Source organism: Amaranthus tricolor, chromosome 17 (genome assembly GCF_026212465.1).
Source record: "Amaranthus tricolor cultivar Red isolate AtriRed21 chromosome 17, ASM2621246v1, whole genome shotgun sequence".
Lineage (NCBI taxonomy): Eukaryota > Viridiplantae > Streptophyta > Magnoliopsida > Caryophyllales > Amaranthaceae > Amaranthus > Amaranthus tricolor.
The window spans coordinates 16,528,040-16,600,128 of NC_080063.1; the positions used below are offsets into that span (position 1 = coordinate 16,528,040).

At 30.9% G+C, this 72,089-nt stretch overlaps 6 protein-coding genes, 1 long non-coding RNA gene and 1 pseudogene across 9 annotated transcripts; 3 read left to right on the forward strand and 5 right to left on the reverse strand.

The window, feature by feature from the left end:
• Nucleotides 1–8,226: 8,226 nt before the first annotated feature.
• On the reverse strand, nt 8,227–8,634 carry LOC130803804 (uncharacterized). Its single transcript, XM_057668006.1, has one exon. The coding sequence runs from the start codon at nt 8,632–8,634 to the stop codon at nt 8,227–8,229; it is 408 nt and encodes a 135-aa protein (XP_057523989.1).
• A 20-nt stretch (nt 8,635–8,654) lies between these two features.
• LOC130803805 (uncharacterized) lies at nt 8,655–9,897 on the reverse strand. The gene is made up of 4 exons (XM_057668008.1): nt 9,472–9,897; nt 9,361–9,420; nt 8,942–9,293; nt 8,655–8,845 (listed from the first exon to the last, which is right to left on the reverse strand). The coding sequence occupies exons 1-4, from the start codon at nt 9,895–9,897 to the stop codon at nt 8,655–8,657; spliced, it is 1,029 nt and encodes a 342-aa protein (XP_057523991.1).
• Nucleotides 9,898–14,232: 4,335 nt separating this feature from the next.
• LOC130804103 (potassium transporter 2-like) lies at nt 14,233–21,772 on the forward strand. 2 transcript variants are annotated; one of them, XM_057668430.1, is made up of 10 exons: nt 14,233–14,440; nt 14,547–14,741; nt 14,830–15,064; nt 15,180–15,425; nt 16,192–16,245; nt 17,763–18,023; nt 18,427–18,479; nt 18,611–18,728; nt 19,665–19,919; nt 20,451–21,772. In XM_057668430.1, the coding sequence occupies exons 2-10, from the start codon at nt 14,688–14,690 to the stop codon at nt 21,545–21,547; spliced, it is 2,373 nt and encodes a 790-aa protein (XP_057524413.1). In that variant the 5' UTR covers nt 14,233–14,440; nt 14,547–14,687; the 3' UTR covers nt 21,548–21,772. The 2 variants fall into 2 exon arrangements, with proteins under 2 accessions (XP_057524413.1, XP_057524415.1); XM_057668432.1 differs by having other exon boundaries at nt 14,260–14,440; nt 14,552–14,741.
• Nucleotides 21,773–22,379: 607 nt separating this feature from the next.
• Nucleotides 22,380–24,442, forward strand: LOC130804104 (uncharacterized). The gene is made up of 3 exons (XM_057668433.1): nt 22,380–22,940; nt 23,489–23,552; nt 23,966–24,442. The coding sequence occupies exons 1-3, from the start codon at nt 22,659–22,661 to the stop codon at nt 24,133–24,135; spliced, it is 516 nt and encodes a 171-aa protein (XP_057524416.1). The 5' UTR covers nt 22,380–22,658; the 3' UTR covers nt 24,136–24,442.
• A 226-nt stretch (nt 24,443–24,668) lies between these two features.
• Nucleotides 24,669–26,815, reverse strand: LOC130803806 (cytochrome P450 81F1-like; annotated as a pseudogene).
• An 11,389-nt stretch (nt 26,816–38,204) lies between these two features.
• LOC130803807 (adenine/guanine permease AZG1-like) lies at nt 38,205–43,790 on the reverse strand. Its single transcript, XM_057668009.1, has 3 exons — nt 43,741–43,790; nt 42,946–43,024; nt 38,205–40,335 (listed from the first exon to the last, which is right to left on the reverse strand). The coding sequence occupies exons 1-3, from the start codon at nt 43,788–43,790 to the stop codon at nt 38,503–38,505; spliced, it is 1,962 nt and encodes a 653-aa protein (XP_057523992.1). The 3' UTR covers nt 38,205–38,502.
• Nucleotides 43,791–59,787: 15,997 nt separating this feature from the next.
• LOC130804404 (uncharacterized) lies at nt 59,788–62,678 on the reverse strand. 2 transcript variants are annotated; one of them, XR_009040009.1, is made up of 4 exons: nt 62,110–62,672; nt 61,862–61,986; nt 61,228–61,376; nt 59,788–60,292 (listed from the first exon to the last, which is right to left on the reverse strand). It is a non-coding gene; the product is annotated as an uncharacterized LOC130804404 (long non-coding RNA). The 2 variants fall into 2 exon arrangements; XR_009040008.1 differs by lacking the exon at nt 61,228–61,376 and having other exon boundaries at nt 62,110–62,678.
• Nucleotides 62,679–64,167: 1,489 nt separating this feature from the next.
• LOC130804090 (LOB domain-containing protein 15) lies at nt 64,168–67,233 on the forward strand. The gene is made up of 3 exons (XM_057668418.1): nt 64,168–64,350; nt 64,937–65,201; nt 66,486–67,233. Exons 1-3 carry the CDS (start codon nt 64,337–64,339, stop codon nt 66,984–66,986), a joined length of 780 nt encoding a protein of 259 aa, XP_057524401.1. The 5' UTR covers nt 64,168–64,336; the 3' UTR covers nt 66,987–67,233.
• The last annotated feature ends 4,856 nt before the right edge of the window (nt 67,234–72,089 follow it).

The window sequence follows — 72,089 nt, forward strand, 5'->3', positions numbered from 1 at the left end:
AAAATTCATAAATAAATATTATGATAAAACTTAAAAAATTAAATTTATATAAATTAATAAATATCCCCATTACTTTCATAATTTCGAACATTGAACATCAATTTAACATACTATTTTATTTTTCATGACCCGGGTCATAGCCATGTCAGTCTTGATCTAAATACGCCCTTTAAAGGAAAAGTGTGGTTTAATAAAGTAAAAAAAATAAAAATATAGATTAGTGAAATGGAGAGTAAAGATTGATACATAATAAAATTTGTGCAACTAAAATCTATATTTATATCTGAACTCGCCGCTGATTATTATTAATATAGTAACTTATTCTTGTATTCTTATGTAAACCATTTGTATTGAATAAAGTAATACATTTATCTTATTGAAAATACATAAATAAATTAATGTACGATACATTACTATTTAACTAGTATATACTTGAGTAACTAGACTTGTAGAAATGTCGTATCTTATTAGCTTTTCCATTGGGCTAAACGGTTGAGAAGAGTTAAATCAAGATCGAGGGCCCATGTACAAAGTCCAAAAAGCTACCAATATTTGGGCTGCATCCGTTTTAGTCAGAGCAAATCTGGGAAATCGTCTCAAGAATAATGAGTATTTAAATATTTAAATTGGATATTTTAAATAATATAATTAAACTGTTTAGTAAAATTCAGAATTTACACCGTTTTAAATAAAAATTCGGGTTTACTCGCTAGCCAGTAACCAGTGGCCGATGCTCAAACCTAAGATCAGTGATTGGAATATAATGTACGTGCTAATCATCGTTTTACAAGGTAGTGAAGATATTAAGGTTTTTGGATTGCTTGGTAAAAGATTGTTGGTTGTTGACTTTTTAGCTGGTTTATTTGAAAGTTGAAAGTGTTGTTTATTTTTGTTAGTTTTTTAGCTTGCTGGATAAGTCAATGTTTAAGAATATATTTTGTAAATTTAGTATTGGTTATTAATTGTTTATTACAGGAAAAGTAACCTAACAAACCCAAAACTATTAAAAAAAGTTAACAATTTTACTTTAAAAGCTAACTTTTTAGCTGGCGACAAAATATTTATTTACATTTTAGACCAACATGTTAAAAGACAAAATTCATCAAAAAATCAGCCTAAAATTCATTTAATAAATATCCTTTGTTTTATACTAGTATAGTTTATGATGAAATAAGTTCAATTAAGTTAAGAAAACATGTAAAGCATATAATTTATTAGCAAAAAAAACTAACTCAATTAAAAGTTTAAACTGAGAATTGAAGCCTGAAATATGTTATATATTCTAACGGTTACTGTTAATATTTCTTTTGTTGGAAAAGCTTCACTTGTGAGGAAGATTTCATATCGCTAAAAGAGTAGGTTGTAAACTTATATATAATACTTGATAGGTAAATCTCCTAATACTATATGATTTTGAAAAAGAGTGTCCGAGTTTACGGATGCCCCACAAATGTGTCCATAGGAGTGAATTCATGGGGTATTTATGTGACAAATTGTCACAACCGGACGCCTTTCATCGACTCTTTTAGTAAGGACATTATTTTGATAAGTAGTCATAATCATAAACTAAAAATGAGAGTTAAAGAATTAAGATTCGTCAGTCATAGCCCATAGGAATAATTTTTTAATATTGCCCATTGGAATATGATTAAGATACGAATAAATTAATTAACAATATATAGTTTGTTTGATTAGAGACATAATAACAAAAGGAACCCCGGCCCCCTAATCACATTCTTATTCTGTTATTCTTCAAATTCTTGTAGTGTCACGCATGTTATGTTTGTGCATGAACACAAAATATTCTTCAATCACCGCTAAAGAATCCCTCTGTAAAACATTCGATAACATGCCAATTTGTCAATGATGAATAATTGTTGGATTGATCAAAGAACTACAAATGGTCCTCGCAATAGAGTGTTTGATAAAATACTTTATTTAGTATTTTTAACTTATTTGATGGTTGAATGGTCAAACCATTTAAATATAGTATTTGGTTTACTAACTTATTGAAATAAGCTAATTTAGAACATGTTGCTTCTATTTGCGTGTTCAAAATTAATTGGTCAAATCAACTACTTCAATCAACTATCAATTATTTATCGTTTGTCATATACACCTCAATAAACGTCTTGAAATCCTATATAAAACAAGATTAATCCAAGTAAAATTTCACAATGCAAATAAGACCGAAATTAGAATTTTAAATTATAGAGTTAAATAGTCGATATACTTAACTTGATTATATTGCCTAGTTGATTGATACTCAATTGCAAATAATTATATTATAAGTATAGAAATGCAAACTAAAATTCTAATGTTATCGTTTCAAAAAAAAAAAAGCTAAGTTTCAAAGTGGGAAAATTTTATAATTTTAGACAAAATGGTTATCAAACTTGAATAAACTATTAATTTTGTAGCTTATACCTTCTAAATACATCCTAAAAGCTTTGGTCAAATTTCTCTGTTCATAAAGTGAAATATTTAAAACAAAAAAAAAATTAAAAAATGGAGTGAATACTTCATATGTCTTTTTACTTGACTTTGCTCTTGTTAGTTAGTTAATAATAAAAATATGTTTGTTAAATGATTTTTAGCCAGTTTAAGTTACTTTAGTTAATTTTTTCTATTGACTTTTTTTTGTTGGACTAATTTTTATTTCTAGTAAACATAGTTAACAACTAATATCTAATTTCATCAAATATTTTCCAAAACAACTAGATTAAACGCCAACAGAAACAACAAATAATTTCTAGTTAATCAAACAAGTCAATAAAAAAGTCAACTAACACTCAACTATTTGACAAATAATCCAATTATATTTTCGTATTGAAAACCAATTTATTGCAAATATGCAAGAGCATGCATTCTAGTTTGAATGGGGATTATAACATAGAACTGGATCATTGAACAAGACATAATACTACAGGCTTAACTAAGCATACAGTCGCACACGATGAAATTAATCCTCACTCTATCTCAATAAATTTGTCTGATAGATATTTTGCGGTAAATAAAAAAATAATAAATGGATATTTTATGGAAAATGTAATATATAAAAAAATTTAAATATGTAATTAAAAAGAGAGGGTGAAATAAAACAAATTTATTAGGAAAAACTAAAAAGAAAAATAGAGTAAACACGTAGGGCTTGGGATGAAACCCATTCCTGTACTGTCTGCACTAGCCACTACGTTACTAGATTAATGCACGACTGTGCTCATTTGTCTGTACTGAGTACTGACACGGACCTCATTTATACTCCTACAACTAAGAAATTAAGGCAATCTATGCCAATTTCTTAATACATTTTTCTTTGTCGTCCGCAAATTCACGACGGGTTGGATTGAACATAGAAGTATATTATCACTACATGATCATGGCTCATGCGCTTCAACGCTTGCATGGGCACACTGCATTCATGTATTCTCATTTATCACTATCACTACCATTATAATTATCGTTACCATTTTTTTATAAAATATATATAAATATTTCATAGGATTGATTGTTGTATACGCAGTATTAATTAAAGTTAGATATTTATGTAAGGAGGGTCAAACATCTAAATATAAGGAGACACGTGATAATGAGCTAGAAATAATGTTAGGGAGATAGAATTACATAAAAGATAAGTATAGAAAAAGCATGTGAATTTTATTAGATTTTGACCTAGTTAAAAAGATATAGCTAATCGACCAAACAATTTTTAATTTGGTAAAGCACAAAAATAGCTAGCATCCCCTTTTAAATCAAATACACACATTTCTTTAATATTTATCAACGTGAGAAAAGTTGATATTAGCTTATTTATTTTTATAATCTCTCTATTTCTTTAAGTTTACCCTATATAAACAACTCAAAAATTTCTTACATATTTAAATAATATGTTGCAAATTAAAAAAAAATATAGAAAAAGGAATCACATTAAAAAACTTTCCTTAAAGAGCAATAAAAAAAAGTCAAAAAATAAAAGGGAGAAAGAAATGGAAAAAGACATGTGTAGTAGACTAGTAACACTATTGTAGTTTGTAATGGGACAGGAGAAGAGTATGGTCGTTTCTCGTTTGGCATGCATAGGAATAAAGAATTGAATGAACTTCACATGCTTTGCCCCATCTCATCACTTACCACCCTTTTTTATCATTCCTTATTCTTTAATTTGCAACCTTTATTGGTTATTCTTATTTCCTTTCAAAGCGTTATTTTAACTAGTACGAAAAATGCATGTGGTTTAATGGATAGAGCATTTGTATGTGGAGCAGAATATTTGAAATTGGACCCTTATTGAGTGCAGGTATCAATCGGGGGGTTTCTTGACTGCGCACATCTCTCTTTACTCCCTTCTTAGGGGAACGAGTATGATTTGTCCGCATCTTTCAGGAAAAAAAGAAAACCCTCCACCCGGACCTTGCCTAATACGAGATAGTAGGAGTGTCCTCTACTTTTACCTTTTGCTTTATTTTAACTAATATAACATAATTAATATTTAATATAGTCTAATTAGTCATATTGTATACCTGTTTTTTCTTGATCTTAAGTTCAAAGCCTTAATTAAACCGTTAGAGTGTTCAAAATATTAATTGAACCACTTGAACTGATAGGATTGTAATTGAATATTTGAGACTAATAAGATGTTGAATATAATAAGTTGGACAGTAATTTAATCAGGGACGTCCCAATATGGGACTATAGGGTGAATCGAACACCATGACCACAGGTGTACAATAGTTTAATTGAACCACTTCAACTTGGATTATATGTTTCACAATTTTTAATAACTTTTTTTGATAAAATAATATCCAGACTATGATTTAGGCATGATCGACTGCCCCTTAGCCTATTACATTTGTATTTGGTGGACTTATGGTAGTTTATTGTAAATTTAATTCATTATCATGAAATGACATAAAAGTAGGATGCTTGAGATTGAAGATCGTCTTACCAAACTTGTCAAATCTAGTTAAGGTAAAGGCCTACAAATCAAGCCAATATATTCAAAGAGTCTAAACTAACATGTCAGGCTAACATATTCAACTTCTATTTCTTGTTAGCTCAAGTAAATTTGTCACAAAGATTGGTTGATTACTTATTGTAAACATACAAATTAGTCATAATTTTGTAATAAATTATTTTTATTGTTTGGATGGTCATAAGTCAAGTATTACTACCAACAAGTTTGATCTCCAACACAAATTATTTCTCTGAGTATACATGACATGACAAATTTTTTTGAATTTGTTGCACAATATATAAAAAAGTTTTCATTTCTTTTCGTATAATATATATCAAATTTATAAGGAGAAAGGGGTTCCAGTGTTGTTTCTTATAATTTTTGGACCCTAGGCGAAAGCTAATCTTTCTACTACCATATGATTTTGGAAAACAATAAACCTCACCAAGTATATGTGCAAGTCAACACTCTTGACCCGTGGGTTTGTGGGCCCGAGCTCACGGGTATCCCTTGTCCACACGAGTGAACCGCGGTGAGATTATGAGACGAATTGTCATGACCTAATAGCAAAACTTTAAAAAACCCTTTTATAAGTAAAGTTTTGGTTCTTTTTTCTTCAAATATGCATAATATAATTTCTCTTTTTTTCTATCACATCAATGTCAAATAAAGATACTCATTTAAGATGGTATAATGATAAAGTACTTAAGAACAAACTAATTTTTAATAATAAGGATTAACACAATTTAAGTCCCTTCATAAGTTGGCACCTTGCACCTTAAAACTACTCGAGAAACGGCCCTGACTTTATCCTATTGAGATACCTACATTATTACATAGAAAAAACTCTTACATTTAACGTTTAAATGTTGCTTTGCCAATGGAGCCAACGGGCCGTTTGGTAGGTGGTAATAAACGGTGGTAATGGGAATGAAAAGCTATTGTAATTTTAGTTGAAAAATCTCTTTGCTATCTTAATGGCCATGCTTGTCTAACTTCAATCATCTCATTTTCTTCATAAAATTCATTCCAATGCATTATTATTGGGAGATGTGGTATTAGAAGGTAATGAAAATTTGTACACAAAAAAACTTTTTTGTGATCAAAGTTTCATTACCATGGGAATGATATCGAACTTTTGACGAAATTTTACACTATAAATCATTCTCATTACCTCCATTTAATAGCACTAACCAAACGGACCGCAAGAGTACTAAATATTTCACATCGTAGGAGTACTAGTTTTTTGTGTTTGGTTGTGTTGAAATACTCTTATGCTATGTTTGGGAATGTTGATTTCATTTGAAAGTATGGATTTGAATCAAATTTAGTGTTTGACAAATAAAAATATTTCAAATTCGGATTTGAGTCAAATGCACCAATATTTTAGAAGTGGTTAAAGATGAAGATTTGAGAATGACTTCCCAAATCTTGTTATTTTCAAATAAAGTCATTCTCAAATCCTTTATTAATGATTTCATAATTAAGATGGAAAGTAAGATGTTACATCAGGATCTCCAGCTAACTAAATTAATGGCTTTGCTTTTACCTTTTTCCTTGGAAATAATTTTCTTAAGAAAAATATATCAATCTTCGAATACTTGACTTCAAAATTTTTTTTTTAAAGAAAAAAAAAACTTTTCAAAACAACTAAAACGAAAAAAGAGCTGGTTTCGTAAAAAAAAATGTTTACTTATAATTATAAATAATAATAAATGTCATAATCTGTTCGAGAGTAGAAGATATTATATAGGACCCGAATTATTTAGTTTTATAGTCTTATTTTTTTTATTCTTCTTTGTAGATATAATTTGTCGTTTTTTTATTTTTCTTAAACTCTAATTATATTTTTTATGAGCGTAATACACCAAGTATAATAATTACGATGGTATATATTATCAATGGTTGCTACTCCCACCAATTCAATTTAGTTGTTTCAATTGATTTGTATACAAAAATTAAGAAAATGAGAGGACCGCCTAAAATAGTAGACACATGTGTAAAATTGTGTATTAATACTATTAAGAAAATAAGAGGACCACCTAAAATAGTAAGCTTATGTGCAACATTAGGTATTTTTAATATTAAAAAATAAGGAGACACACCCAAAAGTGTATGTCTTAAAATGGAAATGGGACAATAAAGATGAACTGCCCAAATAAAAAAATGGGACAACTAAAAAGAATCGGAGCGAATATTAAGTAGGATTATTTCGATCACATGCATGCATGCATGCAATCCAATTTAAAATTTTAAATGTTATGCATATGAACCTTTTGTTTATTTTATAATATAAATAATTATTTCAAAAAATTGAAAGTTAATATGACTTGCTTATAGTATTAAAATTAATTGATACAAAAACATAATATTAAATGTAATTGTTAGGTGAAGTTGGTATCCCAAATATATCTACGGACTACACTATATTTTATGGTTATTATTTTTTACAACAAAAAGAAATATGTGAATACAATGTCAAAATACTCCAAATCAATTTTTTAAATAATAAAATTGTCAATTTTTTTTCTCTCTCTGTAGCATTAATATAAACAATAAACTATGAGAAGAAATGTAATTGATAATAGCAAATTCATTTATTAAAAACATAGTTGTAAGTATATTGAAATGAAAGGAATTAGACGACCTCATAGTAATGAATAAGAAAGAAAAAAAAAGAAAAGAAAAACAAAGCATAATAATAAATAATTGGGAAATTCCACATGGTAGCATCCAGTTTTCATGAAATGCCAGTAGTAGCACTTTTTAAAGAAAATTCCACATGGTAGTATCCAGTTTATGCACAAACTAATTGCCATAGCATTTTCCGTTAAATTCTTGTTAAATTACGTTTAATTCATCATTTTGTAAGTTTTTTCCACATGGTAGCATCGAGTTTTTGTTTAAGTCAAAATGTTAACTTTAAATTCACCAATTTAATGTCTAATCACCGTTTAATTCATTAACGCCCATAAATATTGTAATAATTTTATTTTCATTCAAATTGTTGGCATTATAAAGTTTAAAAGGTAAGTAGCCAAGCGCTAATACATATTTACTTAATTAGCACTAATACATATTATCAAAGTTCAAAGTTGCAAAGTACTAGTTCAAAAGGTGTCTTCCAAGCACTAATACATATTTACTTAATTAGCACTTATACATATTTACTTAAAGCACTAGTACATATGAGTCTTCCAAGCACTAGTTCAAAAGGTGCCTTCTAAGCACTAATACATATCTAGCACTAAGACGTATTTACATAACTATATTTAGGATGCTTTTGAAGATGACGGCGTAGAAATCGTCTTTTTACCCTTTTTTTGCTTAGCCGTCAATCCACCCTTGCAAGTCTTCACATTGTGTTCAAACTCCTTGCCTCTACTACACTTCACAGTCTTAGACGTTTTCCCCTTTCGTTCTTCTTCTGCTTCCCTCTTTCTATTCTTTGCAGGTCTTCCAATTGCTCTCTTCATCATTGGTGGCTTAATTAGTGGGAACTGCATCTCTGGCCAATGCTCAGGGTCTGGAATAGATCTAATAGTGCTTGCATATGCTTGCTTGTACATTTTGCAACTGTACCAATCACTGCAAAACCTTATGGGATCTTGGCTTGAATGTAGAATGACCCTCACAGCATGCTTGCAAGGGATCCTAGTGAGTTGCAATGCGTTGAACATGCATGTTCTGTCATTTAAGTTCACAGACAAGGTGGATTACCATCTTTAATCTCATAAAATCCATCACCAGAATTGAAAGCCTTACATGTTCTTGAGTCTGAAATCAGGGACTTCACTCTCTTCACTATATTAGGACATAAATCAATGTCTATCCAGTTTTCACTCTTTTCCTTTCTTGTGGCCATCCTTACCATAGTTATCCTCCTTATACCTATCACACAAATGCGCCTTATTCAACTTCATGGATTTCAAGTTCTAAAGCAAGAAATTTATGATTTATAACAAGAAAGTTTAAAGCATAGATTACCCTCAAGTAGTGTTAAAACAGGTTTGCACCTATCAACTCCAAGAGTTGCATTGAAGCTCTCAACAAAGTTCGTTTTGTTCTCGTCACAACTAACATTATGGTCAAATGCATACTTTGTCCATCTTGATTGATCTCCAATATCTGCAAGCCACTCCCTTGCCGTACGGTTCGCGTCGTCAATGGCTTCCATATCTTTCTTGAACTTAAATAGAGAAGTGGCATTTGCAGCCCTCCAAAATAGTGCATACATCAACGGCCCCAGATATTTTTTCTTCCAGTTTGCAGATAAATGCTTGCAGCAATATCTCCTCCCAGCAGTTGGCCATAGCTCATTCAAGGCTATCTCAATTCCCTGCACAAGTAATTTATGAGCATAATTATGTATAAACAAGTGCTAAGGTTATAAATGAATAACTGACCTTCTGTCTATCAGATATGATGGTCCAATCATCACCTCTACCACTGTCTTTTAGTATGTACTTCAAGTGCCACACAAAAAATTTTCATGTTTCTTGATCTTCACCAGAAACAATAGCCCAAGCAATAGGAAATAGCTGATTATTACCATCTAGAGCAATAGCTGAAAGGAGTGTGCCTCCATATTGACCTTTGACATGTGCACCCTCAACCCCAATTAAACATCTACAACCATTGACAAATCCACTAATTTTAGCTCTAAAAGAAATGAAAATGCTAGTGAATGTCAAAGGCCTTTCAATGGAGTCTTCTGCTTCCCATGCACAAATAGCAACAGAGCGCTGATTAGTTTGCTTCACCATCTCTACATAACCAGGTAAGTAGCCATAACTCTCATCATGTCCTCCGTTAATCTCTTTCAATGTCAATGTCCTCATTTTATACAATGTGCTAGTCTTCAAACTCACCCTAAACCTAGACTGCAATAGTTCATTTAAAGTCCTCCCAGAGATGTCATTGTTTGCCCTAATGTCATCCATTAGCTTAGTAGCTGCCCATTTTATAGTGACGCTTGCAAATCCCTAAGACTCCTAACCGATTTCATGAGACTACTTTCCTCTTCAAGTGCACCAACCAAAATAAAAATCATTTCATTGTCATTGAACCTCTCAAACATGGTTATTAGGTCTTGATCACAATTTAGTTTAACATGATTCATCTTCCAAACATATGCAAATGAGGGATTTTTAGGTATAAGCTTGTTTGTTTTAATGCACTCATCTTCCCATTCCATTACCAAATCTAGCAAAGTTACTTTATCCTTATCATCTATATCCAAGTCTACTTCAACACATAACCATTTAAAACGTAAACCACATATTTAGGCATTTTGCAATTTGAAATCAACAATTCAAAAAGCCTTAGTTCATTATTGAATTCAAACCTCAAGTTCAAAAAGCCCTAACTCAGGTTCAAAAAATTCATTACATTTCAAAAAATTCAGTAACATATTGTGCTTTTTTGAATTCTAAGTACCTTCCTCAATTGATATTTGTTATGAATAAAGGAATTGCAAGCTTACAACATCAAGAACCAAAAGGCAGTGTATTCATCGCAAGCTTACAACACCAATAAGCCCTAACTGAACTCTAACTACTTACAACATCAAAAATAGCAAAATTAATGCCCTAATTACAAGCTTTTAATTCATGAATAGCTTTTAATTGTCAAAACCAGAAGAAAACGATGAAGAAGACCATGACCCCACTAATTGCAATTCAAGCACAGAAAAGGAAGAAGGAATTCAAACAATTCGAAGCACAGAAAACACAGCATCAAAAATAGCAAAATCAATGCCCTAAATTCCACATGTATTCATTTGCAACAAACACAGAAAAGGAAGAAGGAAGAAAAATACCTGTGAAATCGCAGCTGTGTTGCAGAGATGGCCGGTGAGATTGAAGAAGGAAGATGGCCTGTGAAATCAAAGAACAATGATGCCGGGTGAAATTGCAGTGAACTCGAAGGAGGAAGGAGGGATGAACTTCGAATGTGAAAGAAGGCAGTGTAATTTCAAAATTATATGGGTTTAACGGTCAAGAAACGTTTTGGTACGTTTAAGGCTACGAAAAACTTAAATGCAAGAGTTGGATGCTACCATGTAGAATTTTCTTTAAAAAGTGCTACCACTGGCATTTCATGAAAATTGAATGCTACCATGTGAAATTTTCCTAAATAATAAAATAAATCAAGCAAAAGACCAAAATAGTAGAATTAAGCAAAACTATAAAATAAGCAATATTGGGAGTAATCAATATCACATTGTCACCCTTAAAACTTAATGATTTGACAATTTTACGTTAAACGTATACAAATCTTAAAAGATTAAGACTTCAATAAATTAAAAATCTATATTATGTTAAAAAAAAAAATGGTAGATAGGTAATTAGTTGCTTGATGGTCACTATTTTACGATGATCCACCTACTCACATGTCTTGGTCTCCATATATATATTGATTCCTACAAGAATAATAGGTGGAATATTAATGTAAGAAACGCGTGGAGCATACTTTCAACTTCCAAGCATTCAACTACTTTTCACTATACTATTTTTTCACACCAAGTACATACTAACACTAACATGTGTAATATTTACTCATATTCATCATAATTATCTCATTTGATTTTTATAGGTTTATCAATGCACATATTTAATTGTAACTATCACAAATAGTGTTTTATAAAAATTATGAAATATTAATTTTAATATAATTTACATTGAAATGAATCAAACAAGATCCTATTTGACTATATTTTAACTTATAAATTAAGAATAAAATACAAATTAAAAGTGATCGATAAATAACATTAAAAAATCAAATGGAACAATAATAGTGAATAAGAAAGAGTAGTACATATAGAAAATTAAGTCTTGTTCTAATTAGACTAGAGTAATGAATAAGTATTATTTTCCTCATGTAAAGTATTGAGTTCGATTCTTATCTAGTATTTTTCTTCTCTTTGCTTTACCTAGAAATACAATTTGTATCTCTTTATATATATATATATATATATATATATATATATATATATATATATATATATATATATATATATATATATATATATATATATATATATATATTTGTGAGAGATAATCTCTTTAAAAGATCATCTTTAATTGGGTCAATTTATAAAAAATATAAAGTAAAAGGAAGTCTGAGACACGATTTCACAAAATATTTGTAACATCTAGATTGTCTCTTCTCGCATTCTATTTTTGAAATTGTCAAGGATAGTTAGGAAATTATATTCAAAAAACTTAATATAGGACTGTTGAACCGAATTTAAATAGAAGAATAAATTAAAAAGTTAGGACTTTTCCTTATTTTATCACATGCCTATATACTATATGACATGCATGTAAATTTGATAATTACCATGTTTGAATAGATTTCTGATTATTAAGTTAAATCGAGATCGTGAATGTTAACCTGCCAATTGATAGCCCCACATGATATTAATTCAAGCTTTTTTTTAAAAATGGAAAGCTTAAAATCATAGCCGTCGATTAGCAAGGGTAAAGCGGACTTTCGCTCAGAGCTCTAAATTTTGTAGGGCCCAAAATTATATATAATTTACAATTTTTGCTATGTAATATAAGTTATTCAGATTTTATATAAAATAAGAGTAGTTAAAATATCAACAAATACAAAACAAAAAGTGTATTATATAAATTATTATGCCTTAAGTGTTTAAGAGTCTTTTTTTATCTTTTATTCTGGGGCCTAAAACTGAACGATTGACCCTACTTAAAACTCGTTATTTAGACATGCACTTTGAAAAAGAAAATGCATAGTAAATAGCTAGACATATTAATTATAAATACATATATGATATAACCATAATTTAGAATGTTAAATAAAGTACCTCATATGTAACTTCTTTTTGATATAAAAATGCAACAATTGATGTACGGTTAGCCAATCAAAAATAACTTATCTAAAACGCTTCACAAAACCAATAACGATGATAGATAAGTTTTCAATGAATATTGAAAACTAGAATATATCACTAATGAGAATACAATCAAACAAGCAATAATATAAGCACTATGGTTCATACAAAATTTACAAGTTTGAGTGTTTGATTTAGCTTGAGCTAGTGTTTCTATTTTATAATTTAAACATTCAATTAAACACCCCTTAATTAATAGTTTGATTAAATAATCAGTTATAAGGTCCAATAAGAAATTGAATTCTGATACCATGTTATAGATCGGTGTTTAAAAAAGATTCGATGACCCGATAACCCAAACTTGTAACCAAACTCGATTTGAACCGACTTGAAAAGGGACTGACAATTAGGTAAAAACTTACATGAAAATGCCATTAATACATAAACCCAAAACACCTAATTTGAAATCAAACCGATGATTTGAATGATCAACTATACCCTTGTATGTCTTTTAGCTTTGCAAATATAAAATTTAACATGAAAGTGCCATCAAGTGAAGAGAAGGAAATGGATGGGGGTATTAAAAGTCCATTATTTTTGGTGGGGAAGCTCCTTTGCCTTGGTATGATAGCATATTTAGCATTACTTACCAGTTTCACAACTGTCGTTGGGTCACGTGATTGTGCTACAGACACCAAATATCTGCCGTCATTTAACATTACCTTTTCATTATTTGCCTCAACATTCAGAGTTTAAATGTTTTCAAATATAATTTTAGCATTATTGTTCTTAAAAATTCAATCAAATTGGGTGAAGCTAATAGTTTAAATGAAAGAGATTAGAAATGTTCATATTAACATTATAAAAAGATTTAAGATGGAGCAGAAAAATGCCAAAAGCATTGAGCAGTTAAACGATTTTGTTAAGTTCATAGCAAAATTAACAACTATTACTCTATTATTTCAACATATAGCTGAAATAGTTTTTTGAAAAATATTAAAAGGTAATTAAAATTTAAATCCATAAACTATCACCTTAACTAAAAGTCTGAGGTATCATATCAAAGAAACTAAATTAAAATTAGAGGTGTTCAAAACAAAACCAACAACCTAAAATATTTGATTCAAAAGTAATCTAATAATCCAAATGAACAATTCTACTTTAAACATACTCTATTTAGTGAAGTAGTATTCCATCAATTAACAAATACTCTATCTCTTCCTAAACAAATAGAATAAAAATCAAATAATTGAATAAAATTAATATATATATATATATATATATATATATATATATATATATATATATTTTATGAGAAAGTTGAAGAAATATTTGGATAAGATAAAAAATAATTTAAACATTTGATCAAGAAAAAATTTGACTGATTTTTTTTTTTTGTTTTGGTGTGGATGCACTACTATATATGCAAACTATGTAGCATACTAAATTGGACACATAAGTCATACTCCACATTCGTTATAATCTCTGTTTTGTGTATATTTTTTGAATATGATATGATATGAATATATGAATGTTATCTTGTTATCTATGATATGTTTCCCCAGAATTAATACAATCACCTTGCTCGGTTGTTTCTAAGATGACGTGCTAGTTGATGATGAAATGTGGGTTCTTTTCCCCATAAACTTTCTATCTTTTGTTCATTTTCACTACTGAAAAAGACTTTGTCTTCACATTTTTTTATGGTAGTTTTTCTTTGCTTTAATGAAGTGTAGGAATTTGGGAGATTCTATTCTCATATGGGTATTTCGTAAAATTGCTTCTCCATTTATGTTCTAGAAGCTTCCATAACACATTAAGCTTGTTTTCCACTTCCAAACTCTCTTTCTTCTTCTGGGTGTTGAAGGGTTTATGCACAAAACTATGGAAACTAACAGAAATTGCTGGGGTTCCAACAATAATAAGGTAAATTACCCATTTTTCATTTCAATTTTTGGGTTATATTTACATTTCTTTGTGTTTAATTTGATTTTATGGGTGAATTTTTCTGTAGGACAAATCTTGGAGGGCAGTTTTGTTGTTAGCATATCAAAGCCTTGGTGTAGTATATGGGGATTTAAGCATTTCCCCTTTGTATGTGTTCAAGAGTACATTTGCAGAAGACATTCATCATTCAGAAACTAATGAAGAAATGTTTGGTGTTCTTTCATTTGTTTTCTGGACTCTTACTTTACTTCCTTTGTTTAAGTATGTTTTCATTGTTCTTAGAGCAGATGACAATGGTGAAGGTAAAGATTGATTTGATTACTACCCAGAATTGCATTACTTCAATTAGATTGTTAGATCTTGTTTTTTGTTAGTAGAGATTGTAAGTTTTAGGAAATTTGTTGGTACATTTTTCAGGTGGAACTTTTGCCCTTTATTCCTTAATATGTAGGCATGCCAAAGTGAGTCTTTTGCCAAACAGGCAGGCATCTGATGAAGATGTATCTACTTATAAAATGGAGCACCCTCCTGAGACTAAAAGTGATTCTAAAGTTAAAATGGTGTTAGAAAAGCATAGATGCTTGCATACTGCATTGCTAGTACTGGTTCTTCTTGGTACTTGTATGGTTATTGGAGATGGACTTCTTACTCCTGCCATTTCAGGTATAATTTCGATCTGTAGACCGTGTTTTTAAGCTTAACAATGTTTTTGGATGCTAGAATTTGGAGAGAAATCGAGGGATGGGTTTTATGTTGTTTTGGTATGAAAATGGGAAAGTTCCTAATTAAATTTATTATTAATGGACAAAAATGGTAGGAAATTTAGTTTAATGAGCAAATTTAGTAATTCATGTCTAAGTGGTTAGCCCATGTTTCTATGTTTGTTCAAGGATTGCTTTAAAGGAAAAAAGGACTTTAGAAAGATTAGCATTTCCTTGAAGCACATTTACACTTTGTAGGGGAAGGGAAGGGGAGGGGAGGGGAGGGGAAGGGGGAGGGGAAAGGGAAGGGGAAGGGAAACAGAAAGGGAAAGGAAGGCAAGGGAATAATAGGGGAAGTCTCACTTGTTAGTATAGGAGAGAAAGGAAGGGAGAGATTTGGACTTCATCAAATCTCTCCCGTCCTAAAATATCCTTCCAGAATCTTCCCCTTCTTTTCCCTCCAATTGCTCCCATGACCCCATCCAAAGTGTTGACCATTAGGTGGTAATGAAAAATTGCGATCAAATTTTTTTTTATGATCAAACTTTCATTAACGTGGAAATACATGATACATATCATGAAAATTTACACTACAAATCATCTTATTCCCACCATTTAGTACCGATTACCAAACGGGCTGTTAAAGTTTTTATCTAAGTGTTGTATTAGCAATAATTCTTCAGTTCTGCTTTCTACCTCTGTTCATGTTGTATTCTTTTTTTATGTAGTTTTCACGGCGGTTTCTGGCCTCGAGTCCTTGATGTCTCATGAGAATCATCAATGTAAGCCTTCTACCTCTGGCTTTTCTTACTAGATATTGTTTTAAACTTGAATGTTTGAATGTTTTCTAAGCATAAGGATCCCGGTTGTTTATTGTTGATTTAGTCTGAATTGATGTTCGTAACATATCAAACACACACTTAGAAACATGTAAAGCTAGCATTTTGTGCATTTATGTAAATGTAAACCATACTAATTCCAACCTTTGTATTGAAATAGAAATATACCGTTAGAAACATGACATTTCAGAATGTAGTATATTTTGTTGTTTTTACAAATCAAAAGCCAGCATTTTTCGCTGCTCGTGAATTTTGTTTCATAGTATTGGATTTTTCTTGGCTTGGTGGCTTCTATAGGCATAAATGCAACTTGTCTCCAAACTTCTGTTTTTGTTCTCGTGTTTGATTTTTCTGAAAGCTTTTTTTAGGGTGGTCCACCTGATATAAATTTGGCTTAAACTTGATTACCAGTCTGGAATCATTTGATATTGAAAAAGACTGTTGGAGAATAATATCCACCTATTAAGCATGCTGAAAACCTGTAGTCTGGAATTTGATAGAATCAGTTTCCTCCCATTTCAAAACAGAATTTTTGTGTCATGATGGAAGATAAAGAGGTCAATAGTGAGACGAGTATAACATAATAACAAAAAAAATGTCAAAGCCTTAAACCCAATATAGAGTAAAAAGTTAGATGAGTATCGAACTTAGATGGAACTCTTTAATAATGAATTGGATAGAAATTCAGAAGTGTTTCATGTTCCCCTTATACAACATAATAACATAGGGTAGTTTTTTTTTTTTTAATCATCAACCTTAGAAAAAGATCCATATGTGAATGTAAGTAACAAAGTTTACCGTACATGTTATTCGAAAGACAAAAGTTGGGATAAAAGTGATAGTTTATGTTTTTTCTATGGATTCTTCATTTTACCTCACGTTCTTGTATCTGATCCCCAATACTCGAACGTGTAAGATAGTCCGACAATTCTATGTATGGCAAAACTCTTTTAAAAATTTCCGTGTTAGTTACTTAGCTCCATTCTCGAGTAATTGTAGCATAGGTTTACATAAAAGGACACTTATGAATAGCTCAAAAACTAGAAGACAAAGAATTTTAGATGATAGTAATATTTCAAACCAAAAAGCATATTACATGAATTTGTTACAAGGGTGAAGGAGGTGATACTTCTTGTATGTAGTTAGAATCAAATTCTTGTCACAAGGGTGAAAAGAAAACTTGTTAACGTTTTGGCTAACCTATGATTTTCAGATAAATACTACATTTTATTTATCTCGAAAGATAAATTTTTTTTGAACCAAATAATATTACACCACATTTGAAAACTCACTAACGATGACTTAATTGTATATAATGGCACTAAGTAACGAGTTTTGACTTAGTCGATGTCATAGTTTCATGGATCACATGATTATTTAAGACTATACTCGTAGCCAAAAGATTTTATAATTCCTTATAGTTGAACACATTGTAATACTATCTGCACCTTCATTTGCAGATGCTGTTATTCCAATTACATGTTTCATTTTAGTCTGCCTCTTTGCCTTGCAACACTATGGCACACATCGAGTGGGATTCGTCTTTGCACCTATAGTTTTGATCTGGTTACTATGCATCAGCGGTCTTGGGTTATACAATATTCTTCATTGGAATCCACGTGTTTATCAAGCTATTTCGCCATATTATATGTACAAGTTCCTGAAGAAAACTACAATAAGTGGATGGATGTCTTTGGGAGGTGTTCTGTTGTGCATTACAGGTGAAAATTCATTTTTGTAATGTTTGCAAATGTAGTCGCCTAGTCGGTCTTTACTATGGTGCATTTTGAAGCCATGCATTATTTGAAATTGAACTCGTTTGGTTCTCTTTTACGTCTCCAATATTTACAAATTATTAAACTTCTGATTACCTTATATTTGTAGTCACCTAGTCGGTCTTTACTATGGTGCACATCATCTTTAATTTGTCGATGTGGGAGAAATCATCCCAACAAAGTGTCAATCGGAAACAACCTATTTGTTGTCAAGGTTGTGTACGTCCCAACCCCCATACTCCATAGTTGGGAGGCTAGGAGCCATTTACTGGCATTGGGGTAATGGAATGTTGTTAGAGTTAGAATTTCCTTAATTTAACACAACAAGCTTCTAAATCTTTCTTTGCAGGTTCTGAAGCAATGTTTGCTGATTTAGGACACTTCTCTTACATGGCAATACAGGTATGTTTAACAATTTTCATGCTTGAAGAGTTCAGTTGTGTGAAATCTATGTTGCATGTTACTCTTCGTTGAATTTGATGCACCGTGCACGCAGCTACAAATATGATTTTTTGACGGTCTATTACTCGCAGATTGCTTTCACTTTTATGGTATATCCTACATTGATTATAGCTTATATGGGTCAAGCAGCCTATTTGTCCATGCATCACGAGAATGTTGATGTTATCAGTTTTTACCTCTCAGTTCCAGGTACCTTCTTTTTCATGCATTTACTTTCTTTTATCTAAGCATGTTGTTTCCACGATTCAGAATATACGTGAAGCTGTATTTGACGTGTTTGATTGCCTCTTGGTTATTATATGGGTAGGCTATACCCGACCTCCTTTTAATATCCCATCTAGACAAGAGCTAGTTAATGGGTATTGAGTAATGCATGGTGTGGTTATTTGTTTCTAACATACTCCCTAACACGGGAATTAGTACTTGGTCTCAGTCCCCATGAACGAGCATTGCAATTTACAAAAAAAACTTTACGATACTTGCCTTCTTCTATCCTATCTCCGTTCTACACTACTACATTAAGGGAGAATGAATTAGGAAATCTAACAACAATAACAAAGTGAAAGTCTTAATCCCGAAAGATTGGAATCAACTACATGAACTAATATGTCGGTTTCAATGGTCGTCCACATGGATTCTTCTACTCCATTCATTCCGATTTTATACAACCTTAGTCTGTAAGTCTAGATCCTTCATATCCTTTTCCACTCATGCCCCCATGTTATCTTTGGTCATCCTTGCTCTCTTTTTAAGTCCCTAGCGTCCAACTTTCTATCTCCTTACTGGTTTTCTATACCTCATCTTTGCACATGTTCAAACCATCTTATTGATTTCTTTCATCTTTTCCTTTAATATTTCCAACTCTTAACCTTTTTCTTATATCTTTTTTTCGAAATCTATCTCTTAAGGTATGCCCACTCATCCATCAAAGCATTTGATCTTTCTAAAAGCCCATCTTAAGATGAACACCTTAGATCTCCGAGTAAATCTCTTGGTTCTCTCTAATTTCAAACCGAGGCACTGGAAAACTAATATTCTGGAACTGCATATGCAATATCCCAAGATTTTACACAGCACAATTTCTTTTAGGAGCGAGACAATTGACATTGAAACTTACACGTGCAGAAAAAGTCAAATGGCCAGTAATTTTAGTAGCAATTCTTGCTTCAGTTGTCGGGAGCCAAGCAATTATAAGTGGAACATTCTCTATTATTAACCAAAGCCAATTACTTGGTTGTTTCCCCCGAGTCAAAGTAGTTCACACGTCAGATAAGATACATGGCCAGATATACATTCCCGAGATCAACTGGATTCTGATGATTCTCTGTATTGCTGTTACGATTGGATTCAGAGATACTAAACACCTGGGAAATGCATCAGGTAATCTTCACATTTCTTGTGTTAAATTTTTGGTATGAAATAGGAATTTTTTTCTTTTTATCTTTTCATGGACATAGGGGGTGTTCAATGGGCCAGCCTCCCATTTTGAGCCCTTATCTAGCCCGTTTTAGAAGGTTTGGCCGGGTTGAAAATGGACTGTGCCAAAAAGGGCTTAGTAAGGGTCGGAAACGGATCCTTTTAAATAGCATAATTAATAGATAATTTATTATTAAAAATGATAACGCTAATAGGAATTATTAATGTTTCTACAATTTAATTATTATAAATTAATCAATGGGGATTATAGTAATTTTAAGCAACAAAAGCGGACCGGATTGGGTCGGGCTGGTCTTTCAAAGCTCAACTCATATAAAGTTTAGAGGCCCTTATCCAATCCGACCCATATTTACTTAAACCCGGCCCGCCCCGACCCTTATCCGACCCATTGAACACCTAATTGGGAACCATATGGGTATCACCTATCAGCAATTCCTTGCTGAAAATGTTAAAAATTTCTTATCAATCTTGCAGGTTTAGCAGTGATGACAGTGATGTTGGTAACGACATGTCTCATGTCGTTAGTTATTGTTCTATGCTGGCATAAACCTCCTATTATGGCTCTATGTTTCCTTCTCTTCTTCGGTTCAATCGAAATCCTGTACTTCTCAGCATCTCTGGTGAAATTTTCAGAGGGAGCGTGGCTTCCGATCTTGCTAGCCCTCATTCTCATGACCATCATGTTTGTATGGCACTACGCCACCATCAAGAAGTACGAATATGACCTTCACAACAAAGTCTCTTTGGATTGGCTGTTAGCCTTGGGTCCAAGCCTAGGAGTATCGCGGGTCCCAGGCATTGGTATGGTCTTCACTGACCTCACATCTGGCATCCCTGCCAACTTCTCTCGGTTTGTCACCAATCTTCCTGCCTACCACAAGATATTAGTTTTCGTGTGCGTGAAGTCGGTTCCTGTTCCCTACATTCCCCCGGCTGAGAGGTACCTTATTAGCCGTGTGGGCCCCCCAGCTCACCGCTCCTATCGATGCATTATCCGGTATGGGTACCGTGATGTCCACCAAGACATAGATTCCTTTGAATCAGAGCTAGCTGCAAAGTTAGATGAATTCATCCATTTTGACTGGGCCCAAAATCATAAAGACGATCAACAATCCTTCGAAAATGCTGACGCCCAGATTGACGAACCTAGTATGTGTTGCTTAGCAATTACAGACACCATCCGATACTCTCGTGAACCCCCATACGACATCGATGAAGACCCACAACCAGCAAGTGTGTCCATCGGACTACCAACAGTTGAGAGCATGGGGGATATCATGGAAATGAAGCCCATTAAACGAGTGAGGTTCACCAATGAAGCATGGGGATGTAACGAGAAAGAAGCACAAATGCTGCGAGAATTAGACGATCTTTGGGAAGCTCGGCAAGCTGGAAGTGCATTTATAATAGGACATTCTCATGTTAGAGCTAAACAAGGATCATCTTTTCCGAAGAGAATAGCCATAAATTTTGGGTACAATTTTCTAAGAAGGAACTGTAGAGGACCCGATGTTGCACTTAGGGTACCGCCAGTGTCGCTGCTCGAGGTTGGCATGGTCTATGTCGTTTGAGACTGTGATAATGCTATGTAATTAGTTTTTCATGGTCGGTTTTGTCGATACAAAAGAAAGGAGAGGGAGGACGAAGTTTTTTTTGCAATGTTGTAAAGAACGTTAACGGACATGTCTACTTGAAAGAAATGCTTCTGTACAGTTGAATGATAATCTTCTGAGTTTTTCTTCAGTATGTAGTTTATTCTTCCTGATATTTGAGAGAACCTTTTCTTTCGTGATCAATAAGCACAGAGATGGAACTTGTAGCCAAGGCCCAAGGAGCCATGGTTTCCTTTTTTGATTGCAATTTTTTCTGTTTCAGAGCGAATGATGTAATCATCTTACTCAATGTATACCGCTCACAAGAAACTATGTTCAAAGTGTAAGGAGAAAATGAAAGTGGCAACCTGTACCCATAAATGTTAAACGTTCAACACCAACAATTTGTTTCATGAGGGAATAGGAAGAATTGAAAATGGAGGAATTTGAAGAGATAATTTTCTTTGTTTGGATATCAATTTTAGAGGGGAAAATTATATTAGGAAAGAATTTAATTGAATCAAATTCCTGTAAATGAATCTCTTCAAATGTGGAAAGATTTGGAGGAAAAGTCTATATTAAAGGCATTATTTGATAATTTTGATCGAATTGTTCTGTCAGTTTTTGGCGTTTGGCTTTTGATTTAATTGAACATTCAAAAATACGTTTTGCGATAAGTTGCTTTTAAGTTTTCCAAAAAAAGTCAATTAAACCGACCAAATAAACACTCTCAATGATATAAACATAAATTTTGACCCTCATAAAGATATACAATAATAAATCTTCTCCACAAGAAATCCTTAAAAAGAATTTTTTTTTTTTTTTTTTTAGTTTATTTCCAAGGAGAGGAAGTTGTGGTTAGAGATTCTTAATAGATATTTCCAAAATATATATTCAACACACAACAAGAACCTCTCAAGTAAAGCTTCTCAATATAAGTAGCAATCTAAATAGCCACGTCTACTCTCTACCCCAACCAGATCTTTTAAGTGGTAACTAATTTCCCACATATGTGTGGTTCTTGTTATATATATAATTATATATACTCTTAATACAATCATCTAATAACAAATTAAGAAACTAAACCATAATGGGACTTAGAACTTTGCCTTTATCATCTTCTCAAAATGGGCTCTTTCAACAGTCATTAGCTCCTCAAACCATGATTAGCCTTAATTATAGAGAAACTTATAGATTTAGAGTAGTCTCGGCGAGAAAGGAAGACGAGGAGCCAAAGAAGAAGAAGCAATCGTTGTTTACAAGTGTGACTGATGCTTTGGATTTTGCTCAAGTTAGATCAGCTGAGGATGCTCAGCTTCTTGAAGATGCTAGACAAGTCACTCAGTCTGGCAGCCGGATGAGCCGCGAACAGGTTTTCTTTGTTGTTTCTTAACTTTTTTTTGTTGAATTTCGTGGTGATTTGACATAGGCATGTGCACGACTTGCTGATGGCCCGACAAGGCACAACCGCACAACCCACTAACTACGACAATGGGCTATGAGCATGCCATGATCACATTTATGTGGGATTGGAACGACATGACATGACATGTGTTCTGCAACTAATCATTTTAGGGAGGAATATGAAAATATATAAAAAATTGTTTTGTGGCTCATGGCATGACCCGACAAAGGTTTATATGGCCTGTGTGCTCATGTGGTGTCATGGACCATAGTTTGAGCCTTTGAGGATGGCCCGCACGGGGTGACATGTTATTGTACATGACCCGCCAAGCATTGGCGCTTCTCACAGCGGCCGGACAAAGTACAAATACGACTTGTTATTGTACAATACATGACTTGCTAGGCATGTTGCCCGCTTGAAACCATCGCACGAATTCTATATTTTATAGCTCAATAAAACCATATCGAGTTATATAAAACTTATAATTACCAATTGTTCCATTTATTTTGATGTAGTATGGAGCTCTTCGAAGGAAAATTGGGGGAACATACAAGGATTTCTTCAAGTCATACGTTGAAGGTAACAACAATTTGTTAGATTCTATCAATAAACCAACTCAACCAAAAGTTTATGCTGATGGTTGAAACCCTATTATATATTATATACTCTAACACATTCCCTCACATGAGAGTCCTTTGGGTTAGATACAAAAAGTGTGGATAGAGCACAAATCCTGCTCATAGTTGGCGCTAAATATTATTCCACTTTAAATGAAGGCTAATTGAGATTCAAAAATGTAACCTCTTGTAACACTGACTTCTATATCATATCAAGAAATCAATTCAACCAAAAACTTAAGCTAATGATTGAAACACCGTGATATATTATATACTCTAATAGATTAATTCATAAATTGCAATTATGATAATTTTGCAATCAATCTTTTATGCTAAATTAACTTATTTCGAATCGGGTTTTATGGGGTCATACAGTGGATGGGCAGTATGTGGAAGAAGGATGGGTTGACAAAACCTGTAAAGTATGCAAGAAAGATACAGCAGGTGAAGCAAGACAAAAAGACAAGCTTGGTAGATATGTTCATGTTGCATGTTTAGAGAAAAAGAGTTCGGGCAATTTTTTCACTAATCTCTTCTTTAGATGATCAAAGGAGCTTCTAATATTCAGCTCCATACAATTTTCAATTTTGTTTTAGATTATACCATAGCAATGTATATTTTTTATGTAATTTCGTACCCATTAATGTGGCTATCAATTTTGACTGATAAATTGGTTATGAAGGATAGATTCAAGTGTTAATCGAAATTAATTAGTTGATCGTTAATCTACACCATAGATATATCAAAGAATGTCCTCTCACACAAGTGCCGTGGATATATAGGTTAGACTTTTTTCTTGTATGGATGAATGATTTGGATTTTGTATTATACTCGCTCTGTTTCCATTTGATATTTTTATGTTGTTTATTAAAGTTTTCAAAGTATGTGTTTGAAATAGTAAGGCAATCTGATTTAATATAATTATATATGACATATCCATCTATTATATTACTAGTTACAATTACTTAAAATATAGCCTTATTTCATCAAAAATGATGATAGAAGCAACATAGCATCCTCGTAAAGGGAGGGTTTGAACATTTATTTACTTATGTACTCTTAATACGATATGCATATATTAGAGTTGAGAAAGGAGATCCATCATGCAAGGACGAGGGCAACACTTAACATAAAGAGGTTCAAGCTTATTCAAGAAAATAACACCATTTTCTTTCATATCCACCAATTCTTCACCAACTCTTTCCCATTCAAAGCACTGAATTAATATTGCCATTGCTAACCAAACAACCCTTCCAGCCAAATTCTCCCCTGGACAAGTCCTTCTCCCTATACCAAAAGGCATGAATTTGTAGCCTAATCTATTCCCTTCAACACCCACAAATCTCTCTGGCTTGAATTTTCGTGGCTCCTCTCAAATCTTGGGATTATTGTGTACCGCCCAAATGTTGTAGACGAGAATTGATCCTTTTGGTACATGATAACCCCCAACTTCGCAATCATTTATGGATTCGCGAAGTAAACCTAGAGGGCTCGTAGGATACATACGTAATATCTCGTTTACTATGCACTGGATGTAAGGAATGTTGTTCTTATCCGACTCTCCGACTAAACGTCGGTGTCCTACATGTTCATCGATTTGTGCTTGTGCTTTCTTGAGAATTTCGGGGTGGTTAAGGAGAAGTGAAAATGCCCATACTATTGCTGCTGCTGATGTTTTAGTTCCACCTTGGAAGAGCGACTGTTAGGTAGCATAAGACACAAATTAGACAGTGTATATTATTTTACATTGTGCAGGATGGTAATTTTAGTAAAATTATTAGTCATTATGTTTTGGACGGATTACTTTTTAGTCGGTTTGAAAGTTGGTTTTTAAGTCAAAATTAAAAGGTTATTAGGTGTATCTGACAAATAGTCGTTGGTTAGAAGGGTTAGCAAGAGCAGTTGCTTGATTCGACCATTAAAAACATTGGCTGATAAATCAGTAATTTTTTGACAATCTAACCGGTGAAAAAGCATAAAGCAAAAATCAAAAGCCAAGCAAAATGTTAATAGTATTACTATTTACCAAATACACCCACTAAAAGTTGTTTTTTTAAATAGTTTTTTTTCCCTATAAACTGTCGTTAGCCAACAACTAATTGTTATATAACATTTTATATAACTGGCATAAGCAATTAATTTAATAGTAAACAAATCAGTCAATAAGACTTTCATTTGGTCAAACCAATAAAATTTAATTAAAAATCATTCATCAAAAAACCAATGCATAAATTAGAAGCCCATCATCATAAGTATCAATGAAGTATTAAAAAAATAACTAAAATAAGATATAAACTAACCATTAACAAACTTCCAATCATCTCATCATTATAATAAGTAGGATCTTGTTTTTGAAAAGACAATAATGCATGCAACGTTGATCTCTTTCTTTCTTCTTTTAATCTTCCCTCTTTCTCCATCTCTCTATGCTCTTTCAAAAACACGTTCATTATCTCATCCTTCCCTTCCTTCATCATTTTCAATGTCTTCTCATATGATGTCCCAAAAATAACTTTCAACCACTTCAAAATTGGCATGAAATCTTCCAAGGTTGAAACTCCACTATTAACACTAAAACTCTTCTTGAACCTTCTACAACTTTCTATCCGATCCCTTCCTTCCCACTCCCATCTTCCTCATATATACTCCTCCCAAGTAACATCTTAGTCATAAGGTCCAAGGTGAGTCCAAAAAGGAGAGGCTTCATCTCTATTATTACACCATTTTCACTATTATTTTGTAACATCATCATCCTATGCAGAAAAGATCGGGCTACATTGGCTCGAATTCCCGCAAGGTTATGTAGCCATTTTGGTGAAAGAACCTCAACGGCTACAATTTTTCGTAAATTTTTTCAATGGGTTGGGGCCCACCCAATACTAGTAAAATTATTTCCAATATATTTCCCATGTGGGACATTTCTTGGTCTATTAACAAAAATATCATTTTTGACTAGGCTTTTCTCTATTGTGACGGAGAAGAAACCAATACAACATGTCTAGATCCGATCTTTAAGTAAAGGATCTGACCATATTTGGCCGCGAACGAGGCTAGGGAGCGATGGAGCGGCTTTTTAAAGAGGTAGAGGTGGCCGATGAACGGAACCGCCGGAAATGGACTTGGTGGTGGTTTAAACTTGGAACGTAGGATTATATGCTTAAGGCCAACGTAGGTTACCAATAAAGTTGCCAAATACTTCAAAAGTAGCATAATGGTATCATCCATGTTATTTACCCACTAGTAAAAACTAACCAAAAATTAATGTAGGATATTTCATATACTCATATGTCACAATTGTTAGTGACTAGAGACCTTGTTTTTTTATGAGTAAATGGAACTGCTATTTATACTGCTAGGGAAAATCATGTATATATCTAAATTTAGCTTGTATTTTGATTCTTTAAACTTGCTTATAATTTATTATTTTTGATTGAAATTTTTTATACTATTATAAAAATAGTTATATATATATATATATATATATATATATATATATATATATATATATATATATATATATATATATATATATATATATATATATATATATATATATATATAATTTGTTGTCAATTAATCTCTCTTATGCTTTGGTTTGTTTAGCTTAATTTTAGGAAAATCAGTTGAGATAAATTGTACTTAGGATTCGAATCCGCAATCTACTATCATATATAAATAGTTAATCTCAATTCAATACTACTAAACTGCAATATTTATATTTGAGTTGTGAGTTTGAATTATTTTCTTTAAAACTTTTTTTTATATTCTTTATCAGTTTACCTTTAACTCCAACATCCTTATAATTAATCTACTACCATCAAATAACATTTTTAATTAATTGATAGGGTATGGTATGATAAGAAATCTGGAGTAGTTTAGAAATCCAATAGTTGTTGAATTATTTGATAAAGTATATGAATTTTATGAGGTTGTCACTATTGATTTAATTAACCCTTTTTAATGTTGTTAATCTCATAATATATTATATACTCAATCAGCTCTCATCATATGAAAACTGTTTGAATTACAAGTAAAAGAAATATCTATCGACCTTAGCTTATACCTGAAAATGAGAGATTTAAATTTGTGACTTTTCATCACGTTGGCTTCAAATACTATATCAAGGAAGCAACTCAACCAAAATGTTAAGTTAAAAGAAAAAATCAAAATAAAAATACTAACTTTGAGGGTTTAATTTTATAAAGCTCAACTTTAAATATTACTCCTTCCTATTCACCTTAAGTATCTCATTTTCTTATTTGGTCAAGTCACTCTAAATGTCTCATTTCTATTTTGGGTATATTATCTTTACTAATTTACCCCTATTAAACTGAACTTTTTCACGCCTTTACACCTACTAACCCCACTTTACCCCTATAAAAATTTAAAAACACTATACTTTTTTCTTTCACATGTGATCCCAGTTGACCACCTAAAAAATAATAAAAAGTCAAATGGGACTCATTGAATAAATAGGAGGGAGTATTTTAAAATTACTCTGACCTTTAGAGGCATCTTATTATTAAATCTCCGACTTTGAAATATCATAAATATCTTTACTTCTTAAAAAATTTAAGAAAAATTTGCATGGACCATAATTAATTAATGTCACGTATTCATTTTTACCTTTTATCATGATAGATTATAAATTTTAAAATAAAATAACCCTTAAAATTGAAATTTTTAGTTAAAAATACAAAGTTAGAATTTTTATAATTATTACATCTAATATTGAGAGTTTTAATATTAATTTCTCATATCTTAAAGTTGTAGATTCCAATTTCACCGGATCAAATATTATTCAAAAACAATCTATCGAAATTTCTTAGTCTCTTACTCCATTTTCTTATCTTAATTATCTTTTTAGGTTGAATTGAAGTTCCGAATTTATATAAGACACTCTATTATTGTCAGTTTTTAGCTGGAATCACGTTTAGTATACTTGTCTTGCCTTTAGACTTTTAGCTAGGAAACTTGTAAAAGTTCCATTGTAAATTTTTTTAAAAAAATACCATTTTTCCATATAAAACCCAACCTCACGAAAATCTATATGTTTAAGCATATATAATATAGACTTTTATGATAAAAATAAGATTCGGAGAAAAATTTTTATTTTTCAATTTATGTAGAGACACTGGGAAAGAATAAAGATTATGTAAGTACACATTAAAAAGACAGTAAGTTTGATGATCAGAAAGACGGATTCTTAAGAAACCGACTGATATAATTATACTTGCAAAAACAATCAAACATAAAAAATAAAATAATGTGAAAACAAAAGCTAAAATCCAAGGCCGTTCCTAGGGTAGTTATGAGGTGCGATCACTTAGGGCCCAGCTTATGAAGAAGCCCAAATTGAATTAATCCATATAATTAAAAATTATTATTTATATAAGTAACTCTTAACAAGAATCCAACTTGCAATATTAGGTTTTTTAATTAACTGCATGACTACTGCACTACATAATTGAAGAAAAAATAACTAAAATTTTAATTATATATAGATCCTTTTATTTTTCTCTTTGAGCCAGAAATGACATTGCTAAAATCAAAATTTAAAAGGGTGCAAAAGTAATTAATGTGGGTAATAGAGTTGGACAAAAAAGGTGGATACAATCAATGAATAAATGTGCAAGTAAACAAAATTGTTGGCATGAGGTTGTTGGAAATACTTTATATTTGACAAGATTTCATATTGATAAATTAGTGGGTTGTTGACTTGTATATATATTGAGTAATTTAATCTTCTTACTACTATATGGTTTTGGGAAGCAATGAATCTCACAAAATGTATGTGCAAGTCAACGCTCATCCCCGTGGGTTTGTGGGCCTGAGCCCACGGGTGCCCCGTGTCCACACGAGTGGACCACGGTGAAATTATGTGAGGAATTGTCACAGCCTAATATAGTATCAGAGTCGAAGGTGGTTCTTAGTATGATGTAGCTCACATGTGAGGGGGAGTGTTGGAAATACTTCACATGTGAGACAAAATCCCACAACGATAAACTAGTGAGTTGTTGACTTGCATATATATTGGGTGGGCTAATCTTCCTACTACTATATGGTTTTGGTAAGCAATGAATCTCGCCAAGTGTATGTGCATATCAATGCTCATCCCCTTGGATTTGTGTGCCCAAACCCACGGGTGTCCGGTGTCTACACAAGTGAACCACGGTGAGATTATGTGATGAATTGTCACGGACTAATACAGGTTTCCAAGAATATGTTCACTCTCCCTATCTACTTAACGTGTCTCAAATTTTATATTCCCATAATTTGGATCAGAATATAAATGTCATTTTCTTTGCTTTCTCGTCAATTAGAATAAAATAATAGATTATTATAATCAAATATTATTTCATCCCTTTGAATAAACATGAAAGAAATATGGTAGACGCATTTTTAAGAAAAATTTTGATATTTAATAATAAATAAAGATAGGTAATAATTAATGAACTGTATGAATGGCTTTTTATTATAGAGTACGCTCAGAGAAAAGGAGGTATGTCATAATCGAATCGATGATAAGACAATACTTGCTTTATTAAGAATAAAATAAGACTTAATTTAATTATGTATGAAACCAACAGAAAGTTTGAAGAGATTTAAAGAAAATAGCAAAATATTTTTAGAAAAATAAAAGGATAGAAAATAAGTTAAACGAACTTAAATAAGAAAATGTTAAATTGGTGTAACGTAGAGGAATATACATCATTTTAATTAGATTGATGATATTCACCTCATTATTTTTAAGTTTATACTGAATGTTAAATAGATATAAGATTTTCAAAAAGAATATAATGTTTCAGATAAGATTTGTTAAAACACTATGATATATATTCTTTTTAAATCTAAAAGGCAATATTAATATAATTAAGCAGTTGATAAGTTTTTAAAAAATGGTATTAATTTAAAATTTACAAAATCACGCATAAATTGATATGATTCATGTTTATATGATGTTAAATACTCTTGTTTTTAGTTTCTTAATACTCCTTAAAGCTACTGAAAGTCAATAAAAAAATATTGCAAATCTTAACAGACTAAAAATAAAAAATATAGTAGATTTCATAAATTTTGGAATGATAGTTACTCCTTTTTATTCAGCTTAAATGTTCCATTTCATTGATAATATTTGTCAATGCACTATATTTCTTCCTTCAATTCAAAGCAATTGTCCCATTTGATTATTTTGACATTTTTCATCGATAACTCTTAATTTGTATCATACTTTTAATTTAAATGTCAAAACATAGTGAAGTGATATTTTATTTGATTCATCTCAAGTTGTAAATTTATTAATATCAAATTTCTATAATTTTTTATTATGCATAATAAGAGATATTTAAAATTAAATTAATGTATTGAATAGAGTGTGAAAAGCAAATGAAACTATTGGTGTGAATTGGAAGGAATTCTTTATATTAAAATGAATCAGATAAGATCTCACATAACTTAATTATAGCTTATAGATTAAAAATACAATATAAAGTAAAAGTAATTAATAAATAAATAGAACACTAATCATGATTAGAAGGTACTTTTTCCGGTCCTTAAAGAAGTTTTCACTTTTCATTTTGAGATGTTTTATTTGTTGTTCTCATAAGGAACCTTTTTAATTATATCACAAATTTTGGACAAAAATAACCTTATTCTAATTTTAATATTTAATAATGCTTATGGTATATCTACATATTTTTTACTAACTTCATTTTAACATTTATATATTTCTTATGGTCTCTACATGTTTCCCACTAACTTTATAAAAATATTTTTTTATAAGTTGTGGTCCTTATATTTTTTCCACTAACTTTCTTTTAATATTTACGGTTCTCACTTTTTCTCCATTAAATTTATTATTCAATAAAATAATATATATTATTATTTAAAAGTTAATTTTTTAATGCCGTAAATATATCTTTTGAAAACTTTATTAAGAAAGAGAATACTAATACTTTATAAGATTGGAAGACTCTATACGCTAACGCAACGAATAAATAAGCGAAAAGGAATTTGTACTTCATACACGTATGACGTATGTTCATTTCATGCTTTTACATTACTTCTAATGTTGTGTAGTATAAGGATCATCTTCATTACTTTTTTTTAGAGAAATTTGTAAAGAATCACCTTTTAAAACTCCTTTTTTGTAAAGAATTACATTTTATAATTTTTTTTGTAAAAAAAAACACCTTTTAAGAGACTTTTTATTAAAAAAACACCTTAAATCAGTTTCCGGTGACTTTTGTCAACTTTCAGGTGTTTTTTTTAATAAAAAATCTCTTAAAAGGTGTTTTTTTTACAAAAAAAAAAAATTTAAATGTGTTTTTTTTACAAAAAAAACTGGTTTTATAAGGTGTTTCTTTGCAATTTTCCTGACAAATGGCATAGTCAACGCCTGAAAGTTGACAAAAGTCACCGGAAACTGGTTTAAGGTGTTTTTTTTAATAAAAAGTCTGTTAAAAGGTGTTTTTTTACAAAAAAATTATAAAAGGTGTTTCTTTACAAAAAAGGGGTTTAAAAGGTATTTCTATGCAAATTTCCCCTTTTTTTTTTTACTTATATTAGAATTTTGATATTTATTTTTGAATAAAAAATAAAATGTTGAAATTTCTCCTTGTAAACTCCATGAAGCAATTTTAGCCTTTAAATTCAGTAATGGACTCTCATTTACATTAAAATGTAATGGAGAGGATGCAAACTGTTATGCTGGACTAGTAGCTACTGGCTATATTTCTAAATTTATGCTCATTGTTAAATCGATTAATGCATAATGTCGTATTGTCGTTTGTTGTCAAAACTTAATTTTGGGGCGGGGGACAACCAAGAGAGGCCAAATCCCGTCCAAATATAGTTCTTTGTTGTATTTTTAATCGTCTTTTAACTAATTTAACAGTATAATAAAATATAAGAGCTAATTAATGACATAAAAAATTACATAAAATTAAGTATGAAATTACTGTATTGAAGAATTAGAAATAAATTTATGTCATGTTTTGAAATGATGATTTCACTTGGAAATTTGAAATTGCTCAAATTTATTGTTTGACAAATTAAAAATTTTTAAATTTAGATTTTGATCAAATTCTACTATTATTTTTAAAGTTGTTAAATTTGAGAATTTAAGAATGACTACTCAAACCTTGTCATTATTAAATTCTTTATTTATAATTTCATAATTGAAATCCATAATTTAAAATGAAATACTTATTCCCAAACACTAATTAGATTAATTATTCAAAATTTTTTTAATAGAGGACTTGCATATTTATTATAAATAAATAGACATGTTGAAGGAGGAACCAAATTGATTGTTTTCACATGATATGTATGGTTCCACACCTATTCAAATGCCAATTATATACATACAAATATACAATAATTAGACGACCACTTCCCACACGATAAAAATTCGAGATCATCCATTATTTCATGTACGATGTACAACATGTAATAATAAATGTCAAGATATTGTGTTAGGAAGAAAAGCCACACACTCCACATATACTCCTTCCCTTCCCTTAAATACAATTCAAGGTGAAAATCAATAAAAAGTAAGTAAATTCCGTAAAAATATTATATCTGACCTTATTTATTTTTCTCATTTGAAACAAAGGACAAAAAACTAATAAGAGCCGTATGGTATTGAAAGATTTTATAATGTAATCATTGATTGTTAAAAATGATGAATATATATATATATATGATCAAATAAAAAGAATTTTAAAATGAGAAGAGTGAGAAGAATTTTTATTTGATTTTGTTTGGTTACTATATATATACAAAAAAAGATACTATGTTATAAATTAAGAACATTTTAAAAATTATTTCATAGTTACCTTTCTGTGCAACATAATTACTTTTACAATTATGAGTTTTTGATTCAATCGTGATCATAGATTTTTTTATTTTAATGAAATCAAGGGTGTAGAGTCCTTCTTACCCTTCTCATTTTCAACCCCTTCTTAATGGATCCCTCCCATATATATATATATATATATATATATATATGTGTGTGTTTTTAGTAAAATATTTTAGACAATTGACGTTATGTTGGTCAAAAAATATTTCCTCAAATAAAAAGATTCATGATGAAAAAATCTTGTAAAATTTTCATTTGGGAAAAATGAGATAAGCAAATAAAATAGAGCAGCACATTTGATAGAAAAAATGAGATAAATGTGTACGATGAGATGAAAAATTAAATTAAGTTAAAATTTAAATGTATGATAGAGGCTTCAATATTACTATGTTATATACTTTATTATGCCCTCTCACACAAGATCAATTTGGACTAGAAGTGTAAATGCAATATATATCCTCCTCACACGTCATAACCCTTTTAAGTTTTATCATTTTGATTCTGATGCTATATCAAAAATCAACTCAACTAAAGTCTTTTTTTTTTTTTTGAAAGGAACTCAACTAAAGTCTTAATCTAGCACTAAGGGTCCAAACATCATACAATTTAATAAAAAGACTGGAAAGTTCCACGTGTCACCCTATAGAGCCTTACTAAATGGAAACTTTTTATTGGTTTTTATTGACTTACATGCCAAATAAAATTAATCAATCTGTTATTTTTAGCCCACCTAAAAATTTACTAAACCGCATAACTTACCATTTTTATAAACAAAATAAATTGAATAATAATTATTTAGATTGAGTAATATTAATTAAATCATTAATTTAAATTATTACATATCGTGAATTCACTATTTTTATAAACTAAATGATTTAAATATTTTTATAAAACTAATCAACTAAAAATTTTTATTTCTAAAACGATATAAATAAATTTATATCATAAATATTAATAAAAGAGCTGGAAAATAACATATGATATTTTTTAAAGTATAAATTTATATCATAAATATTAATAAAAAAGCTGAAAAATAACATATGATGTTTTTTAAAGTATAAAATTATATCATAAATATTAATAAAAGAGCTGGAAAATAACATATGATATTTTTTAAAGTATAAGTTTATATCATAAATATTAATAAAAGAGCTGAAAAATAACATATGATGTTTTTTAAAGTATAAAATTATATCATAAATATTAATAAAAGAGCTGGAAAATAACATATGATATTTTTTAAAGTATAAGTTTATATCATAAATATTAATAAAAGAGCTGAAAAATAACATATGATGTTTTTTAAAGTATAAAATTATATCATAAATATTAATAAAAGAGCTGGAAAATAACATATGATATTTTTTAAAGTATAAATTTATATCATAAATATTAATAAAAGAGCTGGAAAATAACATATAACATTTTTTAAAGTATATTATCATTATAGCTCTGTATAATTTTCTTAACACAACGGCTATCTTCCTCCCCCTAACAGCTCTCTAGCACCCTTCCCCTTCCCTTTGCAGACAGTCCTGCCACTACAGAAGGCAGACGTCACTTCTTCGGGTCAACATCACCAACTTAAACCACCGGTAGCCGACGACAAAGTCGATTAGCAACACTCCAGTCGCGGACAAAACCAACCGAAGACCCTCAATTGTCAGCTTCTGGCCACTACCCTCCAGGTTCTATCTCTCCTTTTCTCTCTCTTGTTAACCCTAACATCGTAGGTATTGTATTGGTGCATACTTTGTAGAGATCCATCCCCGCTTGATCCTTAGTTTTATAATTTGCTTTGTGTTTGTTTTGCTTCGGAATTTTGATGATTTTTTATACTAGTTGTTTTATTGATCCTTAGTTCTATATTGGTACTTGTTATTTTATTGTTTTCAATTAAGTACTTAATTATTTTGTTGTTAGTATCTTTTTAGCGTGCGTCTCTGTTTTAATTTTTGTGGGGTCTTGGCTTGTTTTTGTTTGAGTTAACGGCGTCACCGTTCTTTAACATCTGGTCTGGTCCACGGATAGTCGAGTATAGAGTTAAGGCAGATTAATTGTAACCTAAGGTCAGGTCCAGAGAGAGGGGCAAAGGGGGCAACGTAAGTAGGATTTTGAATTAAGAGTGGAGACTTGGAACATAGGCACCCTACAAGCCAAGTCGCTAGAGTTGGCGACTGAACTTTTTAAATACAAGATTAAAGTGGCTTGCGTTTAAGAACTAGATGGAAGGGGCAAAAAGTAAGCGTTTTAAAGGGTTATAAGCTATGGTATGCAGGTTTGGATGAAAAGCGAAGTAGAGTCGATATTCTTGTAGCTAATGATATCCTAAAGCAAGTGGTAGAAGTTGGGAGGTGCAATGATAGAATTATGCTAGTCAGAATAGTAATGGGAGAGGAGGTCATATCAATCATTAGTGCGTATGGGCTGCAAGTTGGGCTAGATGATGAAGTCAAACGTGAGTTTTGGGATAACTTAGGGGACCTTATAAATACCATCCCTGCCGATGAAAAAATTTTTTATAGGTGGAGACTTCAATGGACACATAGGTAAGAAGGCAAATAACTATAACTCAGTTCATGGCGGTTTTGGTTATGGTGTAAGGAACGAGAATGGAGAGATCTTCTTTGAGTTTGCGTTAGCAAAGGAGTTAGTTATAGCAAACTTGATCTTTAGAAAGAAGGATGAGCACTTGATTACGTACAAGAGTGGTGGGCATGCAACTCAAATTGACTACCGTTTAGTACGGAAGGATGATCGGAGCTCGTGTCTGGACTGTAAGGTCGTGTTGGGTACAGAGATGCCCACCCAACATAGGTTATTAGTATTAGTGTTCCATATGAAGAGAAAGATTGTCGAAAAGAAGATAAAGGTCGAGCAAACGATCATATGGGGTAGACTTAAAGGGGATATGGTCGCAACCTTGTTAAGCAAGAGCAAGACGTCGGGCTACCCAAGTATATCAGACGATGCAAATCAAATGTGGGTGACCATGGCCCATTCGAAAGGTGGCAAAGGAGACATTAGGGGTGTCAACCGAGAAAACCAAATGTGTACAAAGAGTCATGGTAGAGGAACAAAGAAGTAAAAAAGAAGATAATGGACAAAAATAGGAGATTCAAGGAGCTCATGGCTTGCAATGAGGATAAGGATAGGACACATAAGAAGGAGAGGTATAAAAAAGCAAAACGAGCGGCAAAAAAAGCAGTAGCAGAGCTAAAGATTGTGCGTTTGAAGCCTTTTATCAAAAGCTTGATACCAAAGAGGGGGAGAATTATATTTTTAAGTTGGCAAAAGCAAGATCTAGGCAGAGGAAGGACTTAGGAACAGTGAAGTTCATTAATGATGAGGGTGGCGAGTACTGCTTAAACAAGAGGACATCAAAATGAGATGGCATTAATATTTTTCTCAGATGCTCAATGAGACTAGGGGTCCAAAGGAGGAAATTCGACAAACTTCGGACATCCAAAGAACACAAGATCATGAGTCGATTATTGGTATTACCATGGCAGAAGTAGAAGAAGCTCTCAAAAAAATGGGGGGATCAAGGGCAGTTGAACCTAATGACATTCCGATTGAGATGTGGAGAGGTTTAGGAGAGGAGGGAATTCATTGGCTCACTAACCTCTTTAATGCCATCTTGAGGGCTCGTAATGCCAGAAGAATGGAGGGTTAGCACACTTATCCCACTTTTCAAAAACAAGGGTGATGCACAAGTATGCAGGAACTATAGAGGGATCAAACTTCTAAGCCACACTATGAAGTTGTGGGAAAGAGTGATTGAGAAAAGAATTAGACGAGAGACAGTAATTAAAGAGAACCAATTCGAATTCATGCCGAAAAGATAAACCACCGAGGCAATTCATCTTTTGAGGAGACTGATGGAAAAGTATAGGGAGCGAAAGAAGGATTTGCATTTGGTGTTCATTGATCTGGAGAAAGCATACGATAGCATACCGCGAAGCATCGTATGGGATAGCCTCAAGAATAGAGGTATTTCACGAAGGTACATTGAGGTAATACAGGACATGTATGACAGAGTGTCGACTAACGTACATACTCTGGTGGGTATGATAGAGTCTTTCCCAATTAAAGTGGGACTACATCAGGGATCAGCACTAAGTCCTTTCATTTTTACGGTTATTATGGAGGAAATCTCTAAATCCATCTGAGAGACCATACCATGGTGCATGATTTTCACCGATGATATAGTTTTGGTCGCATAAACAAAGGAGGAGGTTAATAGTAAATTAGAAGAGTGGAGAGAAGCCTTGGAGGGTAAGGGGTTGCGCATAAGCCGTATGAAAACAGAATACTTGCGATTCAATTTCAGTGGGACAGAATCGATAGGGGAGCCAGAGATGACCATAGGGGGAGCAGTTGTTGCATGTACGTCCAAGTTCAAATATTTGGGATCGGTGATTCAGAGTAATGGAGAGATTGATGGAGACGTTACTAATCGTATACAAACGGGTTTTTGACTTTTATGCCCTTAGTAGCTTTATCCTATTTTCAATTATACCCTCCATTACCTATACTAATTTTCCTCCCTTACATTAAAAATTCATAATACCACTCTCTTTTCTACCTTTAAGGTCCCACTTTTGACTCCCCTTAAAATTCGTAAAAGGTCAAATAGGACTCCTAAGGTGAATAGGAGGGAGTATATATATATATATATATATATATATATATATATATATATATATATATATGCTCTCTCATTATCCACACACCAAATTAAAGAAAAGATAAATAGAAGAAAAATAAACCACATAATCATCATAGTCAAGTGAATCAAGGAACTGAATGGAATAAAGAAAAACAAGCTAAAAGAGAATATACCATTAGGAAAGTTCCTTGGCTTTACTTTATAACAAAAAATTTGTACATCAATATGAATCTAATTCATCATCAATTCCCTTAATTCCCTTTACCCACTTTAAAAAAAAAAAACAGTATTACACTAACAAATAATGTAATATAAATCTAAACAAAAAATTAAAAAACAATCGTATTCTAATTATAAAAAAAACAAGATTAGCAATTACTATACTTCAAGAGGTTTGATGCTTTCATCAACTTTAATACCATCATGATTACCATTACTAATTACCCCATTAATCTCATTTTCACCATAGTTTGGTTGTTTTCCTTCAACTAATCCAAATTTGATTAAAAAATCCCTAATCCAATCCCAAAGATTTAACACAATATATGTCCCAATTCCTCCAATTAACCCATAAGCAATGGAATAAGTAAAAGGTGTCAAAATAAATGTCACAAAAGCAGGAATTGCTTCTCTCGTATCATCCCAATTAATATCAACCACTGATTTCATCATCAAAACCCCAACTAAAATCAACGGTGGTCCGACAGCCCATGCTGGAATCGACGCTAGTAAAGGCGTAAAGAAAAACGCCAGGAAAAAATAACAACCTGCCGTTAACGCCGCTAATCCTGTTCTTCCTCCTTCACGTATACCAGTTGACGATTCTAAAAACACCGTTACAGGTGACGTTCCCAAAAGCGACCCAATAATGATTGAAAAAGCGTCGCTCATAAACGCCGCGTATTGGCCTTCAAATTCGCCGGTTTGATCCATAAAACCGGCGAATCGAGCCATTGATGAAAGCGTCCCTGTTGTATCCAAAATATCGACGTAAAAAAATGTCACTAATGCTATCCAAAAGTGCCTTTTAGTAACTCCCTTGAAACTAAGTGCCCCCGCCGTCTTTTTAATGGTGTGAATATCAATTACATTTTGGAAGTACCGGTACGCAGCGTTTCCGGCGTCGGTGTCGGGAAACGCCGTAACTTTGGTGTTTCGAAACCATGAAACGGCGGTGACAAAAACGATGCCGTATATCATTGATCCTTTGATGTTTTTCACTAAGCAATATGCAATTATAACAAACCCAACTATTCCTAACCATAATGTTGGACTCTCCATACGATTATTAAGGCAGTAAATGGCGTCGGAAAATTTTCCTCCTGGTATGATTGAAACGGTGCCGTTTTGGAAAGTTTGAATTGGAGCGAGTGAGACTCGGGATGAACTCGGACATCCACCGAGTGATAACAGAGTTGACCCACTGTAGCCAATCAACCCGATTCCTTGACTATTTTGTAGCCCGATGAATGCTAGGAATAGCCCGATTCCTGCCCCGGATGACATTCTTACGGGTTTTGGTACAAATTTAGCAAACTTCGCTCGAATTCCAATAGCAGAAATTATGAAGAATATCAATCCTTCTACAAAAACAGCAGTAAGGGCAGTTTCGTAAGAAATATTTCCGGACCCATGAAAACCAACTACATTATAGGCAAAATAAGCGTTAGCCCCCATTCCCGGGGCTAATGCGAAGGGTAAATTCGCGAAGATACCCATAACAAAACATCCTATTAATGAGGAAACTATTGTAGCTATGATCAAATCTTTTCGGATCGTCGCTAAGCAAGAAGTGTAACCCGGGTTAACCGGGTCAAACTTACACGACTCGTCGGGGAGTATGATATGGCGGTTAGGACCCGAACAGTTTGAAGTAGGGAAATTCGGGTCGGAGCAGAGTGGAATACAATCCGAAACAGAGCATGGGCCGCCGGAATCAGATAAGATGGAAGCGTTGACGGCTAAGATGTAAGCCATAGTAAGGAAAGTGGCGGTTCCGGCCCGTAGCTCGGTTGTGAAGGTAGTTTTACGTTGAGTGAGTTTGAACCGTTTACCAATACGGGTAGTTGCGACGTAGGCGTTTAGACGGGTCATTGGGGTTGTTTTTGGTGGCAGGTTAGGGTCTTGAGTGTCCATGATCAATGGAAGAAAAGGGAGGAAGAAGGAAGGGGAGAGCAATAAATGCGTAATGAGTGTGAGAATAGTGGATTCCTTTGTTTAATATAGGATCCTATTTCAATGCAATAAATAAATGATTTTTTCATGTTGAATACTCATGTTTCCATGATAAATATTTAATTTAAAAAATAAATTTATTGTATATGATTTTTTTATATTTTAAAGTTAAAATATATTTAGATGTATAGAAATTTTTATATATTTTTATAAAAATTCTTATCATTAAATTTTTAGCGAATATAAAATAATATATGAAATTAATAAAATATGTTTCTTAAAATGAAAATTAATAATTGTTTATGTTAATTAAGAATTTTTAGTTTATTTTTATATTATAAGTAAAACACTAAATTGACTGGAAACAAATATGATCTATCATGTTAACCCAAGGTTCATTCAAATTTCACTAGGTCATGTCTTGGCCTAGAAATTTAGCAAACTTGATCTAAATAATATGCTTTCAAGTTTAGGGTTATTGATTAGTTCAAGACAAAGCTCAAACGATAGATTAAGACAAATAAAAAGAAAAATTAAAGAAAATGTGTGTATAATATATAAAGATTACTATAGTGATATAGTCGGTCTATAAATAGCACTACTTAAACTAAAGAATAAAAATAATAAAGACCTATTTAATTGAATTAAAGTCAATATAGACAAACAAAACTACTAAATATGTATAAAAGGATTTAAGTTTATTTCAAACTTTAATTTAGATTCAATGCAAATAATCTAAAACACCAAATACACGTATTTTAACACTTAAAAGTTGCTATAGAATAATCGGATTTTGTCTCTGGATGTTTCAGTTTAACAAGTATTGATTTTCGCATGAAAAGTTCTGAATTTGGTTCTCACCTAATCCTTTATTACTTATGGGTAACAAAAAATTGCAATGATATCTGTTTTCATGCTAATTTATTTTATTTATTCTATTAGACATAATTTTTTAAAAAAATATTAAAAATAAATTAGATAACAACGAGGCCTTAGTTGTAGTTAGAAGATGGTGGTATGATCATGTACCATTTGACTTCACAAGAATATACATGTGTTTCCAGACACAAAACAAGCTGCTACTAATTGTAATTTTGACATTTTTTTTTATGATCGCATTTTCTGAGATGCCGTCTTTATAAGATCCGGCTTTTCAGGTCTAGGCCTAATAATTAAAAAAAAAAACTAAAAATTGACACACGCAGTTGAGCCTATTTGGAGTTGCTGTTATAATCTATTGGAGTTGCTGTTATAATCTATTGAAGTTGGTGTTATAACCTATTAAAGTTGGTATTATAACCTATTTAGAGATACCAACTTTAATAGGTTATAATACCAAATCTAACATGTTATAATACCAACTTCAATAAGTTATAACACCAATTCCAAATAGGATTACACATCACGCGTTTTCTGATAGTTGTTTTTCTAAGTAATAGTAGGCCAATCCATTTGAAACGCGTCTCTTATAAAGACGGTCTCAAGTAAAAATTTGTGTTTTTTTAAAACAAATTCTAATTTTTTATTCTTATGGTAAACCTAAGGGTACATATTGATTTGCTCTAAAACCTTATTCATAAAAGACATTGAAATTTTCTTATTTAATGATTCGTTACCATTAGAACACCAAATCTCCAACACTTACGCATGATAATTAAAATTTGTGTGAGTATATGATCTTCTTATGTATAATATTTATTAAATAAAAGAACATACTTCTTTTGATTTTTAATAGTCACTCCTTATTAAATGTCAATATTTATAGTAACTAGAGAAAGTATATAATAATCATGAACAAGGTGGAGAGAAAAGTGGCATGGCAATTTCAGATTAGAAAAATTCTCATTGTTTTGAGTGATCTTTGTGCATAAATGTTGGAGATTTAAATGTTTTTATGGTTGACGAAATTAAATGAGAAAATTTAATGTTATTTTTGAATGAGGTCATGATGCAAATCAATTTAAAGCTAAAGGTTACGAATTTACAATAAAGAATTAAAAAAACATTTGAGGTTAAATTAAGTTTTGATATCACATGGAAAAGAAAATATTCATACAAAAAATCTAAAAGCTTCCAAAAAACATATGTGACCTTTTAAAAGTTGGCTCTCTAATAATCACTTCCTATTTTAATTAAAGTTACACATGCTTTAATCTTTAAATTGTTGAAAAGTACCTTTAAAGGTTTAAATTATTAAAATGTGACCGCTAGTTTTAGCTAGTCAATTGTCATGCATCCTACAAATAGCGACAATGGGTAAATAAAATAAGATAAGTGTATAAAAATGATATATTTTGGATACTTAAAAAAATAGATGAATGAGATGAAAAATTTTATTTTATGATATAGATAAGAATTAAAGAAAAAATATAAATCATGATAAAAATATAAAAGATTAAATTTAATGAGACAAATTAAAAAGAAAAATGACGTGAATTTTATTGAATAAAATGACTATATTAGAAGAAGCCTCTGATTATATTTTTCATACATATATAATACAAGTTATTTATGTCAACTGACTGTTAGCAAAGAGCCAACTCATCAAATTTGTAAAGATTTTGATTAAGTGTTTGAATTGGTTTTTTAATTTGATATCAGAAATAACTTGACAAAAAATATTATAACTTTAAATCTCATTCATACATGCCTCATTTTAAGAAGAATATTTGTTGAAGAAAATTCTGTTACATCTACGATTTTAATCAAAGAACCATCGTGTAAGCTAAAGATACATAATAGAATATCCAAAAAAAAAGACACATGATAGAATAAATAACATAACCTAAGATTCCAACTATAAGATAAATTTTTAGTTAATTTGGTTTATAAAAACGATATATAACTCACTACAATATAATTTAAATTAAATGTTATAAACTTTAAATTTTTAATAATATACATAGTGGATTTATTGACATTTATAAAACCCTTTAATAGCATAATAAAAAATCATATTAAAGCTTTTCGCGACATAAAATCCAGTGATATTTCTCATAAGTGGCACTATAGACTATAGTAACAATTATATATGTTACTAAAGGTCAAATAAAGTGCCATTAAATTATTTTATAGTGAAATTTAAAATAATAACTAATAATTATTATAATTAAAATAAAAATTAGTGATATTAATATCACTAAATTTAATGTCAAAAAATTTAATTTTTTTTGTTTTAGTGACTCATTAATAAATGACACAAAAGCAAAACAAAAAACTCAGCACATATAAAAGTAAAAAGGTCCACAAACCCTACCACACAACGCCAACCTATAATTATCTGCTTTCACACTGATTATTATTAGTAGCTGGTTTAGCTTTACTCATATCTAGGAAACACTCGTACACATTTAGAGGTGTTTGGTATAAACTTTTTAATACTAAGTAAGGGATTTAATTACCATTACTCCACATATTTGTTTGGTATGATATTAGGTTAACCCAATCCCTTTCTTGAGGGTAATAGATACCCTTATTTTGTTACTATTCATTTATGTCAAGTAGCAAATTCCCTTTCTATGATCAATTAAGTGTTTTTCTTAGATTTTCATACCAAACAACATATAACTACAACCCATACCCTTACCCTTACTCCTCTTTATCATTTTCCTTTCCATTACATTTTATATTCCTATACCCAAACTCCCCCTTAATGATATGTTTTACATTTTAATAGCATGATAGTCAAATAAAGAAGGTACTTTCCATTATTTTTTATTTAGTCTGTCGATTTTTCATTTATTATTTTCACCTTAATTTTATTTTCTCTCTTCATTTCAAGGTTTAACTACTTATTTTTATTATTTTTTTATTTTTTTATTTTTTCAACATAATTTTCTATTCAACTAATTTTTATCTAAAAAACAATAAATGCTAAATGAGAGGCACACATAAAGATGAAGTAATTGATTTAGAATAATCAAAATTGTTTTAAAAATATATATATATATAAATATAAGCCCGATAATCAATTTAAAAAATACTATTCAATGCGTTTCAATAAATTTATCTCATTTTTTTATTTTAGTTTGTCCTACCAATTATCAAATGTATCTCAATTTTATTTTTAGCCGTAAACCCTGACATAAACTCTTTCTTTAATTCTCATTTACAATTTTTTTCAATCTTATTTACACAATTTTTTCATTTTTCCATAAAATACATTATCCACTTTCATTAATCTTCCCAACAATTGCTATGATAGATAAATGAAGTACGTTTCAAACCTTGATTGGTACTAGTCTATTATCTTAGCCTTGATCCAATCATCCAATATCATTCATGTGCTTAGTCAAATCATCATAATGATTTATTTCGAGAAACTTCGGGTAATTTATTTATTTTAGCCAACTAAGAGTGGGATAGTAATAAGCCAACTAAGAATTAATAACTTAATAAACAAAATCAGTAAAGCGATTATATTGAGCTTGGGATCATAATATATATCTTCAATTATGATTAATTTTTGATCTAATTTGATACCAACTCAAAACCCATTAGAAAGTTAGCGAGTTATGATTCACGTGCAAATTTTAGTTTGTATTGTAAAAGAAGTGTCGACTTATAAAACCATATTAGTCTTAATTCTTGCAAAAATTTATTGATAAATAATATAATTAAAAAGCCCTTTATAAATAAATTCAAATCAAACACGATCTAATCATGATGATCCAACTGAATCTTGAATTAATATGCATGAGCATAAACAACTTAAGGTATGTTTATCCCTAGTCTTGAAGACTGAAGAAAGTCTTTAGACAAGAGTAACAAATAATGTGTACTATGTTCAATATTTGTTGTAAATGTGACTTTAATTTTATTAATTAAACATATAAAATAAAGTTACATAAACTTAGTAGGTTATAAAATATACGACAAGTTCAAACCTTTACTTAACATACACCAAATATGAACTTCATCATCGGGAACACCATATATTAAACATAGTAACAAGAAGATTTTGTATGTGAACTTGATATTAATTCTAGGCGAGATGCTCTTTTCTAAAACATAATTTCCTCCCTACTACGATGCTTGAGAATATAAACTGGAAATATGTTCTGAAATACAAAGAATTACACTAAATTCCTAGCACAAGGAAATTAGAATGACATGAGAAAACTTAAGTGGAAGAAGAAAAATGAAAATATAATTAAAGATTGCAAGTTCTCTATATAAAGTGATAGAGAGGATAAGAAATTCAGAAATCACATGTATATTTCATATATATCTCATGTAAAAAATAACTTACACATGTCTTCTATATTTATAGAAAAACATACAATCATTCATGAAGTAATATGTCACTTCATGAACCGCAACATCAATTTACGAATCAATGTGATATTAAATTAATTCATCCCAATCATTCAGTTAATATAACATATTAACCGCAGCTAATTATTGCATAACTAACAAAACCGAATAAAATGAACAGCGTAAAAGTCACGGGCTATGACAAAAGTCGCGAGCCGCGACCAGGCCAACTCACGAGCCGCAAGTAATGTCGCGAGCCGCGACCTGTGCTTATACCAAAACAGAAACTTTTGCAATCTTGGAATATTTTCAATTAATTATTAATTTAATTAATTAATTTGATTTAATTAATTTATTATTTCCGATAACTATTATAAACTCTAAATGACAACAATAGTTTTACATATACTCTATTCTTTGAAATTCAAAACTCAAACTTAAACTCTTATGAGCTCCTTAATAAATTAATTGTCGATTAATATTTCACGCCCATACCTTCATCACAAAAGTGTTTTTTCAAAAATATTTTAAGAATATGAAGTGAGTGTTTGGGATAAAATGTAAAACTATAAAGTATGAGTGTAATAATTATATAGTAAATTAAATTTAGTAAAAATATGATATAGCATAATTTGAAGATTGAGTTTTGAGTATTCGGGTAGTCAATAGCTTCCTCATTTTGCGGGCATCACATTAGCTGCTAAATTCAATAACTATTCATAACACTTAATAGACCATTATATTACTATATTCTACTAACCACATGATACCTACCTATTCACAACACTACTATCTAATGCAATTAAAACACAACCTTAATTCAGTTGCGGATTCAGGATAAAGTTAAAAAAATTATAATTATAATTGAATAAATCAAGGCTGAACATGCTTTATGGGTTTTGAACTCTTGTCATTTATGTGAAAGATAATACATTAATAAACTCATTTAGTGTATATTTACATATACAACTTGATTTTTATTTGAATTTAAATGATGTCAACTGACCTTATTGACTACATACTAGATCCACCCATAGCAGAAGTGGATGTTACTATGTTAAAACAATTAAAGTGATAATGATAAAACTAAAAAAACACTTAGTAATTAATTATATTAAGAACTCATTTGATTGTCACTAGAATTAAATTTTTGTGAGATTATATAATGTACGATTATAATTTCTTTAATACTTTTCCAAGAATTAAATAATGTTGTTTGGTTGGTGATACCAATTTATTTGACCACAAAATTAATCACTAAGGGAATATCATAGCGATTGTGGATTAACTATCTAATAGTTCTGGAATCAACTTCTCTCTTATAATTTAAAAACTTTAATAATATTAATTATTAACTAACTACAATTTATTTAGTATTTTCTAAGAAATTTATATTCCTATGCTAATTGCCCATTATCAACCAATAATAAGTCAAATACACTGCACACATGTCCCATATGCCTAAATACTATGCGGGCTTCGACTAAAGTGTTGGACAAACTAGGTTCCAAATTCTTGAGAACTCCTTAGTAAGGAAAGACCACTTTCATATTAAATAATTAAATTGAATAATTTAACTAATATAAATTAGTAGTATTTAGTTTTCCCTAATATAAATACCTTTATATGAAGGTATTTCAGACTTAAACATGATTTATAAAGTAAAATATTTTCAATGAATTAAATATGACATAATAATGCACGTCATTAAAAAAATCATTATCTATCAACTTTTACTCTCACTTTTTCAATTTCATTTGAAAAGAAAAAAAATTGAAAAAAAATAAAATCAATTTTAGGTATTGCGTAGAAAGACGATCGCTAAGCACATACTCTAACCATATATATTAGAGTTAAGAAAAACTTGTTGTCAATTAAACATTTCTTGTCATTGTGTAGTCATATATGGTCGGAAAGCAAAGTGTTGTATTTTGCAGAATAATTCAAGCATCTAAATAAACCTTTCCTTGTCATTGTGTATTCATATTAGAGGTGGAAATGGATACCTATAGGCTATGGGCATACTGATACATGAGTATTGAGTAACATGATGGGTCCACTCCCCCACTTTTGGTGTTGATAGGGTGCATGATTCATAAACTAATTTGATAGTGGAGGTCAATTCATACTTTTTATTATATAGTAATTCTTCTATTAATAGAGAATGAGACATTTGAATTTTACATCAAAAACAAAAAGGGATGGGAGACCATTTAAAAATGGGTAGAAAACTCTCTTCCATAAAGGGCAGTGATATTTATGTGTTATTGTGTTGTTGTAATAAAGGTAAAGGGGTAAAAAAGAATGATAAAAATAGAAATGAGACATTTTCGGTGAATTGACCCAATAAAAAAAATGTCCCATTCTCTATGAAAGAAGGGAGTAGTATATACTCTTCTCATCTATACTTTTCGATTTGCATTATTTTCTATTTTAGAATTATACTTAGTTTAGTTTTATTCATACATTTTAAATCTGTTTATATTTAATAATTCAATTTCTTTGTTTATTACTAAATTCTCACATTTTCTTAATAAATTGTCACAAAACTTGAATGCGACCGTCTCACACGTGCGATTGTTTTTATAGTTGTCGAATTCTAGCTTTAAAACATCTATTTTATGACTTAAAAAGCCAAATCTAAAATTTAAAACCCCAACTCCAAGCCTCAATCTTCCTTCTTCAAAGACTTAATTTAATTTTTTAACTAGCGACTTTAATTTTTAAAGCCTCAATCTAAAATTGACATTTTAATTCTTAAAACCCTACTTCCACTCTTAATTTTATATTTTACTTACCTACTCCAACTTTAATATATCAATTTCAAGACTTAGAATATTTATTTTAATGGTTTAAAATTTGTCAAATTCAAGACTTAAAATGTCTATTTCAAGGTCCAAAATGTCCAATGCAAACTTTAAACACAAATTCTTGTGAAGGCGATCTCTTTGAGAGATCATCTCTAATTGTGCCGACCCACAAAATATTTTTTAGAATATTATAAGTAGGCATTAAAAATGATGTAAGTAGGCATTTAAGATGTTGTGAGTAGGTATTAAGGACACAATAAATATGCATTAAGAATAATGTTAGTAGACATTAAATTTTAATGGGCTGGGCCTGAGAGACAGTCTCTCAAGAGACTAGCTGAACTTTAAGATGGCAACCTCAAAATTATAGGTTGGACTTGTGAGTGGTCGCACGTATGCGGCCGTCTCACATGAGATCTGCTGATAAATTGTTAAGTTCAGTTAGATTTATTGTGAATATCTGTATATTATCAAGAAAAACACGAGATGTAAAAATCATTACAAAACTATATAACAATAGAAGAAAAAGGTCCAATAAGTCATCAGATGAACCATCCAAACATAAATACTCAAATTGTATTTCATGCAAATTCTTGGGGACATACCAGTACTTTTGTTTGAAATCCCATAATAAAAAGAACAAGAGAGTAATAATTAAAGTAAAATGGGCCATGACATTTTGAGTTGTAAACCTTTGTATGTAATCCTTTACCCTTAAACTCTTGTTGCTTTTTTTGCCTTAGATTTTGGACTCATATGAAATAATAAGTATTGGTTTTTCACTAGAAACCAACAAGAGAAAGCGATTGATTGCATTTTGCAACAAATTTCTACAACTAAACTATAAGGAAGTACATGAAGCAAGAAAACAAAAATAACCTTATACCTTTTATATCACTTATACACTTATAGTTGTGGCATTTGAATCTTTGTTATTTGATGGGACCCTTTTGACTTATTATTATAGAAAATTACTAAAAATTACCTATTCTAATTTTATTTGGCAAAAAACTACCTTAAATGACATAAACATTTGCAAAAGACTACCTAATGATGAAATCAGTTAGTTGACCTGCACGTGTCTCACGTGATTTACTTAAGGCATTGATTTTCCCCAATTAGTTAGTTAACATACGATTTTCCCCAATTATTTCCCCTCTCCCCTTAAAATCATAAAAACCCTAATTTTTCCTCTTTCCCTTTCAATCCCCAATTAAATTATGGCTTCTCCTCTTTTCCTTTCAATCCCCAATTAAATTATTACTTCTCCTCCCACTAAAAAATCGGTGATGATCACTGATTGTATCATCCACAAGTATGACTAAATCACGAGTTGAACCCGCCATTCGAATGCTTTGTGCTGCTGCAATGCCTCCGCATACATACACATGTGCTGAGTGAAGGATAGTCGCGTATGCTTCTCAGGATGCAGTTCCGGAAGATAAATGAGCTGTTTTTATTGCTTAAGTTAGGATTTTTATTTGATTTAAGCAAACAGCATGCAGCATATAGAACACTTAAATGATGCATACAAGGATTCTCGTGTAAATAACCATAGGAGACATGTATTGATGCAGAATGTAAACTATAAAAGCAAAAACATCAAGGTAAAAGAGATGAAGGAAAGACGAAAGTACATTTCGGATCACACACAGTCTGTGATTTAGGTCGGTCATTTTGGTTCTCATCACTTACGGTCTAACTGGGTCATCGAGTTGGGTCAGCTTTTTCAATTCTAGTCTGTCCACCTTCGATATTTTGGTGTGAGGAGAAGCCATAATTTAATTGGAGATTGAAAGGAAAAGAGGAGAAACCATAATTTAATTGGAGATTGAAAGGAAAAGAGGAGAAACCATAATTTAATTGGAGATTGAAAGGAAAAGAGGAGAAGCCATAATTTAATTGGGGATTGAAAGGGAAAGAGGAAAAATTAGGGTTCTTATGATTTTAAGGGGAAAGGGAAATAATTGAGGAAAATCGTATGTTAACTAACTAATTGGGGAAAATCATGCCTTAAGTAAATTACGTGAGACACGTGCTGGTCAACTAACGATCAACTAACTGATTCTGTCATTAGGTATTCTTTTGCAAACGTTTATGTCATTTAAAATAGTTTTTTGCAAAAAAAATTAGAATATGTAGTTTTTTGCTGAGGGTGCTATAAAATAGGTAGTTTTTAGTAATTTTCTCTTATTATTATAGAGAAAGAAAACAACTGAAAAGACTTAATGGGTTATTTTTCAAGAAAATAACATGTATTTGAGATGATTTTAGAAGACTTTGTTTTGACAAGAAATTTTATTTAACATCAATTGGATGTTTACCTCCTTAGTCTAATGGTTAAGAATTTTCTTTTTATTATATAACAATTTTTATTGGTTTTTAAATTAGCAGAATTAGCTAGTTATTTAAGAAGACTTTTAGCAAAATTAAATATTAGTTGTCAGCTGTGTATTACATAAAAAGGTGAACTAATAATCCAAAAGTAATTGAATAAGCTAACAAAAATTCATCTTTTTCATTTCGCTCAAATGACAGTTTTTTAGTAATTTAAAATTCATTTACGAAATACTTTTTCCTTCTTTTAACAAATCAAATGCTAAAAACCAACAACAAATCAAGATCAAAGAAAATTTACCAAACCATTTCCTAACTTGAATAATTTGTTGATACCAATATACATTGAACAAATGAAAAAGACTAAAAAAATAAAAGAGTTACTCTTGTGAGAACATCTCTTTGTAAGAAGACCTCAAAATAAGAAATTTATATACTTATGTATTATTTTACTATTTAGCTCATATATAATGCACATTTCACGATAAAATCGTCTCATATAACAATTTAACCATCATCATCATACCCAGTGTATTCTGCTCATAGAAAACTATGTTCAGGGTTTGGGGAGGCAAGAAAAGTGGCAACTCATACCTATAAAGGAGAGCGCGACCAAAGAATCCCTCAACTTGAGATTAGAAAAAGAAAAAAGAAAGGAAAGGAAAAGAAAAGTTCTGCAACTCATAACAATTTGTGAAGTAGCCCGTCTTGTATGAGACCGTCTCATCATGCCCATATAATTAACCCATTTCTTTAACTGATTACTTAAAGATCTTAAGTAATCATTTTAAGGTTAAAAGTAAATACTCTAAATTGTAAAAAGTTATTATTTTGAAATTAAAAGTGATCATTTTAATATTATAAGTAATCACTTTAAGACATAAATTATATATTGAGTCCGCCCAATAGAGATGTGAGACCTCTCATTTAAGAATTAGTGTTTGTGAAGATCAAATTGCTCAAGTTTTAATTGCAATTTGCATTATTACAGTGTCCGCGGCCCAATAATGCTGGATGAGCCCCTTAACGGTAAAAATCACTTTAAGCGATCATTTACTGGGTCACATTTAGCATATGCTTTAATGTTACGAGGCCCATATTCGGCCCAAGATTTAATATTTATTCTGCTTACTGCTGCAGTGTAGTAGTTTGGTGCTAGAGAAATTAATCCAACAGTAATTATTCTTAACTAGTATAGAAACCCTTCTAATACACATATATTATAAGTGGGAAAATCGAACCCCTACTACATGAACGCAAAACGATACACTTGACATATCATCCTCATCAACTCGATATCCCAAAATTTATAGATAAGGTTTGGGTGAGAGAAGATGATGAACAATTCATACCTGTACTCCCTTCAAGAAAAGGACTAGAGAGATGTGGTAACTTTTATCTTTAACACTAAAACTCCCACAGTCCCACGTACATCTGTTTCATATTCTTTAACACTAATTCTTTACAGTTACTCTTGTGAGAGACCATCTTTCAAAGAGACTACATCAAAACAAGAAGCCAACATTCTTATTTTTTCTTTAATTTTTATTAATTGGACTATTTAGCACATATATCTAATGCGTCGTCTCTCGAAAAAACCATTTCTCACAACTATTTGTGAATTCTTTATTGAGGTCGTCTCACCATGAGACGGTTTTAATTAGATCAACCAAATATTTAAAAAAACAATTGCTTCCTGTAAAGTGTGAATTCAAATTCATTCTTATTTTTATGTTTTTTTACTAATGGTCTATTTGTATGTGTCCGTCTCACTGTGAGACGGTCTTATGCAAGACTTATTAGTTAATTTTCGATTATCTAACTGACTAATCCAATGGACTTAATCAGAAAATTTGAAAAAAATAAGATTATTTAACAACTTTATTCCAAAAACAAGCTTCGGAAAAATTTTATTCCCAAAATAAGCGTCCTTGCCTCCAAACCTAGGCTTGGTAAAAACTCGCGCTTACTAACAGCGAATTAAAGCAAATGGTCAAAAATTGAGTAAAGGGTTAATTCGCTGTTAGTAACAGCGACTTAAGGAGTTGACTGGTCAACTCATATGTCGCTGTTACTAACAGCGACTTAATGCGACTTAAATTTTCAGTTTCTCTTCTTCCTCATTTCAGTTTACTTCGTCATTCCAAGGTTGTAACCTACGAGATCTCCCTCTTCTTTCCACCATTAAAATCAACCTCAATCCTTCAAGTAATCTCATCAAATTTCAAGTTTGTACTACTAATTAGTTCTATCATCTTCCTACGTTCACTTAAGGTACTATTTTTTTGTGTTTTTTTTCCATTTTCGAAAATTAGGGTTCACAAAATGTTCATGAACTTTCACATAAATGCAGGTTCTTAAACTTGCAATTTACTACTTCTTGTTGATCTACAACTTATTAAGGTACGTTTTTATTATAAATTTTATAGTTCTTCTTGATTTTAAAATGTATGTCATTTATAGTGGTCATATAATATCAAATTCTATGAATATGTCAAATGTACTTGTTATTTGCCATGATCTTCATATTGAGGTTGTTTGTTCATGAATTTAATGTAGAAAATGTTTTAGCTTAATGTAGTAAATGTTTGAATGCGAACCCTAAATTTGAGTTTAATTTAGAGAATGTTTGAATGCAAAACCTAAATTTAATCAATGTTGTTATGTAGTATATATTTATGAACTTGATGGTGATGTTGATTTTGTACGTATTGTTATAGAAATGGCTTCATTTCGTGTGACTGTTGTATGCTTTTGGAATGGTTCAATTCGATCAAGTAGTAACAATGTTAAGTATGTTAGGGGAAGACGTAAACTGTTTGCATGCAACTCAAACATGGATTTGAATGAATTTAAACATCTTATATGCTCTAAGATTGGCATTGACACTACAAGAAGTACTGTTAATGTAAGTTTTAAGTACAATATGAGTGGAGATTTGTTAGCTTTTTTCCGGTTGAGAATGAGGAGGTTTTAGATGCAATGTGGGAGTACTCAAAGTCTACCTCTATTCCTTCTTTAGAATTATATGTAGAAGAGGTACCCTTAGGGAATCAAAATGTCAATGTTGTAGAGACAAATGCATTCCTGAATGTAACTTCTTCTGCTCCTTTTCATACCCCCTTCCCTACCCAAGAAACCCAAAATCCCATTATGCCATCTTCCTCTTCTTCTTTTAATGAACCCAATCAACTTCAAATTCAAGTCTCAAATGATGATACTTTTAACTTAAAAGATACAAATGAGCCTTGGGGTGATGTTAATAGTGAGAGTAATGAATTCGTAGAAGCTCCTTCTGAGGAGGATGTGGGTGTTGACGAGGAGGCTCTAGCTAATGACAAGAGCGTAGGCAACATTCCAACAATCATTGCTCCTACACCTTATGCACTAGTTCCCCCTCTAGATGAACACGTTGAGGACAACTGTTGGAGGTCTTGGGCATGTGGTACAACCTACACCGATGAAGGAGAGTTTCAAAAGGGTATGATGTTTGATAAAAAGGATGCGTTGTTGGATGCTGTTAAATTGTATCATATTCGTAGGAACGTTGAGTACTGAACCGAGACTTCAAATCAAACCGTGCTCACCTTGAAGTGTAAGAGAGGGTGTACTTGGAGGCTTAGGGCTAGGAAGAGCTCCTATTCACCTTCATGGGAGATTGTTACATATAAAGGGAAGCATGGGGGTTGTGTATTAAATACTGAAAATGTGTCAGCTGGACACATTCATTTGACATCTTCCGTGATTAACAATCTTATTTGAAATTGTGTTGCTGAAGACCCATCAATTAAGGTCTCAGTGGTGCGACAAATGGTGAAAGAACAATTTGGTGTCGAAGTGACCTATAAGCGGGTATGGTGTGCTAAACAGCAAGCCCTTCTCTCCATCTATGGGACATGGGAAGATTCTTATCCTCTTCTTCCACGCTTCTTGAAAGCATTGCAAGTTTCTAACCCCAGGACTGTAGTTGATTGTTCTTTAAGGAAGATAATGATGTTGGTGTGTACGTCCGTTCTAGTATTAGAACTTCCCAATGTGTCTTTTGGGCTTTTAAACCTAGTATTGAGGGGTTCAAGTATTGCAAACCCCTTATTGCCATTGACGGAACACATTTGTATGGTAAGTATCGCCATTCGTTGTTAACTGCGATTGCTCAAGATGGGAACAAGGGAATCTTCTCGCTTGCATTTGCTTTGGTAGAGAAAGAATGCATAGCCGCGTGGTCTTGGTTTATGGCGTGTGTTCGTAAACATGTGATGCATAGTCCAGGTTTATGTGTTATTTCCGATAGACATGCAGGCATTCTAGCAACCATAGAGGAGCCGGAATGGCAACCTCCGAATGCCCATCATAGGTTTTGCTTGCGGCATTTATTAAGTAACTTCAACCGTCAAATAGGTAATGTGAAGCTAAAGAAGATGTATGGAAGGACTGCAAAGCAAAGACAACCACATAAGGTCATCTAGGGATTGAAGACTATTGGTGTTGCTAATCGAGAAGCTCTTTTTTGGATTGATCAAGTTGGTGATATGTGTAAATGGTCAATATGTCATGATGGAGGGTATAGGTATGGTGTTACTAATACCAACTTAGCCGAAGTATTCAATAACGTGATGAAGGGTGTACGTTTCTTGCCTATAATTACTCTTGTGAAGTTCACCTTCTACCGTATTAATGATAATTTTGTTAAAAGACGCGAGAATGCAAATGTATGGTTAATTGGGGGAAGTAAGTACACTTCACACGCCACAAGAATTATCACCAGTAACACTGAGAAGGCAAACTTCCATGAGATCGTCGCATTTGCTAATTATCAGTTACCTTGTTCTCATGTTCTTCAACGCTGATTATTATCCATAGAACTTACATGCTATACATTTCATTAATACTTCAGTCTTAATGCAGGCACATGGCATTGCATCTGTCATCAGCTCCACCTAGGAGGAGCCTGTACGGAACGCATACTCCTAGAAACACAGTTTCAGCACTTCATTCCAGAAGTCGCTATGCCCGACACCAATATGGACGAGCAGTGGTCATCTCCTCATCATGGCGACGTTCATCTTGAGGTGGTAGACTTAACGTGCCCCGTTTATGGTGCCGGGTCCTCACAGGGGGCTGGATCATCACATTATCAATCACTTCCCCTACCCGAGCGTCATGTGACGGCCTCTTACTATTATAGAAGACGTCGTAAACCGTCACAGTTAGACAGGGTACAGGAGTAGGATTAGCATTAGTATACTGTTTGTATATATTGAACATTAGTGACATTTTGTATATATTGAACATTTGTACATATTCAATATTTGTAACATTTGGACTTTTGTGTATAATTTGTAATATATATGTAGACGTATATATTTTTTTCGTATTATCACACGTTTATTATGAATGAAATGATGTTAAGTACTCAGAGTTTTCGGCGAAGAATCATTCCGCCAAGAATGCAGTATGAATTTAATCAAAAACAAACATAAAATCATATTCAAATAGGGAAAATACTCTCGAAAATTCAACACAATTTCATTCATGTTCAACGAATCCATATCAAATTACATAGTTCATTTGTTAAGTTAAACCACCGCAGCTAATTAAGATTGCTTCTTAAACTTTCTCATGATCCTTTCAGTCTCTTCTTTCCTATGTGCCATATCATCTATTTGTCTCTTGAGATTAAATACCTCATCTTCAAGCTCTTGTTTTTCTTTTTCAAGCCGTATTATTAAGTCTCTCTGCCATTTAGTACCCTCTGGAATAATCCATCTAAAGTATGTGCAACTTAATCTTTCAACCAAGTAGAAAGGACAAGCAAAAAAATCACGCCCAGGATCGAAGTCACTCCAATTTGTATTAATCTCAACTTCATAACCACAATCACAAAGCTCTTTAATAGAATGCTCCGGTGACATCTATGGAACACGTATGATATAGTAACGGAAGTAAACATTCAAAAATAATATTAACATTTATAAATTGAGAATAATACTAACATAATACTTTACGTTACCTTCAAAATCGATTAACTAGAACAAGAATGATGGAGTTTGGATACAATGAAGTAGGGAAATGATGGAGTTATTTATAGAACATAATAACAACGGCTATTTTCAACTTCATAACGGCTATTTTTCAATTTAACAACGGCTAGTTTAATTCATACAAGAAAGTCAATAAAAGTCAAATTTGAGTCAAGCCTAGGTTTGGATGTACGGACGCTTATTTTGAGAATAAAGTTTTTACCAAGCTTGTTTTTGGAATAAAGTTGTTAAATAATCTTACTTTCAAATTTTCACTTAATCATGGTTCGAAATTAAAAAAATCAATTTGGGCCTGTCCAGATATACTAGAATACTCTAGTTTTGGTGCATTAGCCCAAAGATAAGAATGCAATTGTGTTTGTTAAAATGGCCCATAGTTTGGAGAATCAAGAATCAATATGGTGTTGTTGGCTGTCCGAAGACTGGAAATTGGCGATAACAGATCAAATAGACGATTAAATAGCCATAAAATACGGGTCAAACAAGAACCAAACTCCATTTTGCTTAAAATCCAAGCAATATTATGTAATATGTATAGGCTTTATATAATGTATTTAAGCCAAATATATATATATATATATATATATACATATATATATATATATATATATATATATATATATATATTTGATAAATGATTTTTTAGGCGGCTAAAAAGATGACTTTTAAATTAAAATAAAAAGTTAACTTGGCTTAATTATTTCATTGTCTTGTTGGTTAACTCATTTTTTTTCTAATAAATAATTAACGGTCAATATCTAATTTTACCAAACATTTTCTTAAATAGTTTACTTATCCAGTTAGATTAAAATCAATACAAAAAATCAATATTTCAACTAGTCAAATCAACCAATTATATTAATCATCAATTTATTACCATATTTTTCAAAATAAACAAAGACTAGGAATCTAAATTGATTGGATCTATCATTTGTTTATCATGCGGTGGTAACACAAGACAACTGAACTTGTTCTATAAATCTATCCTCCCACAATATGGTCTTCAAAATGCATAGGTGCTACAAAATAAATTTAATTAATTCACACCCATTATTGGTGTTAGTAGACTTGTATGTATCATCAATAATTCCTTATTAATTGATAAATTAAGCGATTAACATTGGTAATGGTCATGTCATCAACTTAGTGTTCCGCATGAAGGGATCAAGGTTCAAGGAAAAATAGCAGAATGATCATACTTATACTCCCTCAAGAAAAAGGATAGAAGGAATGTGCGCAATAAATTTAAATCGCCGGGTAAAGAGAACCCTGCAAAATAAGAGATGAGTAGCTAACACTAATATAACATAGGAGAAATTACCAGCAAAACACAAAACAAGCTGAAATAAGATTGAGCCATTAGAAATTAAAAATTATATAAATAGGTAACATGAATAAACTAAGAAAGTAAAGTAAAAACTAGATAGAACAGAAAAAAGGTAAGTAACATGGTACAATCAAAAATCTAAGACATAAATTTGACGCTTCCAACTACTCTAATCGCTCGTTAGGTTCTCAGAAAGGTGCAGCTCATGCAAAAATCAATTTTAATTTGCTCCTCCCTTAAATTAATAGAAGAGTAATTGATATTGAATCCGAAATAACCGACCAACAATTGCTTGTTGGTGGTGTAATAATAGTAACTTAATTATGTGTGTGTGTATATATATATATATATATATATATATATATATATATATATATATGTTTAATTTAGTAATTTTGATAAAGAAAGAAGTTTCCATAAAGGATTCGTACATAATCCAAGTAATTATGTAATAATGGAAATAATGTTGCTATATTTTAAAGTAAGGTGGCGGTATCTACACGGGGATGTTGATATAAGTATGTATTAATTGTTTTCGAAACAAGATCCCAAATTGTGAAGATTTTTATAAAGTTGGCTTCTTGATTTTGACAACAAACTACTAACATACCACCCCCACGTCTTCCCTAAACTAACTTACTCTTCCTTTTTACTTGTTCATTTGTTAATTCCCAATTTAATTTTTATCTCTTTTATACTCTATGTATGCCATTGTTCATCTACAAAAATAATTATGTATTAAGAGTATATGTGTATGTCATTAGTACACCTATTTAAATGGTTTGGTACACTAGTTTTAGATCGGATTAATTCAAATTTTTTCATTATTTGGGTTGAATTAGTTTTGGGTCAACCCAACAAATCAATTATTATTATACTTTTTTTCTTGTTGATAATTTTTTTAAAAATAAATACTTATTTATTATTGTTTTCGTACAAAATATTTATTTATTAATAAGGAAAAAATTGAATTAGGGCTACAAAATAAAAATGTTGAATCAAAATTTTAAGAAATTACTATCATAAATATAATAGATTCCGACTCAAACTAATGTAGAATTAAAAATGTTAATGTGGACATCTCAAAAAAAAAATGTTAATGTGAAAATGAAAATGAGTCAAAATGATCGGTTTTGAATTGTGTTGGGTCTGACCCTTTTTTTCGATTTTTTGAAGTTAGGTATATTGTGTCACAGCGAAATTTTTGAATTATAACACAAATTTTCTGTTAGATTACAAATATTTTTGGGTTGACTAAAAATTTAAAATTTAGCTTTAAATAAAGCCATGACTTAAAATAAAAGTGTATTAAAAGATCAAAATTATAATTATTCCAAAGATTGCAATTCACAAAAGAAAAATTACTATTATTTGTTACTCCATAATATTTATGAATCACTACAAAAAAAAGTTGCAACTACGTTTAAAAATGCAGTTAAGCACGTTTATATGTGAAACTGATACATTTAGCCACGCTTAATTAAGCGTGGCCTCTGCTTGTGCTGGTAAATTTTTAGGCACGCTTAATAAGCGTGGCTAATAGTACCATTTAGCCACACTTACAGGTTACCAGCCACGCTTATAAATATTGAAATCTTTCCTCACTTGATAAGCGTGGCTGCATAATTTTATAGTCCATTGATTTCTCCTTATTTTCACACATAAATAAGCGTTGCTAATGAACATAACTAGCATTTTTACTAATTTTGGCGGTAAATTATTTTTAATTATTATTTTCAATAATAATAATAATAATAATAATAATTATTATTATTATTATTATTATTTGTCGATCGATTTTATATATAAAACTTAACCAAATCATTTACAGTTAGGGATAAAACCCAAATATCCAAGTATAAGGTCTAGATTAGACCATTACATTAATGCCAAAATAAATACACAGGTACAAAACTTAAATCTAATGACCAACACTCCTCCTGCATATGGGTCTGGAGTACAGCACATACAAACACTCTCTACTGGATTCACCAAAACCAGGGGCTGCACCTTCAGACAACAGTTGTTAATGATGCAGGCAGCAAGTGCACACTCAAGGCAAGCAGCAGGCAGTAGCACGAAACACTTGAAGACCCCATCAGAAGAAGGCAGTCAGCATACACAACAGCTCAAGGCTGGCTGCTGATGCACTGAGCACCAGAAACAGAAACCAGCAACCAGCAGTCTGGGTATAATTCTTGCACAAATAGTCCTGCTCAAATCTGTCACAAGCGTTCAGCTCATGGTATAATTCTTGCACAAATAGTTAATATTGTTCTTAGCATAAGTCAAGTACAACATGAAATCTACATTTGAAGTCATCTTATATATGTCACCGATGCCAGCTATTAGACTTGAAATGCTAGCAGCTAACCCCAGAAATGGTTATTGCACACGAGTGTCTTTTCACAGTCAAAAGTAACTACTTACTTCATAAAGTCTATTGAATGATGCCTAAATTCGAGGTAAAGGATTTAGAGAGCTTGAGCGGAAGGTATAATACAGTTCTCAGCCTTGACGTTCTCATACATTACCCACAAAATAAAGCGGATGCAATGATTGGATAGGTTGTATTGTATAAAGAATAAAAAGTTATGATATTATTTAAATTGTGTAGACAATATTAATGAAAAGTTGATAATCAGGATAAAGTATTTAATGAAAGGCTAGGTTGGATTTCATTATGTATTAGCCTATAATGCTTTAGCAAACACTACTAGTTGTAATAAGGAAGGATATATTACAGCTGCAAGCTACAAGCAACAAAACATGCATCATCATGTGAAAAAAGAGATGAGCATATTAATATAGCTTCATCAAATGCTTGTAAATGCATAATGTTGTTGTTATACTTTATAGTAGTTGCTAACTAAACATAGCCTATACTAGTATTACCTAATTATAATCAGACATTTAAGGTTAATTATATATAAAATAACATAAGGCGCACAAAACACCATATGAATATAGCTTCATCAAATGCTTGTAAACCAAAAACATTTTCAAAATAACGACTTGTGACACTAGTAAAATACACCTTTAAAATGTCTAAAATACAAAACATTCTCATCATTGATTTAAAACATGAAACATATCATAACTTAAACTAGTTCAATACAAAGATACTAACTCATCCCAAAGTTAAACAAGAACATACCTTATATAAACAGAGTATCCTGTTACTAAAATATCCTACAATCATCCAAAAAGTATTTCATCTATTTCCTCCAAACAATAATCACCATTTCCTCAAGAAAATAGTTCCAAAAGTATGCGCATTAGAAAGCAGCTAAAGCATAACAACACCTAAAGTTGATGTAAGAATTAAGAAAGCTACCACAAATTCAAAATGGCAAGTGGCAGTTGTAACAACAACAATTTACAATATGACCATAGAATGAATTGTTCGTATATATTGAATAAAGTCATTTACTTTGTTAAGTAAAGGACTAGTATGACTTGTTCAAATGTATTGAATAAAGTTAATAAATCTCAAGGGATTTAGCCCTAAGAAATGCGAGACAAAAAGCCGCAAATGTTAGTCCTTTACTTTGTACTACTTATTAGAAACGCAAGACTGTAAAGCCGCAAAAAATAAAGTTAACGAGTCTTCCCTAAAAATTTCAGTATAGATACAAGAATAAAATTTTGTATTACTTATAAGAAATCAATTTCAAATTATCAAACCCTAAATTGCATAACACAAAAAAACAGAAGAATCAGGGGAAATGCAAAAATTAGGGAAAAAACATGTAAAATAAATATATAAAAGTGAAATAGAGAGTAGTTACCAGGAAGACGAAGATTATGACAAAAATGACAACATAGGACCAAAATTGGAGATGAATAATAGTTGAAGAAATGCTCACAAACTTTTTTATTGAGAAAGGAGAAACATTAGAGCTTGATTTTGTACCTTGAACAATTAAAGAACAAAAAGGAAACTTAGAACAAATTTTCCATCATGTAAACCAAAATTTTGTTGCCAAAAGAGAATCAATAGAAATTAGGGTTGAAATTAGAACCAAATTTATCTTACAATTTATTGACTTTTGATGGGTGATTTTCTCTTATAAAGAATGAATAGTCTGGCCACGGTAATGGACGTACTGGCGGCGATGAACAATGGTGGGTCTATTGATATTCAACAAGAAGTTTAACCAAAATGCTAAAAACACAAAACTCAACCAAATAACTTCTCAATTTCAATGGCAATTAACAAATAAAATTATGAAAACAATCTCAAAATGGGATTTGCATTTTGCAACTAAAAACCTTTGGTAAGTACGGACAAAGACTAGAAAATGGAGGCAAGTGAACCTGATCAATAGTGGAAAAACACTAGAAGAAAATACCTAAATCAAAGGCCAAGATACAATCTCAATTCTTTACAATTCGAAATGTTAGCGGCAACAGATGGTGGTGAAACGGATCGCTGGTGGCGGCGCCAGTGGGTTTGAGACACAGTTGGTGGAGGCGGCTATGGGTGACGGAAACTTGCTGTGGGCGTCGAAGAGAAGGCGTTGGGATCGGTTTTGTTGTGCGGCGGGATAAGGTGAGGGTTTTAGAGAGTGAAATCAAAATTATCGTGTTTGGGTGAGAGGGGACGTGGGAGATGCATTTTTGAGAGGGATATTAAAATTTTTATTTGTGTTTAGCCACGCTTACTAATGTGGCTGATTTGATCACAATTATATTCTTAATTGCATTTTAGCCACGCTTATTAGTGTGGCTAAATTGATTATATTTTATTTAACTGACTTCTAGCCACGCTTTTTAGTGTGGCTGAATTATAATAATTTAATTAACTTGTAGCCACACTTATAAGTGAGACTATTATTCTCACGTTTAATAAGTATACTTAAAATGCAAGAAGTGAGTCTAATTTCAAAAAAATCCACCCACACTTAAATAAGCGTGCCTAAATAAGTGTAGCTACATGCCACATTTTTTTATAGTGAATTCGGGCAGTATTTGAACTTGTTTATACAGTTAAAAAGTCAACTTGACAATTGCTCTTACCAATTGTTTCCTTACTATTTTAACATTGTCTCATCAGTTACTTTTTCAATGGTTTTGAACTTAAGATTGAATCTCGTGTACATCCTACTCTTTTGTGGCTTTTTATACGCTAACGGACGTTTGATTATTAATCCTTGCTCCAATTCAGAGCAATAGACTCCGTTACATGAGAACCATCATTAACGGTGCAGGTTCTCTAATTTTATGGACAGTAAGCAAAATAAAAAAAATAGACATTGTTGTATGAGATGGTCTCACCATGAGACATGAGACATGTCTTATACTTAAGTTAAATAGACTAATAATAGAAACTTTTAGTTATGGGCTTCTTGTTTTGACGTCGTCTCACCTTGAGACTGATTCATACAAAACAGGCTGATAAAATAAGCCCTTCCTATAGAGGGTGGATTTCGATATTAAAAGGGTATTGGGCTTCTTTCAATCTATTGGACCCTAGGCAAATATCTACCTTACATAGTGTCGGAAACAATCCTGCTCATTGAATGTATAAGGTTTACACAAATTTTTGTATGAGACGATCTCACCGTGAAACACGCCTCATACTTGGGTTAAATAACCCAATAATAGAAACTTTTAGCTTATAGACTTCTTGTTTTGAGGTCATTTCACCGTGAGAAGGTCTCATAAAAGACGGACTGTAAGGTTTAAACCAGTAACATTCCATCACATTAACTCTGATACCATTTCAAAACACCAACTCAACTAAAACTAATGGTTAAAATCCAAACCTATATTAAATATTTCATCTTTAAATGTTTGACCATCACTTCATAATTCTATGTTGACTTAATTTGTCACTAGCAATTGAAAAGATTAATTTTGGTTTACCCTTGTCCCTTACTAAGTACAACAAATTCCTCATTCCTAACTTTTTGTTCTTCCTAAACTAGTTTAGTTCATTCATTAAAGTGATTAACTCACTAATCCTCGTACATCAATCAAAAAAGTTAGTTCACCAACAAACACAATATAAACCAAAGTTTTCACATTAAACTTCCATAAATAAATTAATATTCTCTATATTTTTTTTCCTATATAGTTGGTCCACTCATACCATTTTCCTCTTCATCTTCTAGTCTTTTATAACTTGCCTTTTAAGTACTCCTTTCCCTTTCATTTTCTTTTCTCTTTCATCTTCCCTTTAACACCAACTTTCTCTCTCTTATTTCTCCCTCTTATTTCTCTCTCTAAAACCTCCACATCCATACCTTGAGCATGCCTGAATGTCCAGAGAAAGGTATCAATACATTCAACAATCATCAAAATATTTTTTCTAATCAAATACATTAGGTCTATACAATTCATAATGTATTACATAATATCAAAGGTTATATACCACAAAGTATATTACATATTCTGAAACTTCAACCATCATCTTAAGCTTTTGGTTGAGTTAGTTGTTTTACATAATATCAAAACTCAACTCGACAAAAGGTCACAAATTGGAATAACATTCATCACTCTTCAATTACATATCCATGGAATATTTAGCACCACAAATGAGGAACCCTTTGGCCGCATCCTACTTATGGATATGGGTTGCCGCCTACCTTCCCTCCTCAAATCCTGATCATAGTTTATACATCGATAAAATGACGACAAACGAGGGAATCATGTTGCGTTCACAGTTCTTACCCGAAGGGCTTTTATGCTAGATAACGTGATAGAGTGCATAATATATTCTGGGGGCGACTTCAACCATCATCTTAATTAGCTTTTGGTTGAATTGGTTCCTCGATTATATACATATATAAGTTTATATGAAGTTTTATTGTTGTTGATCATAACGGTGTATACAATCACCTAAATTTAAATTTTGGCAGGGAGAGATTTGATGAGATAGGCAAGAAGATCAAGAGAGATCAAAACGATGCGTTTTCCAAAACAGGAGGAGGAGGAAGAAGGCATATTCAGTTGGGCCCACCAGGAACCCTAAATACTATTACACCTTGTGCTGCTTGTAAGCTCTTAAGAAGAAGATGTGCTCAAGAATGTCCCTTTTCTCCATACTTCTCTCCTCATGAGCCTCAGAAATTTGCTTCTGTTCATAAAGTTTTTGGTGCTAGCAATGTTTCTAAGATGCTCATGGTAAATTATTTTACTCCTATTTTTTATAAACCCTAATGCTATTCTTTCTCAAATCATTCAAATCTGGAGAATCTAGACTCAAACCTGCCAAGGGCATGATCTTTATTATTTGATTAAATCCTATTATAATAATAAATTGCGTGATGTATAATAAAGAAAAATAATCAAGTTTTTTTTTTAGTAAAAATAACAGTTAAGTTGGTTCAACATGTGCAGAGTTGAATATTTGACCCACAATATACTAATATCCTATATTTGGCATTGATTACAATGGTTATTATTTTTGTTAATTTATTTTTTTTTTTACATACATTCAAATTGTTTGTTATGACTACCAAAGTTTCTTGGATCTTCATGGATAGGAACAAAATGCTTAATTAGATGTAGTTGCAAAATGCATAGGTATTCATTATTAATTGTAAGCCATAAATAAATTGATCAAAAGATGGGAATAATCTTTCCTTATTATTGAAATTTGTATTTAGAATATATATGGTTTTGTAACATGGTTTTGGCCTAATAAAAATAATTAATTGAGCAATTTTTAATATTGTACATTTCAATGTCAAGTATTGCTTAGCAATTTGGCAAGTAAATAATAAGGTGTTGAATTGTTTTCAGCTAGTCTTTTTATGGTAATCAACCTTTTTTACTTGAGTTTTTTTAAATAGAAGTATATGATTTAAGGGTTTCAATTGATAACTTGTACTCCATATAAAAATCAATTTATGGTGTCATTGAAAATAAATGCGGAGTAAAAATTAATAAATTTTTTGAAGATCCTATGCAATTTCAAAAATTATGATATTTTTCTAACAATTTTGTATCTTTAAACACTTAACATATACTACGTAATTTAATACTAAAGCCCTCAATATTTTTGGGCCAGTGCGGTTGAACATGTTGAAAATTAATTGACTTAAAATATAAATGTCAATATTGAATGAATTATTATTTAAATAGTAATTCTTTATTTAGATTCAATTATCCGATGAAGAGAAAGTGTTGTAGGTACTTACGTAATATCTTCCCAGTCTAATACATTTTTATACATAAACTATTTTCAGGTTTCGTCAAGTCAAACACAGTTTGATTAATCAAGTTATATTTGTATAATCTCTTGTAGGAATATTTGATACCTAAAATTTACACTATAAAATTTCTTTTACATATTTTTTTTATAAAAAGCCATAAATCCTAGTAAATTTCCAACTAGTGATAAATGATAATAATTTAGCTATTGATAAATAATAATTTTATAATGGAATGTGAACATATATGTAGGAAGTACCAGAAAATCAAAGAGCAGATGCAGCAAACAGCTTGGTATATGAAGCAAATGTGAGGCTAAGAGATCCAATTTATGGATGCATGGGTGCAATTTCAGCATTACAACAACAAATTCAAGTTTTACAAGCTGAACTCAATGCATTAAGGGCTGAGATACTTAAGTACAAATTTAATGAGGCTAATAATCATGTTTCAAACATCATTACTACTAATAATACTACTACTAATCCATCATCATCTTCTCATAATGATCTTACTTTCTTTTCCTCCGCCACCTCGGTTTCCATCGCCGCCCAACCTCCACCACCTTCGCCGCCTCCTCCACCACCGCTTCCGCCGCCTCTTCATGATCTTGATCATACTAGTATTAATCCTACAATCTCTTCTTCAATGTATACACCAACACAACCTTCCTCTTCTAGAAATGATCATGATGATCATAATCATGATCATTATAGCTCTATTTCTAATGAGAACATCTCCTACTTTGTTTAAGCATAACCAAATTATAACCCCATTATTAATTGTTCTTGACTATCATTAATCAACAATGTAATAAGAAATGGATTACAATAATCCATATTATTATAGTTTTTGAATTTATGTGTTTTGATTAATTGGTGTTTAATTAATTAATTTGCCTTTGTTGAGGTGAAGTAGTGATGTACAAAACTCTTTTGGTAAATTATTCTTCTACATAGATTTTTATGGTTGAGGAATAATTATTTCTTTGCATATGTTGTTTGTCAACATTGATATGAATAATTCAATACAATTATATAGAAGCATATGTATCATTTATATTGAACTTTTGATTGATTGATCTAGATAGGGCTACTTGTTCAAAACATACATGACAATTCAAACATCATCAGATTTTGTAATTGAACTCGACTTAAACCCGACTTTAAAATGAATTTATGATTACGTAAAAATCATTGTAGATATGAAACTCAATTTTAAATCGACATAAAACACTTGAAATCGATGTGATTAAAAACACACCTCTATGTACACTTACAATAAAAATTGCTAAAAATCACTTAGTCACTAGGTAAATTATAAGGCATGAATTACCAATGCATGACAATGCCAAGTTTGGAAATTGGAGCTTTGGAATTCAAGTATTGTGAATAAAAAAACATTTTCCCTTTGCACGTGTGCAGGATCTGGGTTTTGACTGTGGACTCCATCTCATGGTTGTTTGTGCACTTTCTTTTATAGGGGTCGGCAAAAGGATTGCTTGCTATATCAACAATCATACATTAATTTTCACCGTTGGAGACAACTGTATGTATGTATGCAATTGTTTATACGTAGGGTAACATAATACTATAATGTGTACTTGCTAAAAAATAAGAAATTATAAACACTTGTCTTATTGTTAGATTATATAAAATATTTGATAGCTTTAATTATCAGTTTAAATTTTTAGTTGAATTGGTTACTAAACATAGTATCCAAAGCTAACGTGATCAGAAGTCACGAGTTTAAATCTCAACCAAAATTCAAGGTGGAATATTTGCACAAGGTATGAGGAAGGCCGAGGGCCTATACTACATCAATACTTCTAGCCCAAATAGCTTTTGTGTGAAAGGGCATGTCATTAGTGTAAAATATACAATATATTAGAAGCTTAAACCATCAGCTTAATGAAAAAAATTTTGTATATAATAAATTAGAAGCTTAAACTATCAATACTTCTAGTTTAAAATTTTTTTGTATTTTAAAAAATTTTAGCAATAGATTAATAAAAAAGAACATGTAGAGTATATCGGACAAAGTCTCTACAATAAAATGTAAAATGTATTCTAATTTTTAAAAAGAATTAAAACATATGTTGAATAATTCAAATAAACCAAGCATTATTATGTCATGATTTTTTATATTTACGTCTAATTCTCACATATAGTCGACTCTCAAATAAACCAACTTATTCATCGTAGAGTAGTCTCCACATTGAATTTTATTTCTATCATTTTCTTTTTTAAAGCAATCAAAAAAAATATAAGCTCATAATCACTTGTAAGAGATTTAGCCCAAAATTTTGGTGAACTTTGTCGTGCCTCACTTTAAACCTTAATGTCTTACACCTTCATGTCTTACTATTTTAATTACAACCGATAAAGTTTTGTGTTTAATTTTGAAATGATTTGTTTATGTAGTGTTAATAAAGAAAAATATTCCTATTTTGCCTATTTTGGTGCTCATTGAAAAATAAATTTTTCAAAATAAAACTATGACAAACATTTAGACGTAACATTATTGTTAGACGTTGATTTAGTTTTAGAAAAATTTGATAATAACAATTTTTAACTCTGTCTCATCAATTTTTTTAAAAAAATTCTTAGTATAGGTAAACTCAAAATTAACTTTACAATTGGTGCACCCTTCTCATAAATTAAGTAGATAAATTATAATTGATCTTTTGTCAAATTTTCCTCGTTTTTATTGGAAACAACTTTTTTTCATAAAGTAGATAAATAAGTGAATTGTTTAACGTCGTCCTAAATAATTCACCCATGCAATCCTAACTTTTTTTTTTTCAAAATTCCCCTAACCCATTTAATTAAATAACATTTTTAGACATATTTAAAGGAGAAAGCTGACTCTTGATCTTTGTTGCGATTTTGTATCTATATTATTGTATTATAATTGATTCTATGTATCACATGTTTTATGATGTATATACCAATTATTATGTCGGTCTAATTTTTATGTTTGAAGTTTCCAAATCAAATTCAGATAAATTTGGTTAAATTTCTTTCCTCTGTAAAAATTATTTTAGAAAATATATTTTAGTTAAGACTAGAGAACGCATTGTTTTATTTTCTAATTCTACTTAGACCTACTATTCTTTTGGTTCACAATAAGCTATGAAGACTCCAAATCAAAATTAAAATAGCTTAGTGAAATAAACACCATTTTGGAAAATATTTTTAAATGAGCAGTAACATTATAGTAGGAATTTTTTTTTTTTTTTTCAACTCCATTTAGGTAAATCATTCTTTGAGGTAGCTTGATCTACATATTTTTCTTTCAGTTGTCCGTAATAAATAAATTGCATTCTCAATGTTCGATTCTCACTTTTACATAAGTGTTATTGGTAGACCTGTCATTAATCCAACCATAAATTGGGCTGAAACTTGAACGAAAATTTGTGTGTCGTCATAAATCGAAAATTTTAGTCTGTAATTCGAAAATTACCCAAATTTAAGATATTAGAAAAAACTAGGTCAAATTCGACAGAAATTCAAACACAATCGTTTTGACCCATTTTTAATTCCACGTCATCATTTTTAATTTTACATACGTCATTAATTTTAGTCAAATCAACAACAATTCTTTGTTGTAGCCTTAAGTATATTGATTTTTTTATAAGAAAATATTTTCTTTACAAAAATTATTATATACTCCTATATTTTTAAAATAATATGAAACTCAAAATATAACATATCGTTTATTAAAAAATGATTTAAGATGAAAGCTGATTGTGGTTTTTTTTTTTTTGTTGTATTGTCTAAACTCTTGTATATATTATTATCATTTGTATTAAGTTGGCAAGAATAAATAAAGAAATATAAAAAAAAAACTCATTAATTTACGCAATTTACTACAACTTATTTTTAATTTCAAGAGCATGCGTAGTGGTTTGTACATTTAACTTACTATTTAAATGAGCTTATTTGTTAATCCTAAGTTCCTAATAAAGACACTATTATACCTTTAACATATTAATCCCAATAAAAGACGCCATAAATTAGAAAGATATTAATTGTATTAATTTTCCCAACCTTTATTGTTTGTCCTATGCAAATTTTTGTATGTACATATTTCTAAAGGATAATGATATTTACGTATGGGTTTAAAAAGTTGTACATAAAAATTAATATATTTTTCTTTTTATCAATTATTGTAGCTTTTTAAGAAAATCTAATATGAGAATTAAAACAATTTATGTTTAGATTTAAAGATAACATAATAAAATATAATTAAAAAAAACTTACGTATAACCTTAGGGCTGTATATATCATTTCTCATTTTAAAAATTCACCGATTACTAACCATGCTAAAGTTAGCATTAATTAATCACAAATTCTTGCTCTAGCCATAAGGGGATTGTGACATTTCTTTATTTATAGTCCGTCCATTTAACTTTACTTCAACTTACTTTTATAAAATGCGTTATTATTATTTTTTATTCTGATCCACATATTTAAACTCTCTTTTAATATCATTTATATAATTTAAATAATCCCAACATTAAACCATCCTTGTGTAATATAAAGTATAAATGTAGCAATTTCTTGGCCGTACTTATTTGGTCCTTTGAATGTGAGCGAGAAGGTTGAGTACAAGACAGCAATGATGGTATGAACTATGAAGCAATCTGGTTTGGTCCAATGTCATGGTTGCTTGACATTGTGGTATTGCCCTCTCGTTTTCGTATTTCTTCATCCATTTTTTAATTTGTCTATGAGTTTCCTAATTAGGAATATCATTTATCATTTTCAATAAAAAAAACACACTCACACTAACTATAGTAAATATAATAAATAAACAATTGTAAGTCAAGAACTAATATAGTAGATGAAAACTACTAACATTTTATTTTTAATTTTTTATATATTTTTTAATTTAATCAATCAATTAAGTATTCAGATATTACAGCTCTGTTTAAAAATCATAGTCCGCTACTATTTATGCCCAAACTTTTTATAAACAATATATATCCAAAATCCAATATAATATAGTTATGACTTTTTACAATTATTTAACTTTTTTTAATAATCCAATCATTCAAAAGTCTATTTCATGTGACTTATTCAAATTTTGTGTGACTTTTTTTTAATTTTAAGGTAGACTTAGGTAAAAGAAGGGTTAAAATAGTAGAGCAGTCGGATATATAGAATCGAATCTAAAACCTTATTTGGAAAAACATGCTTAAACTCATCTTAATTCGTTAGAAAGTCTTATTTAACTTAGTCCTCATGATTAAGTGAGCTGTATTAAGAATGAAAACAGTGGTTAATTAATGGCATTACGAAAATAAAATCTAAGAAGATCGGGAAAAAGATGACGTGTATGTTCACATTGCCCCATTAGTTTTGGGCTTGTCTTTGATTTCGGATTTTAATATATAGCTTTTTGAAATGGGCTACACATTTATAGTAGTTCGTATATAAGGCTCGTTAAGCTCATTACAAATCAACGTTTGAACCCATTTAAATCCAAATTTAGTATTTGGAGATTTTTATCTTATCTCAAATTGAATATATATTGTTTTTCTTATGAAAAATCAAGAGTTTCACTCTAATAAATTATTAGAATTAGAGATAATCAATATCTGATAATGTCTCAGTTAATGATTTAATAAATTAATAATTTATTACTTATAAATTATAATTAAGTTTAATTATTCTCAAAAGCAGGGTGTGAGTCATGACTAATATAAATATATTAAATACTATATGACAGTTTAAAATTAAGAAAAACCGTAGAATGGAAAAAAGTATATATATATATATATATATATATATATATATATATATATATATATATATATATATATATATATATATATATATATATATATAT

Bases quoted from the DNA above. Each gene is read 5' to 3' on its own strand.
- LOC130803804 (XM_057668006.1), bottom strand. From the start codon at position 8,634: ATGTTCAACGCATTGCAACTCACTAGGATCCCTTGCAAGCATGCTGTG.
- LOC130803805 (XM_057668008.1), bottom strand. From the start codon at position 9,897: ATGGATGACATTAGGGCAAACAATGACATCTCTGGGAGGACTTTAAAT. The intron at 9,294-9,360 runs GTCAGTTATTCA...TTACTTGTGCAG, and splicing joins TCATATCTGATAGACAGAAG to GGAATTGAGATAGCCTTGAA. The intron at 8,846-8,941 runs GTAATCTATGCT...TTTGTGTGATAG, and splicing joins TGTTTTAACACTACTTGAGG to GTATAAGGAGGATAACTATG.
- LOC130804103 (XM_057668430.1), top strand. From the start codon at position 14,688: ATGCACAAAACTATGGAAACTAACAGAAATTGCTGGGGTTCCAACAAT. The intron at 16,246-17,762 runs GTAAGCCTTCTA...CTTCATTTGCAG, and splicing joins GTCTCATGAGAATCATCAAT to ATGCTGTTATTCCAATTACA. The intron at 19,920-20,450 runs GTAATCTTCACA...TCAATCTTGCAG, and splicing joins ACACCTGGGAAATGCATCAG to GTTTAGCAGTGATGACAGTG.
- LOC130804104 (XM_057668433.1), top strand. From the start codon at position 22,659: ATGGGACTTAGAACTTTGCCTTTATCATCTTCTCAAAATGGGCTCTTT. The intron at 22,941-23,488 runs GTTTTCTTTGTT...ATTTTGATGTAG, and splicing joins GCCGGATGAGCCGCGAACAG to TATGGAGCTCTTCGAAGGAA. The intron at 23,553-23,965 runs GTAACAACAATT...GGGGTCATACAG, and splicing joins CTTCAAGTCATACGTTGAAG to TGGATGGGCAGTATGTGGAA.
- LOC130803807 (XM_057668009.1), bottom strand. From the start codon at position 43,790: ATGAATAGTAACAAAATAAGGGTATCTATTACCCTCAAGAAAGGGATT. The intron at 43,025-43,740 runs GTTAACCTAATA...ATGTATCTTTAG, and splicing joins ACCCTCAAGAAAGGGATTGG to CTTACACGATGGTTCTTTGA. The intron at 40,336-42,945 runs GTATGAATGAGA...TATTAAACAAAG, and splicing joins TTCTTCTTAAAATGAGGCAT to GAATCCACTATTCTCACACT.
- LOC130804090 (XM_057668418.1), top strand. The intron at 65,202-66,485 runs GTAAATTATTTT...ACATATATGTAG, and splicing joins ATGTTTCTAAGATGCTCATG to GAAGTACCAGAAAATCAAAG.